This window comes from Triticum urartu, chromosome 4A (assembly GCF_056163025.1).
Source record: "Triticum urartu cultivar PI428250 chromosome 4A, HENAU_Tu73, whole genome shotgun sequence".
Taxonomy (NCBI): Eukaryota; Viridiplantae; Streptophyta; class Magnoliopsida; order Poales; family Poaceae; genus Triticum; species Triticum urartu.
The window spans coordinates 569,390,187-569,459,081 of record NC_141876.1 but is presented as its reverse complement, the minus strand read 5'-3'; the positions used below and the strand labels follow the sequence as shown (position 1 = coordinate 569,459,081).

Here is a 68,895-nt window from a genome sequence, read left to right as displayed (position 1 = left end):
TGTCCATGTGCATCCACGCATGCAGAAGCCCCGAGGTTGGCCTTTGCGAAAAATATATTGATTTAACTTTTTAAAATTTGAAAACACGCCTTTGAAGCCCCGAGGTTGGTCCATTAAATCCAAAAATAGAGCAAATGGACCATCCACTGTCAAAATCGTATTGCGTTCCTCACACCATTGCATCATGGTTTTGGGTTATGTCTTTTTACCAGGAAAAGGGCCCGAAAGGACCACAACATGACACATGAAGTTGCATTAGACGTAACATGACACAAATACGACTTATAGTAGAACCCAATTAAAAACGAAAACCACAACCAAGACCTTACATTTTACATAAAGGACCCAAGAATACAAAGTTATATTGCAATCTGGTCACGAACATAAGTATCCAACTAGGAAAGTTTATCGTCACTGGGGACGAACCGCTTGTGTCGAAGAACTCGCCGCCGCATCATTGTCAACTGCGCAGAAAGGAGCGACAGATGCCCAACAGAAAGCCTAGTTACCGCCCATTTGGCAACCAGGCTGTGATAAAAGAATGGGGACAACGTAGGCGAACGCCAAAGCTCCATATGCCCCCCTTCATCTCGAAGATGCGGAGAACCCTCCTCCTCCTGAGTCGCCCCCGCGTGGCGGCCGGAAGGCAACCCTTGATCTCGCCGACCGCCCCTTCCTCCTCCTCCTCCTCCCTCGCCATCGCCCGAGGGCATGGCCATGAGAAGCCTAGCCCTCACGGGTGGCGGCAGGGACTCGGGGTCTTCCCGCTCGAGCAGGGCTGGCGCGGGCCGGCGCCCTGGGCCGGAGTGTGGCGTAGGGCCGAGCGTCACGACATGTGGTGGCGGCGCTCCGGCACTTCTGCTCCTCCACGACAGGCAGCTAGGTGGACTGGTGTGCCTTGGTCGCCAGGAACGGTGGCGGCAGCGCTGTGGGCGGCGCGAGCTGCGGGCGTCCGCCCCTACCATGGTTGGTGGCAGTGGAGGCGCAACGACGATGGTCGGGAGGGGGGGGAGGGGAGCTGGCCGCTCTTCAGGTGTTTCAGCAGCTGGACGGCGGTAGTGGCGTAGATGGTCTCCCCGGTGAGCTCTCTTAGCGGTGGGATGGTAGTCCTTGGGGTTCCTCTTACCGGTGGACGAGCCTTCGTTGATGGCCTCGCGTGGTTCGGAACCGGCCGCCATGGTGGTGACGACATAGGGGGTGTCCGGAGGAGAGGTTGGTTGGAGGGATGGGTGGCGCCGACGTGATCGAGCCACCCGTCGCTGGCATGATGGAGTGTCAGTCGTGGATGTGTCCGCTCCCCCAGATACGTCTCCAACGTATCTATATTTTTTGATTGTTCCATGTCATTATAGTATCAATCTTGGATGTTTTATATGCAATTATATACAATTTTATATCATTTATTGGGACTAACCTATTGACCTAGTGCCCAGTGTCAGTTGCTATTTTTTGCTTTTTAGAAAATCAATATCAGACGAAGTCCAAACAGAGAAAAATCTTTGGATTAATTTTATCTGGACCAGAAGGGACGCATGAAGGTTCGGGAGAAGACTAGAAGAGCCACAAGGGAGCGACAAGATCGCTAGACGCGCTCCCTGAGCTTGTGGGCCCCTCGTGGCACCTCTTGACATAATTTCGCCTCTATAAATTTACAAATACTCCCAAATCAACAGAGAGCCACCCGAAACACTTTTTCTGTTGGCGCAAGTCTCTGTTCTTCCGCGATCCCATCTGGAGGCCTTCTCCGGTACTCTACCGGAGGGGGAATCAATCACGGAGGGCTTCTACATCAACCTTGCCGCCCTATCGACGATGTGTGAGTGGTTTATCACAGACTTACGGGTCCATAGCTAGTATCTAGATGACTTCTTCTCTCTTTTTGATCTTTAATGCCATGTTCTCCTCGATGTTCTTGGAGTTCTATCCAATGTAATCATCTTTTTGTGGTGTGTTTGTTGGGATCCAATGAATTTTGGGTTTATGATCTGAATATTCATGAGAAATATTTGAGTCTTCTTTGAACTTATTTATGCATGATTGTTATGGCTTTCTATTTCTCTCTAATCTATCTGTTTGGTTTGACCAATTAGATTGATTTGTCTTGCAATGGGAGAGGTGCTTTGTGATGGGTTCAATGCAGTAATCTATCCCAGTGACAAAGTAGGGGTCAAGACAAGTATTTTTATTGTTGCCTTTAAGGATAAAATGATGGAGTTTATTCATATTGCTTGGATTTACTTTGTCTACATCATGTCATCTTGCTTAACACATTACTCTGTTTTTATTAACTTAATACCCTAGATGCATGCTGGATAACGGTCGATGGATGGAGTAATAGTAGTAGATGCAGGCATGAGTCGGTCTACTTGTCTCGGACATGATGCCTATATACATGATCATTGCCTTGAATATCGTCAAAACTATGCGCTTTTCTATCAAATGCCCAACAATAATTTGTTTACCCACCATATGCTATGTGCTCAAGAGAGAAGTCTCTAGTGAAAACTATGGCCCCCGGTCTACTACTATCATATATAAAAACACAAAAATACTTTGCTGCAATTTTTACTTACTTTTTTATTTTATCTTTGTAATTTATCCATCTACCACTACAAGATTTGATATTTGCAAATATCCGCCAAGGGGATTGACAACCCTCTTGTTTGTGTTGGGTGCAAGTATTTGTTTTTGTGTGTGCATGTGCTGTTCACGAGGCTTTGCGTGATTCTCCTACTAGATTGATAACCTTGGTTCTTAACTGAGGGAAATACTTATATCCATTGTACTGCATCTTCTCTCTTCTTCGAGAAAATCCCAACGCAGCTCACAAGTAGCACCCCACCTCTCCCTTTCCCCGCCCGTGTGCAGGCGGTTGCCGCTCCGGCGATGTTTCGAGGTGGACGAATGCTGCGGTTTCGTCGGTAGAGTGTGTCCACTTTGACCAAAGCCAACCTCTTTGGGATGGTCTTGGGGGTGTCTGGATGTTGGGCGGCGGCCCTGGCGACGGGAGGCATGGAATTCATGGGCAGAGCATGCGTCTTAGGTGCGGGCGGGCAGCCATGGCCACGTGGGTGCCTTGGTTGCGGGTGGTTGGCGGAGCTAGGGTCAGACAGATGAGTGTGCGCGCTGGGGTACATCACTTGCCCAGTCCGTGTACTGGCCGATGATGGCGGCGTCCGTGGATGTCATATCCTTCCTGTAGGCTCCGTCACGGCGTCCCACTCTGGGTGAAAACTTGATCTGTACGATCGGGCGGTGGCAGCTATCTGTGGCCGTACCCTTGGGAGGCACCGCTTTGGAGTCTTGGCTTTGCCGTGGTCCGTTTCACCTCTCCATTGTAGTTGTCATGATGGAGGTCTTCGTTGGCTTCAAGTGGTCTTCTTCGCACATTCGTGCGGAGGTGGCATGAGTTTGTACCGTCTCTCGGATGTAATGCGGTGATGGTTGCTTTATAATATAAAGCGAGGGACCCTTTTTCATCATCCCGAAGATGCAACATGCAATGGCGCAATGGAGACCAATCATATGCATATGCTGCAATGGTTGCATAGGTTGAGGTTGCCTTTTTCCTATGCATGTTGCATGCTGAGGTGACATGCTTGCATGTGAAAAAAAATTGCTGTGGAAGTAACTATTTAGACATAGAACATCAAAATGGAAAATGTCCTTTCTTAAAAAATACATAGAAAGATATCAAGGTCATCCAATTATGGTGCATTTGATTTTAATTTACCTTACATTATCGATTTTCTTGAGTGCGCATAAGTAAGCATTTTTCTTTTCTTTTGTTTTATTGCTACGTCCATGCTTCGCTTGCATTGCAATAATGAAACGAATGACTATATAACCAATTTAAAGTCGGCCGAAATGTAGCTTGAAGCATGACGCACCCTCCCTACCATACTACATACTCCAGTATGCGTCAGTCTTAAATCATGCACAGTGACCTGGATAGAGATGATCCAATCCGCACAATTTATTGGTTGGATCAGGACGGGAGGGAGCAAGAACAACCACGCACAAGACATATATGGTAGTATAGACTATAGTGCACAGGCGTCTGGTATGATCTGTACGTCGGTTGAGGCGGCTCGAGGTTGGTACGTCCGCCGACCGATCCTCCAGAAGACATATGTGGCAGTAGTACTCTATAGTATAACTCTAACATTCCGTAGGATGATGATGATCTGATCGCTCGCTAATTCTTGGTGATGTTTTTGACACGGACTCGTCAGGCTGAGCCATGATTTGGTCATGTGGTGTCCATCGCCGTGGTACGGTTTGGTTGCCCCGGCTCGATCAGGGGCACTGCACTGGACCAGCTGCCAAGGACGCATGAGCGTACAGTCGATGCAGCAGAGCTTCGCAGGGACACACAGGAAATCTCTCGGTGTTTGAAGTACAGAGCCGGACGGAGAAGACGGCCGGATCAGGTCAAGGCTCATAATTAGCGATTTCTGACACAAAACTGTAAACTCGTGTTTTCGGTAACCCTAGCCTTCAATGTCGATGTTTTCTGCCGTTCGCTCGAGCCCGACAGAGAAGATGGCCGGATCGGATCAAAGGCTCAAAAAAGGAGACTGAACGAGGCGCTGGGGGATGAATAGAGGACCGACCGACACAGTTCACACTTCACAGCTAGCCACTCAATTAGTGGTGGGGCGCGCTTGATCTTAACCCCCTAATTGCCCTCGACATGCACGTTTGTCATCTAATCTATGTGGCCGCAACGGAATCGAGCATGATCCATCCGTATGCACGAGTAGCGATCGCAATTAAAAACTAACCCATCTTCATTAATGCACGCGCGCGCGCGCGCGCGCGCACACACACACACATGGTTGATAATACAGTGCCATCCATCCGTCCGTCCAGCCAGCCAGCAATGATGGATATGGTCGAAATGCAACGTTTCATCTCACATGCTAACTACCAACCTGATATCGATTTCGATTTGATTTGCCATGTCCCTCCCTTGCCTTCCAAGGATCCCACGCGCAGATTGATTGGCATGCCAGATTGCCAGATTGGCATGGCGCTAGAAGCGTCTGCGTTTTAAACAACAGGCAAAATGCTGATCCTCTGGCGGTTCCCAGCGCAAAAGCTAGAGAGGCTTTAGGTGTCATTTTTAACGTCATTCTTGGGGCCGATCTTGGTTCTTCTCGGCCGCACTCAATGACCGATCAGCTAGCGCGTGCGCGGCCATTGACCGGACAATAAAATCATCATTGATCCAAGTGTGCCCGGCACAAAAGCCCTCTGAAGAGAATAAAATCGCACGATCTCTCTTACAATATTGCCGTCTGATCAGCCGCCCCCGTCCAGAGCATGCAGTCGGCCTGTGGACCGATCATGGATGGAGGATTTATTAGTTTTGCCGGGCCGTACGCCGGCGTCGCGCTCAGTCGAGTGCTGCGTGGTTTTCACACGTGGAAAGATCGGCCATCGACGCGCAACGCAAACGCTGGCGAAAAATCCACATTCAGCAAAAAATGTATGCGCAGAAAAGCAGATACATTAGTTGGGACGAACGCCTCAGCCAGCGTATTCGTGAGGTTTCCCGGGCTTTTCTCCTAGCTTTGGCCTCGTTTTCTACTTTCCTTTCGGTATCCGGCGCCACTTTCAGAAGCTTTACTCCACCGTAATGTACTACTACCAGCCAGGGATTCCTCAGAGACATACCTACAGGCTACATAGGCTTATCTGACCAACACCGGGGGAAGTACGCCTCACCTGCAAAAAGGGTGGCTCTCAAGACTCCAGTGGTGATCTGCAGAAGAGAACAAGGAGAAGCTCCGGATGTGATGAGGTCTGCAGTGTGCAGTGCTAGGTAGGTGCAGGATGGATGGCTATGTGGCCTCGTGAAAAATCGCTTGCGCACCAATTTATCCCTGTGCCTTTTCACCCAAGGAGAAGGAGTAGCACTGGGTCAAAATTAGCATCCCTTGCCCCGCACTTCATGGCGTTCTTCCTCCCTCCTCCTTCCTCCGTCTGCATATATGGTGTTTGATTGCTGCCTAGTGCTTCTACATCAGTTTTGTGGCACTGTTCCTGTTTCTGGTGAGCAAGGGCTTGGTACATGGCCGACAATGTCTTTCCGAAAAGTTCGTGTCAAGGAAAAGAACCCTAGCTCGTCGGCTCTTTTCTTCTTTTCTTTCGAATGCTAAAGCCTAGCTTATCAGCAGGACCTGAGAATAGTGCTTCATCGAGCCTAGCATGTCTATTTCGCTAGCTTTGTTGATGATTAGTCTACTCGGCTAAAGGATGCAAGGAATCCATTAATCATGTGTTCTTGAAGGCATGACGCTGCCTGCATTTGGAATTATTAGGCCGAAGCTCCTTTTTGACAGAGAGTGAGTTACGATGAAAACGCGATAAAACGCGGTGGGTTGGGCAGTCGTAGGGATCCCTGTAGACACAAGATTTTAATAACAAAAGTTGGATAGAAAGCTGAGCGTGTCTCTTCAGAGGAAAAGAAGGATGAAAGATGGAAAAGATGGGCTTGAGATTGATGCGCATATATTCCCAGGAGGGCAGCAGCAGCAGCAGCAACCACAGGGCTGGGTTACATAGTAGATTACAGAGCCTTGAAGGCAACTCCTTGCCCAAACCTGACCTACTACGGCCGAGCTCGATGCGGCTCCATGACGATCCATCCGTCACTTGGAGATGAGTTCTTTCTTTTTTCTCACCAAATCTCGATCGGATGGATTCCTTTGTCGTTCAGTTAAGAAAGTTGGGATGGAAAGTTCGGCCCTGGTTGCATTCAGAGGCGTGGTGGATGGAGCGCCTGACCTACTGCTGCATGACTTAGCCAGGAGGGATCGTCTTGAGGCTCTCTTTGGTAGTGGAGATCTAGTTGTAGCCGCTCAGCACATCTCACCTGAAGAAGAACGGGGAGCAGCAGTGCGCACCACATGCCCGCATTGGTCGTAATTCAGGCAGGAATAATGCACCAGAGTGTCCACTGCAATTGCAAGAGATTCAGTTTCTGGTTTGCTGAAATTACATGTACTACGTGCATAGTTTTAGATAGCCGGCTATAGCTATAGCCCGCTATAGCCTTTTCAGCAGGGAGCCGCTAAATCGTCGTCTTCATAAATAGCCCGCTATAGCCCGATATAACCCGCTATAGCTGATTTTAAGGCTCGCTGCTATTTTTCATAACCCGCTATTTAAAACATTGATTACGTGCCTCCGTATCAAAATGACGTTTTTTCGGTTTCGCACAGAGCATAAAATAGACGGCTTATATTTTGTTACGGAGGGAGTGGTTTGGTAAGCATTTTATAGTTTGCTGATGAAATGCTAACGCAAGAGTGTCTGTTGCAATTGCAGCGTGCGAGCAATTCAGAGGAGGGCAATTGGCCTGGCTGGCCTGAACCCGTCCCGTTCGGTTCTGGCCGGGGGCCCAGAGAATCCGACGGCGGCAGATTGGGTCGATCGATCTCGGTGCCGCGCTCGGCGGTCGCTCTCGGCATCTTCTCGCGGGGGCCGCCGCGATCTCGTGATTTGATTAGGGCGAGGGATTGAAGCCAGGATGGATGCGGCGAGCCTATCCCATCTCGCCGACGGCGCACCTGCCGCGCACTCTACCGCTCGAGCTCATCCGACCGACCGGTCGTCGAGGCTGGCGTGCGTCGTGGCTAAGTGATTCTTGATCGGTTCCTCTGCGCGGTGCGTCGATCGATTGAGGTGCGACGCGGTGCAGTCAGTCAGCCAATGTGTCGGATCAGGCAGAGGCAAGCCGTAGAATTCGGGCGCTACACGTGTCTCATTTATATCATGAAGATCAAACTACAAATTACGTCGAAACGAATTTTTTTAAAAAGACAGCGAAACGTTTTCAAGCTTGACGTTGGCAAAACCAACGTGGAACATATATTACTTCATAATAGAATCTTAAATCATCAACTAGATCACGGTGAAGCTCGATCTTCAACTAGATCACGGTGACGAGGATGGCGGGCGACACACGCGACCGACGCGCTCGACGCGTCTTGGGCGATGCAGGCGGCGCACGGGGAGTGGGCGACGCGGAGGCGCGCGGTGTGGGCGCCACGCGCGGCGCGAGCAGCGCGGTGGCTCGCGGCACCGGCGGCGTGGGCGTTGCGCGCGGCGGAGGCGGCGCGGGTGATGCGCACAGCACGGACGGCGCGGCTGATGCTAGCAGCTCTGGCGGTGCGAGCGACCCCGACGCGGCGGGCGACGCGCGTTGGCGGGTCTGGTTCGCTTCGGATCTCGTGTTGGCGCGGCGGATCTCGCTGGACGTCGGCATTCTCTGGCTCCGACGAGAGGCGCTGCGCATCGTGCTTCTGGACGAGCGCGGGAAGATGGTGGACGCGCGATTCCTCCGGGAGGGTGAGTCCTTCGACATCGGCGACATCGTCGCTTTTACTTGCCATTTTGCTCGTATTGGTGACAGGATTCCAGCGCCGAGCACGGCCGCTGACGGTGCGGCGAAGGATTTGACCGTGGGTCAACAGAGAGCGGACACGCGGAGGGCCTGGAGCCGCCCCATGCATCTGACAGGAGGGCCAGGGATCCTGGGGCGTGGACCGGGTAGCCATGTCTCCGATGCTCGCCACGTGGGACAGATGAGATCTGACCGCCATGGATCCCCTAAAACTAGGGTTTCGTTGGGCGCCGCTCATATAAATCCACACCCGATTCCGCTCTCCCCCATTTTAGATCTCAGTGAGGGCCTTTCTCACTTCTGGGATGCACCGTCGCCTCCAAAAACTAGGGTTCCTATATCCTTCGCCTGGTGGGAGGGCAAAATCCATGGTGATCCTCGTTCCTTTGCTCAAGTTGCGAGCTCTCCACCCCACCCTGATCCGATTCGTGAGGTTAACACTATGAGAGAGGAGGGATTTGGGGCTGGGCGCCATGGTCGGGGGGCTGGGCGTTTCGACTGCGGCCTGGGACGCGGTCGCAGCCTCGACCGCAACGTGTGGAAGCACAAGACAGATTCAGGCGGATCCTCAACTCAGAAAGCTTCTGGATCGGGGGATGCTGGATCCAGGAAGTGGGACAAGGCGGCCGGCGGCAATCTTGCTGCTCCCCCTCGATTTGGGAGGTGGGCCGAAGAAGAAGGGAACACGAGCGAGCCTCGTGCGGTGGAGAAGAACCCTGCATCTCCGGTGCGCGTGATCCTCCTGCTTACGCTGGTAACAATGCCCCTCCTTCTCTCCCATGTCAGATCTATAATCTGAATGGTCATCCTACTGCTAGATGTGCTCAAGCTATGTGTGAGCAGTGCAAGAAGAAAGGGCACCTGTCTGTGATATGCACTGAATTTTTACCTTGAGAATTTTCGCCTGCTATGTGTGGTTTTCAAAGCAAAGGGCAGGGGTTCTTCTATATTCCTGATTTCAGCGTGGATAGACAGCCTAGGGAGAGGATTTTTAATGTTGTTGTTACTATCACCGAGGGGGATGCGCTAACCAAAGACATAGAGCACGAGCTTAGTGTTTATGTGGGTCAGGGATGGCGCTGTTCTGCTAAGTTCTTTGCTCCAAACATGTTTGTGATGAGGATGCCTAACCCCAGAGAAGTTGATCGTGCTCTTTTCGTTGAACATGTTAAACTGAAAAAGAGTGGTGTGGCTGTTAAATTTTCCCCCTGGTCTGAGGACATAGACTCTGAAGGGCTCCTAGAAGTTGCTTGGGTGAGGATTGGGAGAATCCCTCCTAAGAAACGCTGTGATAAAACTGTAGCTTATGTGGGGGGGCTTGTGGGTATAACCCTGGAAGTTGATATGTCTACTTTGAATCACCCGTCTTCTGTGAGAGCTAAAATAGGATGTCGATCTGTGAAACAACTACCCAACACAGCTGAAGGGGTGCTGGGAGGGCGTTTCTATAAATTTACTTTTGAGGTGGAAGAAATCCTGGTGGCTAATGCTGTTGACGAAGAGGCTGTGCGTGTTGATGCCAAAGACAACCCCTCTAAGCCTGATCAGACTCCTAAGCGCAAGCGCGCTGATCAGGGGGTGGATGAAGAACATTATAATTTGAAAAGTGGGGAGAAAGGGGAAACATCTGCTCGTGGGGGCAAGACCTGTCGTCTATCTCCACAGGAGCAAGAGATGTCCATGTCTTCTGACAGTGAGGTGGACTCCTCTCTTCTCATTGAAACGATGGCTAAAGAGCATGAGCTGGCAGGAAATCATATGATCCAAGATACCTCTAAATGGTTGACAACTCTGAATCATGGTGAAACCAGTGTTTCGAGGGGGAATGGAAGTATGAGTCAGGAAATGAAGGTACAAAATTCATCTGCTATTCGTCGATCATTATCTTATGCTGCTGTGGTTTCTAACCCTGCTCAGATTGTGGAGGTGGAGGGAGATGTTGATGCAGGCTTGAAGAACAACTGTGATTATGTGGTACAACTCCCATCTTCTGAATGCAGTGAGGAGATTATTCTCACTCCCCCTCTAGCTCCAGAAGCAGCTCTTAAATTCAGCAAGCGTAATGTGCAGAGGATGCAGGAGAATATTGAAGCTAAAGCTATTGATCTTGCCCAGAAAAAAGACTTGGGAGGTAAACACACTGCTTGTACTAATACTTTTGATGTTCTCTCCAATTCTGAACTGTTACATAGAGCTTCTTGCATGGGTGTGAACATACCTGATAATGATTTCTCCTGTGTGGATGTACTTAGAGAATTGGAGAGGGTTAGAGGTAATTTAGCTGATAAAAATAAGATGGATGAGAAGAACAAACCCATTGAGGATAATGGGGATGATATTTTGGTTACTAATGCATTGGGTAAGTCTATCCCTGTTAATCTTACCTGGATGGACCAGGAAGAGGTTCTACATGAACAGATTTCTTTAGGTAAAAACAAAAAGAAAACTAAAAAGAAATCTGTGGTTAAGCTTCCTACACCTGTGACTAGGAGCCAAATGAGACAAACCCCTACGGAAGAGGTGCCCCGTAGCCCTGCAAAGCCTCCTGGCAGGGCTACTCGATCTCATTTCCATAAAGCTCGTTCCAAATGAGAGGCCTCATTTGGAACTGTAGAGGGGCAGGCAAGAAAGGGATGGCCACCTGCCTCTCTGACCTGATTAGTGACCATTCCTTAGACTTTGGGCTGCAGGAGACTATGAAAAAAGTTTTCCCCTAAATGTATTAGGAGGATTGATCCTTTTGGTCTGTTTCATTGGAAATGGATCCCATCTGCTGGGAAATCTGGGGGTATCTTGAGTGGTGTGAGACATGATACTTTTGATGTTATTTCCTGTAATAAAGGCAAATATATTTTGCAAATGGTGATACGTGACAAAAAGATTAAGAAAGACTGGGGTCTCATGGTAGTGTATGGATCTGCTCATGAGGAGTTTAAAGAGGAATTTTTAGTGGAACTTGCTGCAATGTGCAGCAACATGAGTGTCCCCTACATTGTGGGAGGTGACTTTAATATTTTGCGTAACTGCAATGAGAAAAATAAGAAGATGAATAGTAGCAGATCTACCGATCTTTTTAATTCCATCATCAATGCCCTGGCTCTTAGAGAGATTTATACTAGTGGGGGTAAATATACATGGACTAACAATCAGGCGCACCCAACTCTGGAGAAAGTGGACCGGATTTTGATGTCTGAAGACTGGGAAAATCTCTTCCCTATGGTTTCGGTAGGAAATTAGTTCGAGAAATTTCTGACCATAACCCACTGCTGCTTTCTAGTGGGGAGGAAAGTAGAGAAGCTCCTAAACCTCGTGAGTTTCGTTTTAATCTTGCCTGGATTAAGGATGAGAACTTCTTGCCTACTATTAGTAAGATCTGGGCTAGAAGGGTTCAGTCTTCTGACCCTATTGATATCTTGAATATCAAACTTAAAAGATTCAAAACCTACTTCAAAGGTTGGGGATCGGATAAATATGGCCACGAAAAAAGAAGAAGAGCTCCGGATGGAGCTGGCCATGCTAGAAGAGCTAGAAGAAGATGGTCCCTTGTCCCCTGAGCTATACAACATCAAGGTTGATGTTAGTACTGAGCTTCATGACATACTGGTGAATGAGGAGATATATTGGCTCCAACAGTCTCATGAACGCTGGCTCTTGAAAGGGGACTTGAACACGGACTATTATCATAAAATTGCAAATGGCCGAAAGAGGAAGAACACAATCCACTCCCTTAAAGCCGGGGATGCGGAGATCGAGGGCACTGACAATCTGATTGCTCATGCCACGGAGTATTACAAAAATCTGTTCGGACCTGGGTCCGGTAATCTGTTCCACCTTGATCCTGACACTTGGTCTGTTGAGGAAAAGCTCGATGCTAGTGATAATGCTGATTTGTGCCGTGAGTTCACGAAGGAAGAGATCAAGGAGGCGTTGTTCTCTATGGCACATAATAGAGCCCCTGGCCCTGACAATATTCCTGTTGAATTCTATCAGGTATGCTGGGATATCGTTAAAGATGATCTTGTGAGGCTTTTTGTGAGCTTTCATAATGGGACTTTGGATGTTCAACGTCTTAACTATGGGGTGATCACCCTTTTGCCCAAATCTTCGGGTGCGGATAAATCCAGCAATTTAGACCTATATGTCTCCTGAGATGTCCATATAAGCTTATTACTAAAGTTTTGGATCGGCGAGTGGAGAGGTACGCTGATAAGCTCATTAGCTCGACCCAAAATGCTTTTATCAAGGGAAGAAGCATTATGGACGGGGTGTTGTCGCTGCATGAAATTTTGAATTATACCCATGTGAAAAAGAGGGTGGGGGTCGTCTTGAAGCTCGACTTTGAGAAAGCGTACGATAAGGTGAACTGGGAATTTTTGTTGGAATGTCATAAGCTTCGTGGTTTTAGTGACACATGGTGCAACTGGATTAGACAGATCCTACTCAATGGTACAGTTAGTATCAAACTTAATAATCAGGTCGGTCCTTATTTCCAGAGTGCTAAGGGTGTTCGACAAGGGGATCCCCACTCCCCTTTCCTGTTTAATCTAGCTGTTGATTGTCTTGCGAAGATGATCTCCAATGCCCAAAATAATAACTTGCTGGTGGGTTTGGCTTCGGATCTTATTCCTAATGGAGTTGCGGTGCTCCAGTATGCAAACGATACTATTATCTGTCTGGAACACGATGTTGATAAGGCAGTAAACCTGAAGTTGCTGCTGTACATCTTCGAGCTTATGTCTGGTCTTAAAGTGAACTATCAGAAAAGTGAGATCTTCACTGTGGGGGGCGATGAGAGCACGGTGAAATACTATGCTGAGTTGTTTAACTGTGATGTGGGTAGCTTCCCCATCAAATACCTCGGCATGCCTGTTAGTTATTCCACACTTAGAGATTCTGATTGGGAGTTCATAGTGGCTAAATACCTTAAAAGATTCGAGGCGTGGATCGGTAATGCTGCATCCATGGGGGGCAGACTAACTTTGTTGGACTCAGTTGCCACCCAAATATCCTTATATCATATGTCTATGTGGCTTATGAACAAAACCTTCGTTGAAAAACTTGATAAACATAGAAGGAAATTCTTTTGGCAAGGTTGTAACAAGAAAAGGAGGTATCATTTGGCCAAATGGGGCAGAATATGTAGATCTCGAGATAAAGGTGGTCTGGGAGTTAAAGATCTTCGTAAACAAAACATTAGTTTGATGGTTAAATGGTGGTGGAAACTCGAGACCCAAAATGGCCTTTGGCAAAAAATCATTCGTGCCCGTTATTTGAAAAAAAGAACTATGGCTACGGTTGAACCCAGGTTCAATGATTCTCCGTGCTAGAAAGCCCTTCTTAAAGTTAAGGCCCTGTATATGGCTGGTAGAAAGATCAAAACGGAATCAGGAGATCTAACTAGAGTGTGGAAAGACTCTATTAATGGGTCTAGACCATTCCAGGACTGTTATCCCCTGTTGTTTGACATATGCACTGAGCAGGACTACACTGTCACAAAAGTCAAAGCTGTGACTCCCAACACCTTCTTTAGAAGAAGGCTTACCCCTGATCTTCAGAGGCAATGGGAGGATATGAGGAAATATATTGACAGTATACAGCTGGGAGTAGGGGGGGACCAAGTATACTGGGGGCTAAATGGTAATGGTAGATTTTCTACCAAATCTATGTACAAATGGCTAGAAAACCCTCTTAGTGGCTGCCACTATAGATGGATTTGGAAGGCCAAGATCCCCCTCAAAATCAAAATTTTCCTTTGGCAGCTATCTCAGGATGTTGTCTTGACTAGGCAAGTTATGAAGGAGAGGAGATGGCCTGGGGATCCCAAATGCTCCTTTTGTGACAATATTGAATCATCTCGGCATTTGTTTTTCACTTGTCCTGTGGCTAAAGTGGTGTGGCGTTGTGTTGGGATGGCTTTAGGGACGGACCTCTGTCCAAACAGTTACTGGCAATATTTCTCCTGGTGCCACACTTTCCTTCCCTATGGGAAGAAATACTATACTGTTGGCCTGGCGGCCGTTTGCTGGGCTATCTGGTTGGCTAGAAATCGAGCCACCTTTGAGAAGAAACAGATTAAGACACCGTTTGAGATTGTGTTTTCCATGTGCTCCTTTTTGCTATATTGGGCAGGTCTTCAGCAAGGTGATGGAGTCAAGGAGCTGCGCAGTGGGGTGGCGATGGTCAGGTCAAGCACTATGAGCATGATGAAGATGTGCGAGGCGGCGAGGAGATCGATCGAGGGAGAATGATCTCGCAATCTCGCATGCTTTCAGAGTTGCCGCTGTCGTTTCCAGCTGCTGTCCGTTTTCTATTTGGCTCTTGTGATGAGCTTTTGGCTGTAATAGACTGTAGTATTTCAGGTTGTCGTTGATCTATGGTGTTGTCAGGTTTTCGCCCCATGGCGTTCGTTTCGATGTCGGGCGAACGCAGTGGGTTTCCTGGCAGTTCCCGAACTCGCTGCACCTCTTTCCCTTTTCTCCTGTTTGTTTCTCGGAACAATGTATTTCCGTTCATTTGCAATGGAAAGGGGTCATGCCCGGTTCGAAAAAAAACCTATCTCCGACATCACCCCAATAGACACCGAAAGAAAAATAAAATGACGAGTCACCTCTACACCCGAGCTCGACGCGGCTCCATTGCTGATATGCAGCTTTGTGAACCTCCAAGGTGACTAATCAAAGTGAACCGATTACCGTTGAACGAATCAGACCAAGGCAACACCCCGGACACGCTATTGAACTCCAGATCTGACACTCCACCATGACTAAGACGCCAAAGGAGGAAACCATGCATGTCATCCATCAACCAGCTCCACACCGGCGTTGGAGCAGATGTCGTCGCAACGGCGGAGCCCGAGGATACATGTCCACCTCAAGGATGTTGCTGCCGCCACAACATCCCCGCTTAAACAGACTGGCTCCCAAATCCATCAGGGCGCTATTTGTCAACTAGGACTAGAGATGTGTATGGGCGTCTGCGTCTGTATTGTGTTAAAAGAACTATTAATAATGTAAATGCTCCTCCTATGCAGCTTTTTACAAGCGAACTGAACGTAACTCAAATGATTGGGTTTCATAGAACATTCCAAGATTTAAGTCCTAAATTTGGCATAGATTCTCGCATGTCAGTTAAGTAGAAAGAGACTTTCCTTTCGATTACGAAGCGCATGCCACGTGGCTTCGTCAAACTCAAGATATTATGCCCGCTCGATATCTCGGAGGTGCCCATAGAGTTACTGTGTACACGTGTTTATAGGGGTGAGTGCATGTGAGCAATTGTGTTTGTACTGTGTTTCTAAAAAAACTTTTGAGAGCAAATTATTTTTACGAAGAAATGGCTCTTCTTACTTTTATTTTAAGAACACAACCTGCTTTAGTCAACTGCATTTTTATGTAGAGGGTGCTTCAAGATAGTGAAAAATGCAACCCCTAACTATGGTTGATCACCGTCGACGAGAACAACCCGTGTACATACACTCAACCCGGAAAGAATAGAAAAAAAACTGAAGCATTATTTTTCCTTTTCTTTTACCGCTTTCTTTCAGTAGAAAAGAAACATTTTTAAAACAAGTTTTATTTTGAGAATATAGAACAAATAGAAAAGAACTTGTTAAGATTAATTACAACATGTAATTAAGGGGAAAATCTCCCCTTGACCAACCATCGTATGGTTTCTCCTTCAGCGACGCTTCTCTCTTCCATCCCCTAGAACCGATGTACCCTCTTGTCGATCGTCGCATCTTTCCAAAGGATATAAATAGTTTCTATAACTATTGATCAAGGACAGTTTGATCATTTGTTCCTTTTGATCTCAAACACTTTATCATGCACGTAGAACTACCAAAGAGCGAAACAGAGAAATGAGAGGAAGGGAGCGGACAACTCGCCGACGTTCTCTACGGGGACAATCCGATGAAAGAGAAATTATGCCTTTTGGATAGTGGTACCACAAACTCCATACTGAGAGAGATGAAATGTTTCCAAACTTTGAAAATGATGAATGGAGACATTTCGACTATCGCTGGACGTGATACGGTGATTTAAAAATGTTTTGAAGAATATAAAATGTTCATAGATTAAAAAAACATTGTCAAAAATAAACTTGTTTGTGATTTTGAAAATATTTGCAGATTTTAAAAATATTCATTTATTATAAAATGTTTGTAGATTTAGAAAATATTTGATTTTTTCATAATGTTTCTGAATTTCTAAAAATCTTCTCCAAAATTCATAAAAAAGTTTGTAAATTTAAAATATGTTCCCTCATTTGAAAAGAAGTTCCTCGAATTTCAGAGATGCCCATGAATTTTAAAAATGTTCACTAATTTACAGATTTGTCTATTAATCAATGTAGGAGCGCCACATGTGCAAATAGTGCCAACCGGAACTCACAATGGATCTATTCCCTAACATGTGGGGTCATCAATGCAAAAAACTTTCTTGATGCACCAGGAGGCTTTATTACTAGGGAGCTTAGTACCTTGAGAGATTCGTCCGTGATGGAGGCCTCCGTTTTTGTGCTCGGAGTAGAGGCCTACGGCGCTTAAACCTACCTAGAAGCGTGAAAACAAGCTGCACATCGGATGGCTAGGAATAATTAAGACATGAAATCCCTGTGACGCCTCTAAATTTGTTTAGGGCCTCTTTAATTCAAGTATTTCAAAAACAAAAAGAGGACAAACAAAGGAACCTGATATGATGCATGTGCAAAATAGAGTAATGTTGAAGACAAAAATCTACAGAATGACTGTTTGATTCATAGCAATAGGAAAAATAGAGGAATCCTAAAAACTACACTTGAAATAAGGTTACAATACATATGTAAACGTAAGATCAACTATGAGTCCAACAATTTTATTGGTCAATTGATCAAGACAATTACCATCACACTTCAATATTTCAATAAATGTATTATTTGGTTTAGTTTGAATGGTGATTTAATGATTTCAGGGTCAGTGCTTGGCAATTAGTACTACTAAGTCCGCTATTATAATTTTTTGGTGCACGTGCATTACTAAGATAAGGTGGTTTCTGATAACTAGAACCAAAGTTTTGACGTTGTTACGGCCCTGGGGTGCCTCACCAGACCAGAAACTGCCTCGGCAGGAGCCCGAGTCCCCTAGGGCATAGCGCAACCCCAACCTCAGCTAGACTTTCCAATCAAGACAAGGAGGTCAGTTCCGTGAAGGTCTCTTCATGAGCACCTAGGTTTGTTAGAATTCCTGTAAACCTAGACCCATGACACCCTTTATAAGCCCTAGGAGGGCTAGTCCATAAACACCGTATAATTTATCCCTCGATACATCCTTGTACCTTGTACACCCCATCTTCACAATATAACACGAGCATGAGTAGGTTTTTACCTCCACCGCGAGGAGCCGAAACTGGGTAAACCGACCTCCCGTTACCTTTCTATTTCCGGCTAGTCATAGCAATCCATCGATGAGTATGCTGAAATTTATACCGACAATGGCGCTCCGGGCACGGATTGCGCTTGTAAGAGCCGAGATCCAGATGGGATTCGCCGTTAACCACAACACTACCTTTGGGGCCAAATCTTTGTCTTTGGCTCAATGAGTTTCATCGTCGACTCAGCAGGCCACCCCCTGCCCGTAGAAACCTACACTGCCGGAAAGGTTCTCTTCTTCAAGAAGTTAGAGTTCGTCACGGGAGCTCATACCCCAAGCTCCGGTGTCTTGTTGGAACCAGGACGAGTCGACGGTCCTCTGCAGCCGACCCACCTCCCACTTCATCACGAACAGTTTTTTTAATTTGCAAACAATTTTTTAAAAATGCGATCACTTTCTGAAATTGTGATAAAAATTGAGGACATATTTTGAAAACATGAACATAAACGTAAATTTTCTGAATAATTTTAGATAATGACATTTTTTGAAATCGTAATAGTTCTCAAATAAAGTGAACAAGTTTTGAAATTCCAAACAATTTTTAAATTTCATTTTTTTTCAATTTGAGAATTGGAGAAAATAAACATAAAAACAAAACAAAACAGCGTACGAAAACAAAAAAAACAGTAGAAAGAAACAGAAAAAATTGGTCCAGAAACCTTTTGAAAGTTCCTAACACCGCACAGAACCTACTAGAAGTTTCCTAAACCCAGGCGTCTTAATCGAGAAACTCGACTACCATACCATCATTGTGCATGGGGCGGGCCCGGCAAGCCTGCATTGAACATAAACATAATTTTTTTGAATAATTTTTGATAATGACATTTTTTGAAATCGTAATAGTTCTCAAATAAAGTGAACAAGTTTTGAAATTCCAAACAATTTTTAAATTTCAATTTTTTTTGCAATTTGAGAATTGGAGAAAATAAACATAAAAACAAAACAAAACAGCATACGAAAACAAAAAAACAGTAGAAAGAAACAGAAAAAATTGGTCCAGAAACCTTTTGAAAGTTCCTAACACCGCACAGAACCTACTAGAAGTTTCTTAAACCCAGGAGTCATGTATCTACTTAACTGGGCTGCCAAGGTCCGCCTATTTGACGCAGATTGTGTCAAATAGGGAACTCCGATGAAGCGAGCACCGTAGCGGGTGGTTACTTTAGCGAACGTGGGTCATTGTAGCGGCTTGTTCACTGCAGTAAAAAATACAAAAAAGTTATTTTTTTGTGAAAGTTCCCGAATTTTTCAAGCAGAATATTTTATGAAATTCTGAATAAATTTTGAAAAGTGAAAATTCCCAGAACATTTTTCAAAAACAAGAATTTTATTGTGAATAAATTTTGAACAAGGATCCCGCCAGGATCAAAGCATGCCCGGATAGGCCGACGTGTTGTGACCGATAGGTATCTGAGCTCAACTACACCGCGCCAAAGAGGATGATAACCCAACCTGCCGTTGCCGCCGAACTCGAGAAGACAAACTAGGGCTTTCACCCGGAGCCCTGACATGGGGAGGGGAGCCACAACAATGCCCCAAAGAGGGGTGCGTCATCCACAGGCATCGCTGGCGCCGGAACACAAAGCTTTCACTAGGAGCCTCACCCGTGTCACATGAGGTACCAAAGTCACCGACCCAACCCGAACAAGGACCACAGTTGTTAACTTGAGGTGGAGGCCTCCAGATCAAGACCCGGGAGGTGCCACAGTCGACGCGACGACAAGACCAAGACCACCCGCCACCCCTCCCCTTGCTATCCACACGGAGAAGGAGAGTGCCGCCGCCGTTACAACGTTGCTCATCACAGAGCCAATCCCATATAGAGCAGCTATGAGAAGAATTGCAGAGCCAAATTCTTAGCTTATCTTGTTCATCTGCAAATAATTTCAGTGGCCCTTCATTTACTTCCAAATTTTATTGGATTCAGCCGCATGGCTCACATTCATGTAAAGCTTGATCAAAACACGCAACTTTGGTCACAAACAGAGTAAGATCCGGCCTTTTACATTCAAGGGTACAAAATATGGAGTCCGCAGCAAGAAGATTGGACATCGATCAATGCAACTACACAAATAAAGTCTTAGTTCCGTATAGAGCCCTGGGTTCCATTCATTAAGACATAAAGTCTGAAGAATTACAAGAGAAGGGAAACATTTACAACAGCATGGCATATAGGTTCTGCCACAACACTTTTTACAGTCAAGGGCCAATTCTTTGTTAGTCTGTTATCGATTGTGCTACTGGCTACTGCTGTTGCCTGCTGCCAGGAACAAAGTTCTTCAGTGATCCTATCACAGACATCAGGCCACGCACCTTGCTGAATGTCGATGCATGAAAAGTCTTGCGATTCTCCTAAGTTTGTGACCCGTGTCTCTGTATATTTCAGTATTATATTCCCTCTGTAAACTAATACTCCCTCCGTCCGAAAAAGCTTGTCCGCTTTTTCGGACGGAGGGAGTATGAGGTAGTGCAAGTTAGAAAACAAAAGGCACAAGAAACACAAAGCCGAATGAAGAGACCCATTGGCTCAAACTTATACCTTTTCACTTTCACATCACTGGCAATGCAACTGCAAATTTGTCAACAGATACTATGTGCAATATCATCACAGCTACAAGATGCAACTGAAAACAGATGCAGCTGCAAGTTTGTCAACAAAGTAACAAGGACCAAAAATATTGCAAACACTGAAACAGCAATAAACAATTGTCAGCCATAGGTGCCTCAGATAACCTTACAGAACTTCAACATGATCGAAGAGGTCCGTTTCAGAGCACAAATCAGGATTTCATCATCACCGGCACAAATATCGACTGACACACGCGCTGAGAAACACCAAACACTTGATAAACCGAAGAACAAACTGCTTCGTTTGCCTCAGCAAGATAGTGCAGTTTCCATGGCCGAATAGATAGACCCCATTGGCTCAAACTGACAAAACATAAACAGAACAAAAGAAACCAGAAGCAGAAAGAGCAAAGAAATCATAGTGGATCTAAGAACAGAGCAAGCAGAGAAATCGGAACGGACGCGCAATGCCAACGTCCTAAAATTATGAAGAATAGTTTGTGACCTTGGCCTCAGCAAGAACAATGTGCATTGTCATGGCCGAATGAATGGATAGGTTCCATGCAACGGCTCTGATTTGAACTGTTACATGATATATAAAACAGAGAGCAAAAGAAAACAGAGACAGAAAGAGCAGAGAAACCATATTGGATTGGTGGGTCTGAGAACAGAGCAAGGAGAGAAAATGGAAATCAAGGCACAATGCAAACATCAGGCCTGTCCTCTGTACTACAGAATTGCAGACCGTAGAATTATGAAGAAGAACAGTTTGTGACCTTGGCGTCAGCAAGGAGAATGTGCATTATCATGGCCGAAGGTTCAATGCGCCGGCTCTGATTTGAACTGTGTTGTTTCACATCGTCGGCTCTAACGGATAGGACCAAACTTTTTGTTTTTGACCAAAGAAGTTGCGAAGGTTAGGAAACACCAAACACTCAATAATAAGCCGAAGAAGAGACTGCACGAAACCTCGGCCTCAGAAAGTGTAGTGCAGTTTTCATGGCCGAATGGAGAGACCCATTGGCTCAAAACTTATAACCTTTCTTTTCACTTTCACATCATCGGACCTACTAATGGGTAGGAGCAATAATTTTTTTTTGCATGCAAGAAACCTAAATTCAGAATGAATTTAAAGCTAACAAAAGGAAACTAACCTAAAAAGAAGCTGCTGGGAAACTTAAATCAAACTTGATATATTTGTGTAGCATATACTCCCTCCGTCCCAAGATTCTTGTCTTAGATTTGTCTAGATACGGACATCCGTATCTAGACAAATCTGTGCATATATGTAGACAAATCTAAGACAAGAACCGTATCTAGACAAATCTAAGACAAGAATTTTGAGATGGAGGAAGTATATTTCAAGAAATTGCGTCATCTGTGCATATATGTAGCACATCTCAAAAAGTCATCATCAGCGGAATCGAAATTGAAGAACCCGTGTGAGAACAAAACTCAGGAAGAACGGGTACGCTAGCTAATTGCAGAAATCGCCAAAGACCAAAGGTTCACGTACGAATCAAAGAGAGGTAGGAAAAGATAACATGCAGATTGAAAAGAAGGTGCTACGTAAATGGCATTGTCGCGCCTCGGATACTCGATACTTTGCTCGGCATTTACAGTATTTGTTATCTGAAAAGCAAGCAATGCCGTCATCGGCGAACGTAACGGAAATCAAAGAAGCAGTTAGCCTTCTGTACATCGCTACAGTAGCAACCAAAAGCCAAGAATTCTTCACCAAAATGGGCCGGGAGAAACCAATGCCGCGTACGTCATGGTAGCGAGAAATTCATCGAAACCAAAGTAAATCAAGCATGCATGATGCATGCATGGCAGATCAGTCAGATCCAAAAGCCGTATGTGTGTCATACTAAGATGCATGAAGAAATAAATTGTATTACTAGCTAGCTGGCATCAGATACTTTGAAGAAATAAATTAGCTCTTGTCACCTGTGCATATATATAGCACATCTCATAAGCTGTATGTGTGTCATCATCTGCCCAAATAAATAGTGGAGAAATACTCTCAGATTGAGGTGAAAAAAAGTGTCATGAAACAAAATAAAGGTGCTAGCTAGCTGGCTGGCTCCTGGCGTCTCAGAATCGGGTTAATTTGCTCGTCATTGATAAGATCAGAAAAGCAAGCCATGTCGTCATCAGCGCCATGACCCGAAATCAAATAACAGAGGCCAAGTGGAAAAAAAGATGGAGTGGGTTAAAAAAGAGAGAATCAGCAGCGTTCAAGAAACGCATGCAAGGTCTGGACGCAAGAAACGAACCAAAGACAAAGTAAATCAGACAGTGCAGGGCATGCCAGCCAGATCCAAGAACCGAATTACTTCTCAAGAAAATAGTTGGCCGGCCGGCCTCGGATGCTTTGAAGAAAGATGAGTAGGTGTTGTCATCTGTGCATGCATAGCATAGAGCACATCTCAAAAGCCAATATGCGTCGTCATCGGTCGGCCTGGTCAAAAATCAAACGACCCATGCATGCATCAAGGTGTCTTTCAAGCCTACGCACGGCCGGATTCTGGGACACAATGCAAGCACGCAACGCAAATCATGTGGGTGGTACCAGATCCAAGAACTAAAGGAGGCCAGCAATTTGTCAAATTAAGGAGTTTAATTAGCCGGCAGGCCTCGGATACTTTGAAGAAATTAATTCGCTCTTGTCATCTGTGCACAGCACATCTCAAAAGCCATCGGTGTTTCGTCATCGGAAACCGGCCTTGCAAGAATCAAACAGGGACCCATGAATGGATGGAAACTTTATTACAAAGGTCGGACAAACTACTGCGTACACAAGAACGGACGCTCGCAGTAAAAACAAGTAGTGCGTGCCTCTGGCTGGTAACTAATGTGGTAGAACCATCACTCACTTGGAAGATGGAAGAACCATGCATGCATATGAAAGAAACCATCACCGGCATCATGCATATGAATGGAACGCAAGAGCAGAAAAACAGCAAGAAAGCAAACGAGGACTGCAAATCAAACAACAACATCCAAACCTCAAAAAGATGCGTGCCTCAACGTCTGGGGACGAAATCACCACAGGCAGTGGAGTTGGTCCGGGAAAGATCCGTGTCATCGGCAGGCACGTCAAAAACACTAGCTAGAGGAGGATGCAAATTAAAGAAGAAACGAACGAAACCAAGATCAAGACGGAGAGAAGTTCATCACAGCAAAGCAAACGAAAGTAAGCCAAGAAGAGAGGAGCCATGGCCATGGGAGAAGGCCAGATCCAAGAAAGAAACGCCAACTCTGCAACACACACTACGCTACACTCCTTTGGTAGGATCGGAGCAGAGAAGAGAAGGAAAAGAATGGGGGAGGTGTAGGAATGGGAGGAGCCGAGCGCGAGGCGCCCCCCTATAAATAGCCGGGGTGGCAGGGCCACGGACGGCTGCCCTCCGTGCTCATCCCCAACGGACGGCCCAGATGCCTCTCCATCCACAGTCCGAGGCCGGGAAGGTTCCTTTCCACGCAAGGCAAGATGGAGAGGTGGAGGGCGCGCCTCGGCCTCGGGACCCGCTCTCTCTTTTCAGTCTCCACCCTCTGATGATTCCTCTGTCAGGGGAGCGGTTACGCTACCCGACGAAGGACGAACTGGCACAAAGATGGGTTTGCTTTTCTGCCAGAAACTCAACAAGTTGAAGACGAAAGCTTCGTTTTTCTTTTTCGTTTCAAAAAATTTGAAGACCGGATTTTAACGTTGTGTAGACCATGGTAATGGTATGGTAATCGTTTCTCAGTTTGAACGCATGCTGCATGCAATCTCCGGAATTTAACAGCATCTACACCGGGCACCCCAAAACGCGCCCGGACGGACGTCCTGATGGCTGACCGGTCGAAAAAAACTGATCGGGATGGACGTCTCAAACCGGGCTCAAACGTCCGGGTTGACCGGCACCTTCACATCCACCCCAGATATGGGGCAGATATTGGGAGGCCCGGACGCGTCCTTCATGTCGGACCCGGCCCAACTGACCCCACATACATGCATCTCTATCCGTTTTTCGGACCAAACCCTAGCCACTCTACTCCGTCACCTAACTACCGTCCTACAATCTCCAACCTTCTCCGACATGGTGGGCAGCAGATCTGAGTCCTTCGTCAGCCGATTCATGAACTAAGACGTCATCCCGGTCATCCTTGAGGAGATGGCTGTCCGCATTGCGCTCCGCCACGCCCGCGAGGAGAATGCCCGACAGAGGTCGGACTCTATCTGCCACAAATCCATCAGCTCCGCCAAATGGCATATGGATCCGGCGCGAGGCAGGTCGTCGCAGCCTTGCCGGAGGTGGTGCGCTCCATCTGGCGTCAGAACGCCATGGCGGACACGTAGCCCCTTCATTGGCACGCGAAGGACGAGGCCATTTGTGGCCCATCCGCTGAGTGTATGGCACATTGTGCCCGTCGTGCGAGGCAGAGAGCGTAGGAGGCCGTGGCATGCATCATGGCATACGTCAGTGAGGTGGAGTCACACTCTTCGGTGCCTCGACGGATGGCCTGCAACCTCAGACGGCATGGTGGACGTGGCCTCCGACCACGACGGAACCATCATGGACCCCAGATCAACCAGCACCGTCAAGGCACCGGACTCCGACAAGAAAGAGTAGGGCATGTGAGACAACGACGCCTCGAGTCCCGTGAGCTGGTCCATGTTCCATCCCCATGTCCTACTCTACCTTGCTAGCGACCTGAGAAACACTTCGAGGACGCAGCCGGCCGCCGGACATTGGCACGATGCACGTGGACAAGCTCCGCTTAGATTAGGCTTCACGTTGCATGTAATTATATGGATTTGAGTTTTCTTAATTGAGGAATCTGGTTGTGAAAGAGATTATTTGAGACGTGATCGGGCGCGTCCGCGGGCGTTTGAGGGTCGGAGTTGTTGTATCCGGCTGTAGATGTTGTAATAGCACGCGCTTCAATCTGAAGAGCATTTCCCTGATTTTGGAAACCCTATTCTTATGTAAAGCTATTATAAAACATGTCCGGACTTGTGTTTTTTTTGGGAATGAAAAGATCAGATCCATTATAGAAGTTCATTGGAAGTACAAAGCATCTCAAACATAATAAAAATTATTACATTGAGATTTCAAGACCATCGAACGACCATTATTGCCGTCAGAACGAGTCACCGTCGCGCCGCTGCCGCCACTCCTCTACAGTGCCGGCTTGACCTGTGGTTAGATGGTTAGGAGGACATTGGCATCCTCAACCCACCAGGGTTCAAGTCCTAAACTTGAGACTGGTGCTTACATTTTTCTGAATTTATTTCAGGCCTTCCGGCCATGTGTATTCAATGGGAGGAGAAACTCCTGTCGACTACGAATGCATCTATGGTGACTTCGTCAATCTCAAGATGATGTGCCAGCTCAGTCTCTCGGAGGTGCTCATATGGGTAGGCTGGCATATGGATTCTCCATGTTGCTTAGGTCGGCTAGGATTCCTATAAACCATAGACCCCCGACACCCTTTATAAGCAAGGGGAGGACTAGTCCAAAACATCTTACAATCTATCGCTCGATACATCCTTGCACCTTGTACACCCCCATCATCACAGTATAATACCAGCATGATTAGGGTTTTACCTCCACCATGAGGTCCCAAACCTATGTGAATCGATCCTCCGTTACCTCTCTATTTCTTCCAGCTAGTCGCAACACTCTATCGAGGGGTCTGTCAGAGTTTACTGATATAGATGCTTATAGGTAAAACTGTCACTTTGTTATGCACCTTTTGATACAAGTCTTCTATGAAAACCATAGGGTTGCCATAAAGTCACAGTCATAATAAATGGTAAACTTTATATATGAATATATTATGCATTAAGTGGTGGATGCATGGCTTATAGGAAAATCATGTCCTTTGTCATGTACTTTTTGATATAAATGCTCCATGAAAACCATATGGCACTCTTTGCGGCAGTGTTATCTTGGCAATAGGCTCATACTCAAATGTTTGTGCGTTGATGATGTGCACCTACATAATGAGAAGAAGAATATTCAAATATTTACTATGGCCATGAAGGCAACATACACTTTCCTGACAATATTCAATCATTTTAAAATTGATAATATGTATCCTCCGGTCCCAATTTTTGTTTCTGAAGTATTCGACTCTTGGTGATAATTGTATGTGTTAAGGAGTTAAGCGAAAGTGTAGAGTAAATAGGTTCAACATTTGTTGAAACATCTCTAGGATCTATGCTTGCAGCTAAATGACCGGATGCCTATCATTAGAAAGCACCGAATGTGCTAGCTTCCATAAAACAACAATTTCCACATAGACATTAGTGTAGAGTAGCACAAGAATGTTGAATCTATTGAAAACTTACTTTAGATTTATTTGTCCCCTCATCATGCACAAACGAAACTATCCAGCCATCGTCTTCGTTTGTACCATTGACCTTTGGCACAAAAGTTGCTCCAGAGCAGAATTGATTTCTGTCAAGGTGATGATACTTCACTTTTATGAGGTCTTCTCTGCCTTTGTTCTTTAAGAATTAGGGACTGGAAGTTAATTTCATTGGAATATAGTAATTTCAAATGATGGGCCAAACTGAATAACCTATTTGTATATGATAGTTACCTTGGTGGTTGCGTCCTCTTTCTCATCAAGACAAATTTTTGCAAAACCTCCGAATTTTGGTCGTACTACATGATTCAGAATAGTATTAAACTATATTGCACAAAATTTGCATGCGATGGACATTTAGACTAAATAACATTGCATTGTGACCAATAAATGACATTTTTTGTACATGGATCTATAGCCATTAATGGTAGCTTTCTTATTTGACATATTGTGTGCATGACCATGAAAAAAGTGGCCAATAGATGTCATGATGGTCAGTATGGCATGAATTGAACCTCCTGTGGTTGATTTGGGTCCGTGTAATGTGTGTGTAATATAGCTATGAAATATTTTCATGACAATCTACTCATACCATTTGTGTGCCCACTTTGAAGATTCAGAAAGGTGGAGTCAAAACACTTCTCTTCCATGATCCTAGGACAATATTTGCTTTTGACTAGAGAGATAGATGCACTTCACTTATCTATGTTAATACTTTAAAAGTTTAATGTGGCCAAATCAGTGTAGGGTGACTACCTTATTCACCTGTTATATTTGTTCTATTTTTTAGTTGTGTAAAAATAAACAAATATTATGTGTTCCATGTATTAATATATTTTAATTAATTAGGTCATATACTTCTATTTCTCACATATGAGGCCACATTTTGGAATGGAAGGAGTGTCAAAGAAACAATATGGGAATTACATCCAAGATTTCATGGCCAACTAATATATGTCTTCACATGTTGGATTTATGGATCATCATGGGTAATATGATACCCTTGTGGCTGAATGGCATCTAAATTAGCATGTTTTTTGTGACAAGTATCTGTGAAAATTAGGACAAGTGACTGATGTATGGACAATAACCGCTATTTTATATCTATTTCTCAAGTTTGAATGGAAGTTCCATATATTAAGTAGTGTACTGATGTATGTTTACCAATACCTATTCCGGGACCACCTGCCAAATTTGCCGGAGAATCTGCCACTTGTGCATATGCATACTTGTGAGGCAAGCCAACATACTTGTCATTGATTACTGGGAATTCCAGGGCAACCTCTTTTCCAGTTAAGTATTTGCCTATAGCTGTCCTTGTTTTCAAGTTTAGTCTCCACTCATACAAGCGAGAAAAACATTCCTCGGTTAGTCCTTGATTGGAGTTTATCCTTGGCCCCAAAATGATAGAACCTGGCACATGAAATCCTCTCACAACGACCTATTAAATCATTAGACAAGGAAAAATTATATCATGGATGAAGAATCCATTAATAATTATATACGCATATGTTGTAGAGGTGTTGCAACCAACCATAGGACACATCCGAAGGGGAAAACAATGGGTGAATCGTGGGTAAGGGTGGCATGGTTTGGGAACAACCACTGCGGGTGGTGTGGGGGAGGGGATATGGTTTTGAGGTGGGATTCACCTTTTCTTCTTTATTGATTGCTTGATAAAATAAATGCATATTAGTTTAGTAGTTCTAGTACCACTATATGGGACGGGTCAACTTGATCCAAAAACCAAGTTATAACTTAATAATTAAAATGATTGTTTCCAAAGGCCATGTACGTGTACAATGGATGATAACATGATATTTTATTATGCATTCCACTCCACCTATAGAAGTTAAAAGAACATGTTATACAATTGATTATCTTTTAGTCTCATCCTGAGTGATTAATGTTTGCATGCTCCTAAAATTGTAGGATGGTTAAAATTACTCTAGAAACCATATAATTAGTGGAATACATATCGTACAAAGTATACAAATGTCATGTCTTTATTACTAGGGAATCATCTCTTAGCAAAGACAAGGAAAGCCGTTTTTCCATCTCTTTCTCTTCTAATCCAGCAATCATCATACATGGCTTTCCTACGGGTCACTTTGTACTATATTCCAAACAAAAAGATTCATTGAGTCCAGACTCTTGGAAATTGAATTTATATCTATGACAACTATGACAAGCACCTAATGCTCAAGAAAATTTTGCATGTTTTCCTTTTGGTCCAATCAAAGAACTTCCATTCCTTATCCATATGTTTTCAATTCTTGTAGGAAACAAAATGTATTGACATCCAATTCCTACAAGTTTTTAGTCACGACCTTTGGTTATTCCTTGAACCAAACATGTTCATGACTTCTTGATCATTGAGGGATCTATGGTATGTACTTAATAGAAACTCGGTGTTCCTTTAGGGTGAGAAAATGAAATGACACAAATATTTAATACTGCAGTAGACTTGTATCTACCTCAATATACATCATCATAAAGTATATTGTGATGCCTTTACATCAACATGAAGTATACTGTGATTGCTTATATATTTGTACCTCATCATCTTCTTCAAAGCAGTTGACAAGATGGATCGTGCAGAATGATTGTACGTAAAACCATGTTATCGAGTTTGCATCGCCATAACGGGGCATAACACCTATTCTTGCATAGCTATCCTTTTCAAATTCAATCAACCTACACGAGGGACATATAAATGATAAACTAGACACTGGATAATAATTTTGGAATCAAGACTAATTTTGTTATTAGTACTTACGGAGCACCTTTTAGCATCCTTTCCTTGTTGATTGTAAGTGGAGCATCTAAGATAATGTTGTACCTACATTCACAGGTTGATATTTGATTCCATCAATTTTGTTTATTGGCATTGCTAATGCAGTGTACCCGAAATTGCATCCTGTTTTGTTAAATCCTTGACTGCCTTTATGCACATGAATCTTTCTTTTGGTGAATATATCATCTAAGACAACCATTAAATTACAAGTAATTTGTTCTATGTATAAAATATAAATGAGGAATTTATCCACCATTCGCTAATATGTATATTGTTTAGGACATTCTTATCCATGTGCAAAAGTAAAAACCCCAAAACCCATTCCAAAAATGTATGTCCCAAAAACTTTTACACGCTCATGTTTTGCACGGGAAATTATTTTTTAAGTGCATGGTGGTAGGAAATATTTCTACTAGGACGTGAACGAACCAGTAAATCCACAAATCATTTTTTCCCTGCGGTGGCTCCTACCCAATGTGCATCCTCCGACTCAATCTGCATCTTCCGCCCCTCCTAGTCTCCACCATCCGAACTTATAAATTTGAAAATTGACCCATGGGTGTGCCGCTGCATATCTTGCAGTAGTGCTCTCATGTGTCCAGAAGTTATGCAAATGCAACGATGTCTTCTTTCTTGTTTTTTCTCTCCGCAATGTTGCAAATGCATTGGTTGTTATATTACTAATCACAATCCAATGCAACTGCATCCATTTTAAAAGTTTCCATTTGTTGCTATGTGTTTGAGGTTTAATTTGTGCAATTTTACATTGTTGTGTGTAGAAGGGCCCGAAAGATGGACAATTTCATGGCGATGTAACGTTAAATGATGACAAAACTGGATTAGATGATATTGCCCTCTCGATGATAAATGAGAGTGTCGAAGTGGAGGACCAGATGTGGTTGAGATTGAGTCTCCAATAATTAAGAAGAAGCATTCAAGATTTTCCAATTACAAAGTAGAGGAGGATGAGAAATTCTGCTATGCATGTACGAGTGCCTCTCTTGATTCCCCTATTTTCACCGAACAAATGAATGACACATTTGGGATGAGGACTCAGGAGTACTAGCACCAAAATGAGAAAGGTGAGTCCAAAAGAACAAAACTTTAAGTCTCACACTATTCAGGTACAATTCAAGATTGTTGGAACTAGTCCTTGGGTCATGTTGATCAAGTGGGCTGCATACCTCCAAGTGATGCGACACTTAATGTGCATGAAACATGTACTCATGAACTATATAAGAAATGAAACACGAGGAAGCAACATAATCCCTTTACTTTGTCGCATTATCGGGCTATTCAAAGAAATGAGAAATGGCGCGCGACAATAGTTGGAAAACAACACCAATGAGGTCAAGATTGAGCATATAATCTTCTATCTTTAGGAGGAAGTGAGGGTGCTGATGAGGACATGAGAAGAAATCCTAGTCCTAGATCTAGCCCTGATTGGAGGAAAAAAGAGAAGGAGAGGAGAAGTAATGGTGCAGAAATGGGATTTACATGGAAACACACAAAGGAATGGTAGACGCAAGGAATGAGTTAGTGGCCGAAAGGAAGCACACGAAGTTGTCAAGGTGGATGATGCTCAAAGAGAATCAAGGCTATTTTTATGGCGCTCTCATGACAATACTGAGGAGTGGAATGCAAGTGCGGGTGACCATATGCGTGCTATTGAGGAGGAGTTCAAGAATGAGTCTGAGAAAAAAATAAACAAGAGGAAGGAGCAAGAGAAAGCGTTCATGTTCGTGGGATGGATGAAAATGCAATCCACCGTTGGGACTCACCCATGGTGAGATCTTGGCTTCCAGAATACCAAGATCAATGTTATATGGTAGTGGTTGTCGCAAGGGGGGGGGGGGTGATGTGATTTGATTTATGAACTATGTTGCATGCGGTCGCTTTTGGGTGAACCATGTAGTGTAATAATGAACTATGCTCTATGTTGATGCTTTTGGACGTTCTATGTTGTTGCTTTTGGTAGCATTGTTGAGTAAAATGTGGTTTGAATTTGAATAAAATATGAACTTTAAATGTTGTTAAAACCTATGCATTAGAAACATCAAGGTTTAAATAATATTTTATCGAAATGAGATTTATGTATGTTAAATGATGTTAGAAATAAAGGAAATTTTCATCGGGAGTTAAGCTTAAGTGATGGATTAGATGCCACCCTCCAAATACCGATGAATTTTGGAATTAAGTTTTGGAAATGAGTTTTTTCAGACTTAAGTGTTTGGATGGTTTAGAGTTACCCTCAAGGTGTTATTGCGTATGGGCACTTTTTTTGTCTTTGAAGGGAGTTGTACCACAAATATTCATTTTTGAACCCGGGCTCATGTGCTTTCGGTGAACAGTAAAATAAAAAATATATTAGAAGAATTTGAAAAATATCGAATTGTTTTGTCAACCAAGACACTTGAATGCGTGATGTCGGTGCAAAGTTTCATCTTGTTTGGACATCTGAGGAGCTCGTGGCAAAAATGACAAAATTGGACCAGAACAGTGCATGAATATTAAATTTTCTCATGTACCCTAATTCTTTTTTGCTGAGAACTACTTAGATGTCCAAACACCACCAAATTTGGCACGAGCATCACACACTCGAACATCTTCCATGATAAAAAAAAGTTTTTTTGAATTTTTGTAGTACTTTTTCGATTTTACTAGTCACCCAAGGGAGAAGATGAGCTCGAGAGCCGAATTGTTGCGTCTATTATACTAGGCCTTTCTCAAAGCTTGTTCAAGTTTTTCTACCTTTCCAATCAAATAATGAAACATAAAGCTCCTACGATTTTCTCGGAAAAAGGAGTGGATAATAAACTCTAGGAGAAGAAAGCCACCCTAAAGACCTGACAATACTAGTATAACTTACTTATTACTATATTAATTTTCATTGGGAAATGGCTTCAATGAATTGTTTTCATGTGCGACACGTCCACTAAAATTCACTGGATGCTATTTTATTACATTACTCTTTCCAACATTCTTAATATTAAATGGAATAATTTACAAAATGTTAAATAAAGCTGAGTTTTCTCAATAGAAAATAAAGAAATTCTTGAGTAATCATCACATTAGTGAATCTTCTATCATGGGAAAACTTACATTGTAGTGACTCCTATTTCGTGACAATATGTGCATCTATCTAACTCGAGAGCAACCTTCTGCTGTAGTTTCTTCCCGTCGGCTGCAGATGGTAGTATGGAATCAAATTCTAAGCTGATTTCTATTAATCACATACAGCATGCAACAGATTAATAAGTAGTGATACCTGAGACAACTCCAACCGTTAGAAAAGGCGCATCCACGTTGAACCCAAAGATAACCAACTCTCCTGTTCCAGGGATTACCTATTCTCATAGACAACATCGATGACTTAACAAAACATGGAAATGATGAAGGGATTACCTATTCTCATAGACAACATCGATGACTTAACAACACATGTAAAACGATTAAGCAATTAACTACACTCAAAACTTTATCATCCTAAGTCCTACATGTCAAAATAGTCTAGGTTCAATTAGGAGTGACAGACTTCATAATTGTTTTTGAAATCTTGACATAAATGAAACTTGGAATTGTCTTGGTCTTGGTTGAATCCACCTACACTTTTGTTCGTTGATTCAAATAATGCTTCTAACGCTACAAATCATACTATGAACATTTAGCACTGGGGATGAGCTATTTCAATGGCATTTTCAACGCTTTGAGTTGCAACAAACATTTGCATACCATTTGTCAGAGTGCTGCTTGGACAATGAAATGTTGCTTGGACTAAAATTTAGTAATTTATGTATGTTATGTATGAGGCAGGCTTCTACCATAAGTTCGTAACAAGTAATTTATTAGCAGAGCATACAACATAGGGCAATAGCTCAACATATTTAGTGCGGGTGAGTTGTCTGAATTCCACTGGTTCTGAAATTATCATTACGATTCGACTCGGTAATAATATTGTTGGTGCTATGATTCATCTAATGTTGTTTTTGCATAACTTATAGTTTCTTTTGTTTATACATTATAGTGGATAACTATATTCGGATTGTGCTAGTTAACAAGTGCATGTTATTTTTTCGTGGATTTCCACTGATGCTACTATAACATGAGTGCAGCATTATCACGAGAGACGTAGTTCAGATCCATGAGCAAGACTTCAGTTTAAGTACCAACTCTACATGATAAATTCTCCAAAAAGAACTACTGATGCTACTATAACATGAGTGCAGCATTATCACGAGAGACGTAGTTCAGATCCATGAGCAAGACTTCAGTTTAAGTACCAACTCTACATGATAAATTCTCCAAAAAGAACTACTGTAATTTGGTAATCAAACTAAAAATGTCTTAGAAGCAGTATTAATACGAATTGTACAAGTTTTTTAAAAATTATAGTACATATAAAATTTGGTGCTGAATTAAAGTGCATATTAGATTTGGTCAAAGTCAAACTTTGTAAACTTGGACCAAGTTTATAGATAAATTTATCAACATTTACAGAACTAAATCAATATTTTTAGATTCATCAAGAAATTTATCTTCGCTTGGTATATATTTGGTATTGTGAATGGTCATTTAATCTTCTATAAACTTGGTCAAAGTTTAGACAATTTGACTTTGAACAAATTTATATGCATTATAATTTGGCAAGAAGGGAATACGTGTTATGCTGGAATAATAGTCTTATTTTTTGCATGTAGAGGATACTCCTAAAAGAAAATACAAAAAGATACAAAGGAGGAATTTCTTACTGTTCCGGTAAAAAACAGTTTGTTGTCCTTCTTAACTAACAATATTCTCTTGCATGTAAACCCAGAAGACAACTAATAATATGAATTCACTTATTTTCTCAGTTAACACATTTTATGCCTTGTCTAATAAGTGATCACAATACTATTTCAAATTATATGGTGTTGTTGCTATTTGGTATCACCTCTAACGCATCACCATCATACACTTGACCTGTGTGTGTGTATATTTATAAAGTATCATTTTGAGAAAGTAAGCGGGAGGACAAACCTTGGGGTGCGCAGTGAATGGCATCTTCCATCCTCCATCAACATTCCAGCTACCCAGTGTGCCAAGACTATACAAGTCAATCTCATGGGGGTTATCATTTTCTGCTGCTGAGAAGACTCTCCCAGCATGCTCAAACACGCTGGTGTTGCTCATGTTCTTGAAAGCCTTTCCGAACCTCAGCTGCTCATATGCAGCGTATTTCAGCATTCCATAACCACCAGAAGAAGGAAAAAAGTTGTCAATCATGTACTTACAGTATTAAGGGTACCCGCTATGAGCATCGCAAGAGGGTCACCGTCAGTGGCAGGGAGGAAGCATGGTTTCTTCAGTCCTTTCTCAACCCTAAATGTATCGGACTGCACGTAGCGGTTGGTGTACTTGATTGACCATGTGTTGTTGTTGCTCTTGGTGAAGTACACGGCGTGGAGCATGCCTTCTCCTTCGACCCAAATGTCGTGGGACTTGCCAAAGATAGAGCTTGACGAGTGGAGGGCTCCAAAGAGAGGGTTTGAACCTGCATGCATGCATTTTGATTCTGCTCCATGCATGCATTTTGTGATCTCTCAGTTGGTAAGACGGTAGGAGCATAGAAGGTTTACCATTTCTTATATAAACACCCTCTGGAAAATCTGCTGGAATCTCTCCTGCGATATCAAATATCTCTCGCATGTCGCCGATCTCTTCGACGGGTGCAAAATTACCCTGCGACAAGGATTGAGGAATTTTATTAATTCAACGGGTAGTTAAGCACTTACAAACCTTTCTAAATTTGGTCGCCTAAACATTTTGCTGCAATGGTGTGATCGCCTCACTTGTTGACTGAGTGAAATCAAGATGGATATATTTTGTTGTCTTGTTTTCAAGAGGGTAAACCACCTGACCTCTGCCGATCGATGCCCACAGCCCTTTACATTTTACTATTATCACTATTATGTACTTCCTCTGTCTTATATATAAGATGTTTTTGCAAGCTAACTTAGGTCTCTTTTGATTCATAGGATAGGATTATCGTAGGAATAGGAATCTTGTAGAAAATTAGATGACATGTATCTCAAATCCTATGAGTAGGAATAGGAAACAAGATGTCATTTGGTTGACACCAAAGAAATTTTTTCATTGAGTCTAGACTCATTTTTATTTTCCTATAAAATGTGGAGGATAGAAACCAATCCTATGTAGGAATAGGAATCCATTCCTATGAACCAAAAAACTCTAAAGGAAAAAATTCTATAAGAATCCTATCCTCTAGAATTCCTATGAAATTCCTCCAAACCAAAGGAGGCCTTATATTGAAAGGCAGAGGGAGTAGCTAGCATGCAGATACAAAAGTTATATGTTATCCTATCCCTGGCTACTTACCTCGGTGGGACGTAAAGGTTGGCGACTTAATGTGAAGACGATGCCCACAAATGCATCCAGCAACCTTTGCGACGCATAATTGAGAGCGTTTGATGATGCATCCCCAATTCTCAAAGCAAGCTGTTGGTGAAGCTCCTTGAAACACACAAGATATACAACGATATAAGCCTATATGTATCTCTCGGCGCGTCCTGATCAAATAGTGGGGTTCAGAGAGAGGCGAGAAACCTTTGCAGCCGATATGATCTGCCGAGGGAGACGAGTGGCGCTCGCGGAGACGGAGGAGGGCTGCCGTCGGCCGGCGCTCATGCTTGGCTGACGAAGAGAGCAGCCATGGATGGAGGTCCTCATTTCTGGAGCTTGGATCGTCGTCCCTGTGTTTGCTTGCTGCTACATACACGCATTAGCTTCTGGCCGGCGTTTGTAGTTTTATACTGCACCAAACACATTCTCTGCAACGGAAATAGACCGCTTCCGCCTTGGTGGTAGACTAGGTACATGCATGATCGTCATGCGAGAAATGTCATCAGTACCAGCAATGCAGGAACGTGTAAACAGCTGCTACCGACTGCTGACTGTCGGTCTGCTAAAATAAGTACTCCCTCCATTCTTAAAAGAGTGTACTTCCAACTTTGTTAGAAAGTAAAAAAAAATATATTTAACCGTATTTACATTATAATAGAGCAACATTTATGCATCAAATTAGTAGCATTAAATTCATAATAAAATATATTTTTGTCATATACCTATTTGTTTTCACGAGCATTAATATATGTTTGCACAAATTCGGTCAAACTTTGAGATAGTTTAACCTCCAACAAAATTAAAAGTACATTCTTTTAAAAACGGAGGGAGTACCGCTGAACGTGCCGCTCTTCTACGATGTGAATGAGTCAAGAGAGTAAAATCAAACCATGCTGGTTTCCAGGCGCAAATCGGTTGACGTCCTCAGTTGCAGCCTGCAATGAGGCTCATGCATGACGTACACGGCTATGGAGATGCGTGCGTGTGCGGGATTGGTCGGGTAGTACCAGCCGTTTACACGTTCCTGTGCGCCATGTGAAATGCACTAAGACGACTTTCGTTGGTTTTGGCTTCGTTGGACTCGGCCGCTTACTGTCAATTTTTTGTTTAATTGCTTAGTCTCTTGTGAGTGGCCACGAGATGTAAATATTCTACGATTGTCCAGCTCTCATTTAGAAGAGAGTTCGCAATGTCACATCTAACTCCCACACCATTTAACAATGTCACAAATGTTTGTTCACAAAAAAAATGTCACAAATGTTTGAAAACGACAAACCTTCTTTTTTTGACAGCAAACAAATTTTGAAATTCCAAACATTTTTTTAACAAGGTAATTTTCTAAAAAAGGAAAAAAGATAATGGAAACCGACACTAGAAACAACATGAAAAGAAAAACAAACAGATCTGAAGCAGTTAAGAACCTTCAGAAAAGTTTCCAAAACCGGAACCAACGTCCACCTTTCCTAGCTTTAAATGGGCCAGCCCAGCTCGGTCGCTTCTGTGCAATTCAACGGCAGTTTGCCGCAGAGTGGAGCAATAGGAAATCGCGTCTTACAACATGCACCAAGTGAGTTACACACGTTCTCGAGGAGTTTCTTAGGGAGCGTTTGGATCCTTAGCAAGAATAGTTATAGCCTTGCCCGGCAAGGTTAGGTGTTTGGAACTGTTAATATATCTTAGATTTTGTGGGCCAGCTAGCTTGGATGCGCTAGGAAAACCTTGCTAGCTCAGGAGAGCCAAATCGGCTCGCTTCCGATGGCAAACTTCACATGCGGAGAAATCGACGATCCACTCCTAACAACAATTTTCACTGGGGAAGGCTAGTAAGAAAAGGAACCTAACCGTTTCATTAGGCAAGGCTGGCAAAGCGAAAGCTGGCTGGCTAGGCTAGCCGAGCAATTTCCTTACTAAGCAATGTAACCAAACACTCTCTTATTTTTTTGAGGGGAAACATACTTATATATTAAACATAGAGCGGAATGTCATCCGATACAACATGTAGGATAAAACCAGGCGGCACACCAGTCCACACCTGACATCTCTCCTCACCAACACCAACTCTAGCAAGCTTATGAGCAACAGAATTTGCCGAGCGTCGAACCCAGCTCACCTTGAAGTCTATGAACTCCCTCAGCGTCCTCTTAACCTCCTCCATCCACGGCCCAACCAAAGACAAGTTTTTTTCAGGGTTCAGGAGCATCTTCACCAGAGCCTGGCAGTCCAACTCCACATGAATCCTGTCAACATTCAGCTCCCTCGCCATCTTGATCGCCTTCAGGCACGCCATAAGCTCCGCACGTTCGGGATGTGCACAAAGTGGAAAGAAGAAACAGGCCGAAGCCACAAAGCCGCCGTTGTGGTCGCGTAGGATCACCCCACCACCGCCCTTGTTCTGTTGTTTCTCAAGAGCCCCATCAATATTGACCTTGATCCATCCATCTTCCGGAGCTTCCCACCGCTGCACCGGCCTTGCCATCGTCTGCCTAGCAGGGGCAGCATGAGCTTCTTTCCATGACGCCATGGCCGAAGCGACCCTTTCCAGCACATCCGGGAGGGGGGGGGGCACAATCTTCTTGCCATCACGCGCTTCGTTCCGAGCCAACCACAAGCCATAGGTGGCATGAATCAGAACCTCCCTGTCCTCTTCACCTGCCGAAGCAAACCATGAAATCAGCCAGTCAGCCAACTCACGATGGGAGTTCACATGACCTGGCGGGGAGGCCGCCGAAACACCCAGCGCAGACCGCAACAGCTTCCAGAACTGAATGGAATGGTGGCAGCCCCAGAACTGGTGAACCAGAGACTCCTCTCGGCCACACACCGGGCAGAAAACTCCGGCCTTGATCCGGCGACGGTGCAGCTCAGCACCCACAGTCAAGCCATTTCGAATCAAGCGCCAAACATGTATCTTCGCTTTGCCTGGAGCAGAGGTATCCCACAAAGCCATAAATCCTTTATGCTTCGCGACTGAACTAGAGCCTTCCGGCTGATCGGAACGACGTTTCTTCTTTTCCATACACAGGTGATACGCCGAGCGGACAGTGAAGATACCATTGCGAGTAAAGTTCCAAGCCAGGTAATCCTCAGTCCCCGGACCCCCCACGGCAATCTGCTTTATGTCACGAGCATCATCCTCAGAAAACATATCAGTCACCTTTGCATCATCCCAAGAAGATCCATCTGGATTCAATAAGTCTGCAACCTTGGTGACACCCTGAACATACCGCTGGCCCAGTGGCCGCATGTGTCCAGCCCTCGGTATCCAGTTAGTATGATGAAACATTGATAGTTGACCCATCACCAATACGCCAAATAGATCCCTCCCGCAACAGATCACGTCCATGCAAGATACTTCTGAAAGTGAAGGAGCCTGCAGCTGGGCAGGTAGCATTCAGAACAGAACAATGCGGGTAGTACCTAGCCTTCAGGACGCGAGCGCACAAGGAGGATGGGTATTGATGCAGGCGCCACGCTTGCTTGGCCAACATGGCTTGGTTGAAAGCCTCCGGGTCCCTAAAACCTAGTCCACCCTCCTTCTTAGACATACACATCTTGTCCCACGAGATCTAATGTACCCTCCTCTCACCATTGATTGTTCCCCACCAGAATTTCGACGAGATAGAAGTCAGGTTCCGGCACGTTTTCTTGGTCAGCTGGAAACAGCTCATGGTGTGAGTCGGCGAAGCTTGGAGGAGGATTTAACCAAAACCTCCCTAGCCTTCTTTGACAATCCTTGTCCTTTCCACCCTCCAACCTTTCCCTTAGAGCCCTCAACCACATATTTAAAAGTTCCATTCTTAGATCTCCCCACCCGTGTGGGAAGACCTAAATACTTTTCACTAAGAGCCTCCGAAGAAATGCCACTAACTTGCTTGATCATAGCCTTCGTTTCATCTTGACAGCCTTTCCCAAAAAATATAGATGATTTCTGAAGATTAACTTTCTGTCCAGATGCAGCCTCATATCTCTCCAAGATGCTCTTCAACGCCTCCATGCTCGATTGGGTCCCTTCCAGAAATACAATACTGTCATCTGCAAACAAGAGGTGAGTCACCTTGGGGCCAGTGCCTCCAAAAGAAACACCGCGAATAGCATCCTGCTCTTGAGCACGCTTCAGAAGAGACGAAAAACCTTCCACACATAACAGAAACAAATATGGGGATAGAGGGTCCCCCTGTCTGAGCCCCTTAGATGGAATAAATCTCCTTGAAAGACCCCCGTTGAGCTTCACACAGAAACTTGCAGAAGTAACACACCTCATAACCATCCTGATCCATTCCGCCCCAAAGCCAAACTTCCTCAAGACATGTTCCAAAAAACTCCACTCCACCCGGTCATACGCCTTCATCATGTCAAGCTTGACCGCACAGAGACTCTTCTTCCTCTTCCTGGTTCTAATAGCATGAACACACTCGTATGCAACCAAAACATTGTCCGTGATTAGCCTCCCCGGGACGAAAGCACTCTGCTCCTCTGAGATCAATAAAGGAAGAATGGCTTTAAGGCGATTAGCAAGCACTTTCGTAGCTATTTTATAAAGCACATTGCATAAACTAATAGGGCGAAACTGCGAAAGTAACTCCAGTGAGTTAACTTTAGGAATCATCACAATCATCGTAGAATTAAAAGACTCCGAAGTGGTCTCGCCCATGAGGAAGCCACGAACAGCAGCACAAACATCATCTTTCACCAAAAACCAATGTCGTTGATAGAAGAGTGCTAGAAAGCCATCCGGTCCCGGCGACTTCGTCGGGCCCATCTGAAAAAGAGCCTCCTCAATCTCCTTATCTGTGATCAGGGAGGACAGCTTCGAATTCATATCGTCAGTCACAAGATGAGCAATGCTAGAAAGCACAGCCTCGGAGCCAGTTGAGCCCTCAGAAGAAAACAGGTTCGCATAGAATGAAGCAGCCATCTCCCTCATTTCCTCGTCCACCGAGCAACGAGACCCATCCTCCTTTCTGAGAGCCCTCACAACGTTTTTGCGCCTCCGATGAGAAGCCCGATTCTGGAAATATCTCGTGTTTTGGTCTCCTGATTGAAGCCAATCAATGCATGATCGTTGCCTGTAAAAAATTTCTTCCCGTTCGTACACCTCTCGCAGCTGACCCTCAATCTCTTTTATCTCTGGCGTGTACCCAGTGGTCAACGCCCTAGCCTTTGCATCAACCAGCTAAGCTTTGAGATCTTTAATCTGCCTCCTAATAGAACCAAAGACCTCCCTAGCCCAAGTCTGGATGCTCGAAGCAGTCTTCGCCAATCGCTCACAAATTGCCTGCAGGCTATGATCACCCCCCGGACTGAATCCATGCAGACTCAATCATCGTGTCATACTGAGCATGGCGAGTCCATGCCTCCTCGAATCGAAACGGCCGCATGCTTCAGTCGCCAGTACGTGGAGCTGTCTCCAGCGCATGAACCAAGATTGCCTGGTGGTCCGATTCCTCCGTTATCACATGCTCGACAAACCTGTGAGGAAACAGAGCCAAGAAACTATCATTGCATGTCGCCGCATCCAGTCGAACCTGAACATTATCCATACCCTCCCGCTTATTATCCCACGTGTATTGATAGCCGGTGAAGCCCAAGTCAGCAAGTCCACATTCATCCAAACAGTCCCTAAAATCTTCCATTTGGCCAAAGCTCCTTGGGTTCCCCCCAATCTGATCCGACTGGAATAACGCTTCGATGAAGTCTCCAGCACAAACCCAAGGAAGATCATCCTGCGCTTTTACGTATCTAATAGCATCCCAGGACTTTTTCCGCAACTCTGTGCGGGGTTCCCCATAGAATCCAGTGAATCTAAGGGTTTTCCCTTCATATACAATCTTTGCATCAATGAAGTATTGACAAAAGGGCCGCACCAAAACATCCACAGTATCCCTCCACCACAATGCCAAACCACCACTTCTCCCCTGACAATCCACAGATACACCACATCTGAACCCCAAACTCCACTTCAACTTATCCATTGCCCTCGCTTTCTTCTTTGTTTCAGACAAGAAAACCACCGCTGGGTTGTAAGACCGTATCAGGTCGCGAAGCTCGCCCACTGTCGAGTCCAACCCCAAGCCTCGACAGTTCCAGGCCAATAGATTCATTGGTCCCGGTGGCCCTGGGCCCCAGGGTCCGCCGATGAAGCACCATATTCCTCTGAGATACGATCAAACACCGAGGAAGTCTTTTGCCTCGTTTCGCGAATGAACGCATCCTGGTCACCTTTAGCCACCCACACTTGTTTAGGCCCCCTCTTCCAACCACTACGACGTTTTGTTAGCAATCCCAGGACCAGGCCCATTTACAGGTGCATGTGTAAACATTTTTTTTGGTTTTCCTCTGTTACACAGGGAATGTACTACTCCCTCCGTTCCATAATATAGTGCCTATAGATTTTTTGAGAAGTCAAACTTTACAAAATTTGACCAAGTTTGTAGAGAAAAATATTTATATTTACAATACCAAAAATATATAATGTGAAACTACATCTTATGATGAATCTAGTGATATATGTTTCACACTCTAGATGTAAATATTTTTCTCCACAAACTTGGTCAAAGTTTGTGATGTTTGACTTAAAAAAAATCTATAGGAACTACATTATGGAACGGAGGGAGTATTTTTTATTCATTGGTTTTGTCAGGTTTTCCCCTTCGATCTTTTTCTCCCGCGGGTGGGGGGGGGGAGGAGGGTTCTTGTCTTTCACTTGTTTTTCTTTTTCTTTTTTTGTCCTTTTTGTTCGTGTCCACCTTTTAAAAATTCATGATGAAATTTAAAAATAACATAATAAATTTTAATATATTATATTTACAAAAAATCATATAACAATTATTTAAACATACCAAAAATATTGATAAACCAGATAATTTATTTAAATTAGTAAATCTTTTATAAAATGAATGAACATCCTTAGAATTCCAGAATATTTTTAAGATTCAGGATTTTTAAATACATGAATATTTTAACAGACGAGAATATTTTTATTAATACACTAACTTTTCTTAAAAAATTAAGATAAATTCTGATGCATTTTTATATTGGATCCTTTTTAATAATTCACATATATTTTATAAAATTCGTGAATAATTGAAATTGATGAATATATTTGATTATCCAGCAACATTTTCTAAATTTTATGAATTTATAAATTATTGAACATTATTTTGAGCTTAAAATAATATATTTCTTAATTTGTCAATTCAAATGTAGCAATCGGGTTTTTCAGAGAAAACCGCTTTCACGGGATCGGAAGTGGCGGAGCTTCAAAGAAAAAATTGGGTGGGCCGGCCCACGGGAGTAAACCAAACTTTTCAAATTCTCAACTTACTATAAGTTTCAGTAGGCATTAGTCAGTGCATATTATCACTTTTGTTGGTCAAATGATAGAGTTTTCAAACTATTCGAAGTGTTATAACCAACAGCCTATAGGAAAATTGGCATCGACTAATAAATGGTAATTTTGTGTGTAAATAAAAATTACATGTGATGCATATGCTTGCATAACATGTGTGTAAAGGGGATGAGGCGCAGTGATTAATTTTTTTGAGGGCTTAAACCAAACTTTATTACTCAAAGTCCACATGGTGTGGGATACAGAATGGATCATGGGGAGCATCTAGCCATACATGATGATGACCCTGATCTAAAGAATGAGCAAACTTGGCTAACCATCGGCATCACTATTAGCAACTATGCTCTCGAAAGTTATAGTACAATTAAATGCTAATAAACTTTGTCTAATCTCTATGATGATAGCACGATTGCCTCCACGGCTTGCTCTCTGGATGTCGTTGGCCACCTGCTTGGAGATAACAAAATTCTGCAGCAGCAAATCTTGAGCGAGAGATAGGCCTTCATGACATGCAATTGCCTCCAAAATCGCTGCCCACCAGCGCTGAACTACCCATAAAATTGCTTGTGGTATCCCTGCGAACAGCAGCCACCACACCTCGATTATGCATCTTTGACACTGCTGCATCTACATCGACTTTTGCAAACCCGGATGGTGGCGCTTTGGGCGCACTGTCCCTACTATTGGCGCAAATGGAAGCTTTTCTCGTTTCTTCAAAAGGAGCTCTAGATCGGCCAAGAACCAATTTATGAATTGGTGTGTCGATGAAGGTGCACTGATTCGTGCTTAGTGGATTGCAACTTGCAGTTGGTGGGCTGGGTTGGCTCCAAAGCCTTGGTCAAAAATTGCAACAACATAGGCCAGCTATAGCCCAGTTCGGCCCCAACTAAGCTATGTTCATGTTTCTTTTATTTTGAGGGAAAACTAGGTTGCTTTATTGATCAACAGGTCCAAAGAAATTGGTATATCGTCATGCGCCCGAATTAGTGAGACATGTCTACCCAAATCTAGAGAAAATGGAAACTTTGCTAAACCATCTGCTCCAAAATTCCTGCTTCTACCTTCATGGATGAAATTACAAAGTCCGAATCCCTTTGCCTTTTAGTCGGCCTACTTTGAATCGTGTCGCTAGACCATCAAGAACATGTCACAATTGAGTAAAGCAAGCAAAAAATGAGCCCCCGTCAAGGGCGGAGTCAGGATTTGGGTTAGGAGGGGCGGGCAAGACAAGTAGAGAGAAAAAATCTATTGTGAACGATAATTATAGAGAACAAGGTTGAGGACTTACACATCAGACTTGTTAACAATTCAATACATCAAGCAACTAACTTTGAAAATGAATTAATTTTAGTGGTGTTTGCCAACGGTTTCTCTCTTCACAGTTGAGGAACTTAAACTTAAGAATTAGCTATATTGTATACGGCCGATATAGGAATTTTTTGCATCGCAAATAGAAACTAGTATAAGATAATTTGCATCACAATAGTTTCTAGGGCACATACAAGGCATGAATTCTTGATAGGATCTTAGACCACAAAACAAAACAACTAATATTTTATGTATAATTTCGGCATTGATACGAGATGATAATTGATGTCTACTACACAACCTTCTTCTTGTAGACGTTGTTGGGCCTCCAAGTGCAGAGGTTTGTAGGACAGTAGCAAATTTCCCTCAAGTGGATAACCTAAGGTTTATCAATCCGTAGGAGGCGTAGGATGAAGATGGTCTCTCTCAAGCAACCCTGCAACCAAATAACAAAGAGTCTCTTGTGTCCCCAACACACCCAATACAATGGTAAATTGTATAGGTGCACTAGTTTGGCGAGGAGATGGTGATACAAGTGGTATATGGATGGTAGATAAAGGTTTTTGTAATATGAAAATATAAAAACAGCAAGGTAACTAATGGTAAAATTGAGCACAAATGGTATTGCAATGATAGGAAACAAGGCCTAGGGTTCATACTTTCACTAGTGCAAGTCCTCTCAACAATAATAACATAATTGGATCACATAACTATCCCTCAACATGCAACAAAGAGTCACTCCAAAGTCACTAATAGCGGAGAACAAAACGAAGAGATTATGGTAGGGTATGAAACCACCTCAAAGTTATTCTTTCCAATCAATCCGTTGGGCTATTCCTATAAGTGTCACAAACAACCCTAGAGTTCGTACTAGAATAACACCTTAAGACACAAATCAACCAAAACCCTAATGTCACCTAGATACTCCAATGTCACCTCAAGCATCTGTGGGTATGATTATACATTATGCATCACACAATCTCAGATTCATCTATTCAACCAACACATAGAACCTGAAAGAGTGCCCCAAAGTTTCTACCGGAGAATCAAGACGAAAACATGTGCCAACCCCTATGCATAGGTTCATGGGCGGAACCCGCAAATTGATCACCAAAACATACATCAAGTGAATCACGTGATATCCCATTGTCACCACAGATACGCACGGCAAGACATACATCAAGTGTTCTCAAATCTTTAAAGACTCAATCCGATAAGATAACTTCAAAGGGGAAACTCAATCCATTACAAGAGAGTAGAGGGGGGAGAAAACATCATAAGATCCAACTATAATTGCAAAGCTCGCGATACATCAAGATCGTACCACCTCAAGAACACGAGAGAGAGAGAGATCAAACACATAGCTACTGGTACATACCCTCAGCCCCGAGGGAGAACTACTCCCTCCTTGTCATGGAGAGCACCGGGATGATGAAGATGGCGACCGAAGAAGGATTCCCCCTCCGGCAGGGTGCCGGAACGGGTCTAGATTGGTTTTCGGTGGCTATGGAGGCTTCTGGTGGCGGAACTCCCGATCTATTGTGTCCCCGATTGTTTTTGGGTATATGGATATATATAGGCGGAAGAAATACGTCAGGGGAGCCACGAGGGGCCCACTAGGGTGGAGGGCGCGCCCAGGGGGCTGGGCGCGCCCCCTACCCGGTGGCTTCCTCGTTGATCCCCTGACGTGCACTCCAAGTCTCATGTATTGCTTTCTTTCCAAAAATAAATTTTCCGAAGGTTTCATTCCGTTTGGACTCCGTTTGATATTTTTTTCTTTGAAACCCTAAAACAAGGAAAAAACACAAAACTGGCTCTAGGTTAATAGGTTAGTCCCAAAAATCATATAAAATAGCATATAAATGCATATAAAACATCCAAGCTTGATATAATAGCATGGAACAATCAAAAATTATAGATACGTTGGAGACGTATCAGCATCCCCAAGCTTAATTCCTGCTCGTCCTGGAGTAGGTAAATGATAAAAACATAATTTTTGATGTGGAATGCTACCTAACATATTTATCCATGTAGTTTTCTTTATTGTGGCAAGAATATTCAGATCCATAAGATTCAAGACAAAAGTTTAATATTGACATAAAAACAATAATACTTCAAGCATACTAACTAAGCAATCATGTCTTCTCAAAATAACATGGCCAAAGAAAGTTCATCCCTACAAAATCATATAGTTTGGTCATGCTCCATTTTCGTCACACAAGAATGCTCTCATCATGCACAAACCTGATGACAAGCCAAGCAATTGTTTCATACTTTAGTAATCTCAAACTTTTTCAACTTTCACGCAATACATGAGCGTGAGCCATGGATATAGCACTATGGGTGGAATAGAATATAATGACGGGGTTATGTGGAGAAGAAAAAAGGAGAAACTCTCACATCAACGCGGCTAATCAATGGGCTAGGGAGATGCCCATCAATTGATGTCAATGCAAGGAGTAGGGATTGCCATGCAATAGATGCACTAGAGCTATAAATGTATGAAAGCTCAACAAAAGAAACTAAGTGGGTGTGCATCCAACTTGCTTGCTCACGAAGATCTAGGGCACTTGAGGAGGCCCATTGTTGGAATATACAAGCCAAGTTCTATAATGAAAAATTCCCACTAGTATATGAAAGTGACAAAACAAGAGACTCTCTATCATAAAGATCATGGTGCTACTTTGAAGCACAAGTGTGGAAAAAGGATAGTAGCATTGTCCCTTTTGTATTTTTTTATTTGGCGTTTCTCTTTTTTTTGCCTTTTTTTATTTGGCCTTTCTGTTCTTTTTTTGGTCTTTCTCTTTTTTTGGGACAATGCTCTATTAATGATGATCATAACACTTCTATTTATTTACAACTCGAAGATTACAACTCGATACTAGAACAAGATATGACTCTATATGAATGCCTCCGGCGGTGTACCGGGATTGCGATGAATCAAGAGCGACATGTATGAAAAATTATGAATGGTGGCTTTGCCACAAATACGATGTCAAATACATGATCATGCAAAGCAATATGACAATGATGATGTGTGTCATAATAAACGGAATGGTGGAAAGTTGCATGGCAATATATCTCGGAATGGCTATGGAAATGTCATAATAGGTAGGTATGGTGGCTGTTTTGAGGAAGATATAAGGAGGTTTATGTGTGAAAGAGCGTATCATATCACGGGGTTTGGATGCACCGGCGAAGTTTGCACCAACTCTCAATGTGAGAAAGGGCAATGCACGGTACCGAAGATGCTAGCAATGATGGAAGGGTAAGAGTGCGTATAATCCATGGACTCAACATTAGTCATAAAGAACTCACATACTTATTGCAAAAATCTACAAGTCATCAAAAACCAAGCATTACGCGCATGCTCCTAGGGGGATAGATTGGTAGGAATAGACCATCGCTCGTCCCCGACCGCCACTCATAAGAAAGACAATCAAATAACACCTCATGTTTCAAATTTGTTACACAACGTTTACCATACGTGCATGCTACGGGGCTTGCAAACTTCAACACAAGTATTCCTCAAATTCACAACTACCCAACTAGAACAACTTTGATATCACTATCTCCATATCTCAAAACAATCATCAAGTATCAAACTTCTCTTAGTATTCAATGCACTTATATGAAAGTTTTTATTATATCCCTCTTGGATGCCCATCATATTAGGACTAATTTCATAACCAAAGCAAATTACCATGATGTTCTAAAGACTCTCAAAATAATATAAGTGAAGCATGAGAGTTCACCTATTTCTACAAAATAAAACCACCACTGTACTCTAAAAAGATATAAGTTAAGCACTAGAGAAAATGACAAACTACTCCAAAAGATATAAGTGAAGATCAATGAGTAGTCGAACAATTATGCAACTATATGAAGACTTTCTAACATTTAATAATTTCAGATCTTGGTATTTTATTCAAACAGCAAGCAAAACAAAAGAAAATAAAATGACGCTCCAAGCAAAACACATATCATGTGGCGAATAAAAATATAGCTCCAAGTAAAGTTACCGACGAACGAAGACGAAAGAGGGGATGCCTTCCGGGGCATCCCCAAGCTTAGGCTTTTGGTTGTCCTTGAATATTTCCTTGGGTGCCTTGGGCATCCCCAAGCTTAGGCTCTTTCCACTCCTTATTCCATAGTCCATCGAATCTTTACCCAAAACTTGAAAACTTCACAACACAAAACTTAACAGAAAACTCGTAAGCTCCGTTAGCGAAAGAAAACAAGACACCACTTCAAGGTACTGTAATGAACTCATTGTTTATTTATATTGGTGTTAAACCTAATGTATTCCAACTTCTCTATGGTTTATAAACTCTTTTACTAGCCATAGATTCATTAAAATAAGCAAACACCACACGGAAAACAGAATCTGTCAAAAACAGAACAGTCTGTAGTAATTTGTAACTAACGCAAACTTCTGGAACCCCAAAAAATTCTAAAATAAATTGCTGGACGTGAGGAATTTATCTATTAATCATATTCAAAAATAATTAACTAAATAGCACTCTCCAGTAAAAAAATGGCAGGAATTATCGTGAGCACTAAAGTTTTTGTTTTTTACAGCAAGATTAAAAAGACTTTCCCCAAGTCTTCCCAAAGGTTCTACTTGGCACAAACACTAATTAAAACATAAAAACTCAATCATAATAGAGGCTAGATAAATTATTTATTGCTAAACAGGAGCAAAAAGCAAGGAACAAAAATAAAGTTGGGTTGCCTCCCAACAAGAGCTATCGTTTAACGCCCCTAGCTAGGCATGATGATTTCAATGATGCGCACATAAAAGATAAGAATTGAAACATAAAGAGAGCATCATGAAGAATATGACTAACACATTTAAGCCTAACCCACTTACTATGCATAGGGATTTTGTGAGCAAACAACTTGTGGGAACAATAATCAACTAGCATAGGAGGGCAAAACAAGCATAACTTCAAAACTTTAAGCACATAGAGAGGAAACTTGATATTATTACAATTCCTACAAGCATATATTCCTCCCTCATAATAATTTCCAGTAGCATCATGAATGAATTCAACAATATAACCAGCACTTAAAGCATTCTTTTCATGATCTACAAGCATAGAAATTTTATTACTCTCCACATAAGCAAAATTCTTCTCATTCGGAATAGTGGGAGTATCATAAGAAACTCGAATACTATAAATTATTTCCACATTAAAAGAGTAATGCTCAGAAAAGGGGTAACCATAATCATGAAAAGATTTATAAATATAATCACTACTTTTTATAGCATAAGTATCATCACAATAATCATTATAAGTAGGAGGCATGCTATGATCATTATAAATTTGCATATCAAAACTTGGGAGACTAAAAATATCATCTTCATTAAACGTAGCATCCCCAAGCTTGGGACAAACATTAATTGCAGCAAATATATTCTCAAAAACATCATCTTCATCAAACATAGCATCCCCAAGCTTGGGCCTTTTCATATCATAAGCATAATCACTCTCATCATTAATAGTATGGATAGCACCAATAGTATAGCAATTATCATATTCTTCCAAGCAAGTGCCAAAAAGATTTTCAAGATCATAAGAAGTATCATTATCTTCCACAATTATATTTTCATGAGGCACAATAGTAATAGGAGCAGCATTATTTGGGACAGATATCTTTTTACCTATCTTTCTTTTTCTTTTCTTCTTCTTCACCACATCATGTGTAGGTTCAATCCTATTTTTGGAGCTCCTTATTAATGAGATTGGTTGAATAGGAGGCTCCTCCTCGTTACCTGATGCATCATAAGAAATAATAGGGGGGTATTGGGAAGTCTCTTCCCTTTCATTAGTATTCTCTTCATCTTCTATTTGTTTTCTTTTCTTTATGTAGTTGGCAATATAGGGATTTTTAATGCAATTCACCGCACAATACATATAAATTTCCTCTAGATCAAAACCAAGAAGTTTATAATGGGCAAATTCTGGAAGATGCTTAGTTATACGTTTCATTTCTTCGTAACCCATAAGCAAACCGAGCTCATTATAATGTGCAAGGGAAATGAAGTCATCACAATTTTTGGACACGATTAGATCATGAAACAATTTGCATCGGATAGCTAAATGACCCTGTTCATTGCAAAGTCCACAAGTACGGCCAAGAAAATTTAAATATTCAGCACAATCATCTAGCCTTTCTTGCAACAGTTTAGTTTCTAAGTACTTATGCCTCTTGCAATATCTATCTTCCCTATTTGGTGTGTACTTACAAACCAAATGCACTCCACAAAAATTGACATGTTTATAGGAGACATTTTCATCATAACTAGTGCAATCATCATTAGTATCATGGATATTCAAGGAGTTCATACTAACAACATTGCAATCATGCTCATCATTCAAAGATTTAGTGCCAAACATTTTAATCCATTCTTCTTCTAACACTTTGGCACAATTTTCCTTTCCATAATTCTCACGAAAGATATTAAAAAGATGAAGTGTATGAGGCAAACTCAATTCCATATATATTTTTGGTTTTATTTTATAAACTAAACTAGTGATCAAACAAGAAACAAAAAGATTCGATTGCAAGATCTAAAGATATACCTTCAAGCGCTAACCTCCCCGGCAACGGCGCCAGAAAAGAGTTTGGTGTCTACTACAAAACCTTCTTCTTGTAGACGTTGTTGGGCCTCCAAGTGCAGAGGTTTGTAGGACAGTAGAAAATTTCCCTCAAGTGGATGACCTAAGGTTTATCAATCCGTAGGAGGCGTAGGATGAAGATGGTATCTTTCAAGCAACCCTGCAACCAAATAACAAAGAGTCTCTTGTGTCCCCAACACACCCAATACAATGGTAAATTGTATAGGTGCACTAGTTCCGCGAAGAGATGGTGATACAAGTGGTATATGGATGGTAGATAAAGGTTTTTGTAATCTGAAAATATAAAAACAGCAAGGTAACTGATGGTAAAAGTGAGCACAAACGGTATTGCAATGCTAGGAAACAAGGCCTAGGGTTCATACTTTCACTAGTGCAAGTCCTCTCAACAATAATAACATAATTGGATCACATAACTATCCCTCAACATGCAACAAAGAGTCACTCCAAAGTCACTAATAGCAGAGAACAAAACGAAGAGATTATGGTAGGGTACGAAACCACCTCAAAGTTATTTTTTCCAATCAATCCGTTGGGCTATTCCTATAAGTGTCACAAACAGCCCTAGAGTTCATACTAGAATAACACCTTAAGACACAAATCAACCAAAACCCTAATGTCACCTAGATACTCCAATGTCACCTCAAGTATCTGTGGGTATGATTATACGATATGCATCACACAATCTCAAATTCATCTATTCAACCAACACATAGAACCTCAAAGAGTGCCCCAAAGTTTCTACCAGAGAATCAAGACGAAAACATGTGCCAACCCCTATGCATAGGTTCATGGGCGGAACCCGCAAATTGATCACCAAAACATACATCAAGTGAATCACGTGATATCCCATTGTCACCACAGATACGCACGACAAGACATACATCAAGTGTTCTCAAATCTTTAAAGACTCAATCCGATAAGATAACTTCAAAGGGGAAACTCAATCCATTACAAGAGAGTAGAGGGGGGAGAAAACATCATAAGATCCAACTATAATTGCAAAGCTCGCGATACATCAAGATCGTACCACCTCAAGAACACGAGAGAGAGAGAGAGATCAAACACATAGCTACTGGTACATACCCTCAGCCCCGAGGGAGAACTACTCCCTCCTCGTCATGGAGAGCACCGGGATGATGAAGATGGCCACCGGAGAAGGATTCCCCCTCCGGCAGGGTGCCGGAACCGGTCTAGATTGGTTTTCGGTGGCTACGGATGCTTCTGGCGGCGGAACTCCCGATCTATTGTGTCCCCGATCGTTTTTGGGTATATGGATATATATAGGCGGAAGAAATACATCAGGGGAGCCACGAGGGTAGAGGGCGCACCCAGGGGGGTGGGTGCGCCCCCTGCCTCGTGGCTTCCTCGTTGATCCCCTGACGTGCACTCCAAGTCTCCTGTATTGCTTTCTTTTCAAAAATAACTTTTCTGAAGGTTTCATTCCGTTTGGACTCCGTTTGATATTTCTTTTCTTCGAAACCCTAAAACAAGGAAAAAACAGAAACTGGCACTGGGCTCTAGGTTAATAGGTTAGTCCCAAAAATCATATAAAATAGCATATAAATACATATAAAACATCCAAGGTTGATAATATAATAGCATGGAACAATCAAAAATTATAGATACGTTGGAGACGTATCAATAATTGATAGAGATTAGTATAATTTGCATCATGATAGTTTCTAGGGTTCCTATGGCACATACAAGATATGAATTCTTTATAGGATCTCAAACCACAAAATAAAATAACTAAAATCTGATGTATAATTTCAACACTGATACAAGATGAGAATTGATAGAGATTAGTATAATTTGCCTGACAATAGTTTCTAAGACACATATCAGGTATGTATTCTTGATAGCATCTCAAATTGCAAAATAAAACAACTAAAATCTGATGTATAATTTCAACACTGATACTAGATAAGAATTGAGAGAAATCAGTATAGAGTGTGATGTGTTAGCCTGCTAGTTTGTTGGCTGGAGCACTGAAGTAGGTTATGTCGCCGGCCGACTCGCCGTATGAATAAGATCATGAGAAGCAGAGCAAGTAGATTGAAGGCATGCGGCCGACAAGCGCACACGACGCCTAATCCCACCCACGTACGCCCTAATCACAGATGAAAGAACAGAACTCCAGGCAGGAGACTTGATCGGAGTAGGGATGGCAATGGGTCGGGTTTGGGGCGGGCGGAGCTGGTCCAAATCCAACCCATGACCCATCTTCCTGCTCTCTACCCATCCACCAAAGTATCCATGGGCACAACTTGTGCCCATGCCCAAACCCACTGGATACCTAGATACCCATGGAGCTCCATGGGCATAGACAAATCAACATGAAGACTTCTGACAGGTCAAATTAACTCATCATTCATTAAAAAATGACAACATAAGCTACAAGCATAAGAGCATCTCCAGTCGCGCCCCCCCAGAAAGGCCTCCCCAGGCGATTTTTTCGCGTTGGTGCAGAAAAATCGTCCCAGTTGCGCCCCCAGGAGCCCGATTTTCGCCGGCCTGGGCCAAAATTAGAGCCGGCGGACCCAGGCCGAATCCGGCGCGCTGGGGGCGCTCGAAGACGTCGGGGCAAGCGGTTTTGGCGCGAAAGAGCCGCGGGCCTGCCGCGTCAGCGACACCGCGCGTCGTCTTCCCCCCACGCCTCGGTTTCTCACGGGGAATCAATGGCAAGGCTGCCGCCGGTCAGCCTTACCATTGATTCCTCACGGGCGGCGCGTCACGGGACGGCGCGCCGATGCCTCCCCTCCCTCGCATGCGTACACACGGGGGCGGCGCGGCTATATAAAGCCGGCGGCTTCCCTCGCCTTTGGCCACACTAGCCCTAGCCCTAGCCGCCGAGCTCTGCCTCTCCCGAGAGCCGCCCCGAGCCCCCCTCTCCCGAGCGCCGCCGTCGAGCCCTCACTCTCCCTCCCTCTCCCGATGGCCGAGCGTTTCCCCGGAGATGAGGCGGCGTCCAACGGCTTCGGCTGCTGCTCGCTCCGTGAACAGGAGTCTTGGCTCCGGTTCTAGCCGAACATCCCGGCGCCGCCGGACATGCGTGCCGGGCTGACAGGCTGGAAGCTCAGCAACAGGGGAGTGCCCATTCCCCCATTGCCCGACGCCGTGGGTAAACCCTCATACTTCACCGACGAGGTCGAGGTCGTGCGCGCCTCCCTTACCGACGCCCAGCTCTACCTCCCCCAGTACGCAGCCGATAACCACGTGGCTTGGGCAGCGTACTTCCAACGCCGCTAGCAGCAGCGGCTGGCGTCCACCAACGGCGCGCCGGTGGTCGGCGGCATGAAGAACAGCGAGGGGAGCCGTCTGTGGTGGGGCATCCCCGGCCGCACACTTGAGGGCGTGCTGACGCACCTCGAGGGTGGCAACCACCCACGGTTGGCGTACCCCTCGGCGAGGGCAGCCACCACGGCCACGGCTCACCGCTGATGGGACGGGCAATGGTTTCCCAGGAGGTTCGACGCCTCCTCTTCTTCCTCCTCATCACGCTCTTCTTCGCACTCCTCTGGCTCTCCGGCGCTACTCGGCGTCAAGGCCGAGCCCGCGAAGGAGACGCCGCTCGGCCGGTGCACTCGCAGCGCCGGCATCGTCATCAACGAGGGCGGCCGGCGTGCCTCCTCGTCGGCTCCTCCTCCGCGCTTCGTCAAGCCTAAGACAGAGCCGGGGCTCGCGACGGTGAAGACGGAGCCGGGCCTCCTCCCCGCGGTGAAGACGGAGCACGGCAGCGACGTCGAGCTCGACGACGACGCGACCCTGGAATGGGCGCGCGCGGACTCCCTGAAGATGGTGAGGGAGCGCAAGTGCGCCGCCCTGTAGCGATTCACGCAGCGCCGCCGGGGCCGCGACGAAGGAAGCGTCATCGTCATCGAGGATAGCGACGACGATGACGCGCCGCCGCCACCAGTCCGCGTTGGCGACGCCAGTCAGGGGTCCACCAGGGACGGTGATAATCCATAAGTATAGGGCATCACAACAGCTTTCGAGGGTAGAGTATTCAACCCAAATTTATTGATTCGACACGGGGAGCCAAAGAATATTCTCAAGTATTAGCAGCTGAGTTGTCAATTCAACCACACCTGGAAACTTAGTATCTGCAGCAAAGTGTTTAGTAGCAAAGTAATATGATAATGGTGGTAGCAGCAACAAAAGTAAAGACAACAAAAGTAATATTTTTGGGTATTTTGTAGTGGTTGTAACAGTAGCAGCGGGAAAGTAAATAAGCGAGAACCAGTATATGGAAAACTCGTAGGCACAAGATCAGTGATGGATAATTATGCCGGATGCGGTTCATCATGTAACAGTCATAACATAGGGTGACGCAGAACTAGCTCCAATTCATCAATGTAATGTAGGCATGTATTCCGTATATAGTCATACATGCTTATGGAAAAGAACTTGCATGACATCTTTTGTCCTACCCTCCCGTGGCAGCGGGGTCCTATTGGAAACTAAGGGATATTAAAGCCTCCTTTTAATAGAGAACCGGAACAAAGCATTAGCACATAGTGAATACATGAACTCCTCAAACTACGGTCATCACCGGGAGTGGTCCCGATTATTGTCACTTCGGGGTTGCCGGATCATAACACATATTAGGTGAGTATAGACTTGCAAGATAGGATCAAGAACTCACATATATTCATGAAAACATAATAGGTTCAGATCTGAAATCATGGCACTCGGGCCCTAGTGACAAGCATTAAGCATAGCAAAGTCATAGCAACATCAATCTCAGAACATAATGGATAATAGGGATCAAACCCGAACAAAACTAACTCGATTACATGATAAATCTCATCCAACCCATCACCGTCCAGCAAGCCTACGATGCAATTACTCACGCACATCGGTGAGCATCATGAAATTGGTGATGGAGGATGGTTGATGATGACGACGGAGACGAATCCCCCTCTCCGGAGCCCCGAATGGACTCCAGATCAGCCCTCCCGAGAGGTTTTAGGGCTTGGCGGCGGCTCCGTATCGTAAAACGCGATGATTTCTCTCCCTGATTTTTCTCTCTCAGAAAGCAAATATATAGAGTTGGAGTTGGCATCGGAGGGCATCCAGGGGGCCCACGAGGTAGGGGGCGCGCCCCCCACCCTCGTGAGAAGGGTGTGGGCCCCCTGGTCTTCATCTTTGGTGAGGATTTTTTATTATTTTTTCTAAGATGTTCCGTGGAGTTTCAGGTCATTTCGAGAATATTTGTTTTCTGCACATAAAACAACACCATGGCAATTCTGCTGAAAACAGCGTCAGTCCGGGTTAGTTCCATTCAAATCATACAAGTTAGAGTCCAAAACAAGGGCAAAAGTGTTTGGAAAAGTAGATACGACGGAGACGTATCAACTCCCCCAAGCTTAAACCCTTGCTTGTCCTCAAGCAATTCAGTTGACAAACTGAAAGAAAGAAAAACTTTTACAAACTCTGTGTGCTCTTGTTGTTGTAACTATGTCAAGCCAACATTCAAGTTTTCAGCATAGATCATAACTAACCACATTTGCAATAATTCTCAGGTCTCATAATTACTCATATCAATAACATAATCAACTAGCAAGCCATAATAATAAATCTCGGATGACAACACTTTCTCAAAACAACCACAATATGATATAACAAGATGGTATCTCGCTATCCCTTTCCGAGACCGCAAAACATAAATGCAGAGCACCTTTAAAGATCAAGGACTGACTAGACATTGTAATTCATGGTAAAAGAGATCCAATCATAGTCATACCCAATATAAATTAACAGTGATGAATGCAAATGACGGTTGTGCTCTCCAGCTAGTGCTTTTTAATAAGAGGGTGATGAATCAACATAAAAGTAAATGGATAGCCCCTTCGCAGAGGGAAGCAGGGATTTGTAGAGGTGCGAGAGCTCGGTTTTGAAATAGAGATAAATTGTATTTTGAGCGGTATACTTTCATTGTCAACGTAACAACTAAGACATGGCGATATCTTCCATGCTAAACACATTATAGGCGGTTCCCAAACAGAATGGTAAAGTTTATACTCCCCCTCCACCAACAAGCATCAATCCATGGCTTGCTCGAAACAACGAGTGCCTCCAACATACATCAGGTCCCAGGGGGAGTTTTGTTTGCAATTAATTTTGATTTAGTTTGCTTAAAGAATGGGACTGGGCATCCCGGTGACCAGCCATTTTCTCGTGAGTGAGGAGCGGAGTCCACTCCTCTTGAGAATAACCCGCCTAACACGGAAGATAAGGACAGCCTTGGTTGATACATGAGCTATTCGAGCATACAAAACAGAATGATTATTTGAAGGTTTAGAGTTTGGCACATAGGAAGGTATAGTGGACTCATCTGGAATAACTTTGGGGTTTGAGGGATTGGATGCACAAGAAGTATTCCCGCTTAGTACAAGTGAAGGCTAGCAAAAGACTGGGAAGCGACCAACTAGAGAGCGACAACAGCCATGTACATGCATTAAAATTAATAAACATTGGATGCAAGCATGAGTAGGATATAATCCACCATGAACATAAATATCGTGAAGGCTATGTTGATTTGTTTCAACTACATGTGTGAACATGTGCCAAGTCAAGTCACTTAAATCATTCAAAGGAGGATACCACCCCATCATACCACATCATAATCATCTCAATAGCATGTTGGCACACAAGGTAAATCATTATAACTCATAGCTAATCAAGCATGGCACAAGCAACTATGATCTCTAATTGTCATTGCAAACATGTATATTCATAATAAGCTGAATCAAGAACGAGGGACTCATCATATTTACAAAAACAAAAGTGGTCGAGTTCATACCAGCTTTTCTCATCTCAGTCAGTCCATCATATATCATCATAATTGCCTTTCACTTGCACGACCGAACGGTGTGAATAATAATAAGAGTGCACGTGCATTGGACTAAGTTGGAATCTGCGAGCATTCAATAAACAGGAGAAGACAAGGCAATATGGGCTCTGGGTTAAATCAACAATAATGCATATAAGAGCCACTTCAACAATTTAATTATGGTCTTCTCCTACTGATCCCCAAAGAAAAGAAAAAAATAAAACTATTTACACGGGAAAGCTCCCAACAAGCAAAAGAAGAACGGGAAATATTTTTGGGTTTTCTTTTTAATTATTACTACTACAACAAAAAAATAAACTACTACTAATTTTTTGTTTTTTTCTTAAGGTTTAACAAACACACAAGAAGAAAGCAGGAAAAACAAAATAAACTAGCATGGATATTACAGTGAAAAAGTATGAGCACCTACATCTAGCAGTGAGTGTGTGTGAGCATAAATGTAATGTCGGTGAGAAATACATACTCCCCCAAGCTTAGGCTTTTGGCCTAAGTTGTCTATGGCCACGGCTGGCCTGGCGGATATCCATAATAATAGTTGTTGGGGTCGTACTGTGATGAGGAAGAATAGTTGGGATCATACTCATGTGCAGCGGTTATCGCCTGCTGAGCTGCAGCGTGGAGTCGAGTTGCCTCCGCTCTCCTCTCATACTCTTCTGCCTCCTCTCTGGTAGTAACATATCTTCCTTTTGTCTGTGAATCAAAGAAGGCAGGAGCAGGGAGAGTAATACGGAAAACACGTCGTTTATCAAAAATTAAACGATATAAGAGAGGTGATTCAGGTCTCTCGACAAAATGGTGCGAAGCCATAGAGTCATAATCTAAATATGCAGGAAGCAACTCCATATCACCCTCACAAATGTCTATCTCAAGAAAATGAGCTAAGCGGGTTGCATAAATTCCTCCAGAGAAATCTCCATTATGTCTATTATGATGCAACCTATGAACTACAATGGCTCCCATATGATAAGATTGGTCTCCTAACACAGCACTCCTAAGAATGCTAAGATCAGGGACGCACATGTGACATGCTTCATCCTTAGCATTTATGCATCTACCGATGAAGAGAGCAAAATAACGTATAGCAGGAAAGTGAATGCTCCCTATAGTAGCCTGCGTTATATCTCTAGATTCCCCCATAGTTATACTAGCAAGAAAGTTTCTAAATTCAGATTTAGGGGGATCCCTAACACTACCCCATGATGGAAGTTCGCAAGCAGAAGTGAAATCCTCTAGGTCCATGGTATAAGATTTGTCATAAAGATCAAACATGACTGAAGGAGAATTACGTGAAGATGAATACTCAAACCTCCTCACAAATGAACTTGTGAGATCATGATACTGGGGGCATTTGTTAGCCTCAAAATCTTCAAGACCGGCATTGCGTAAATATGCTTTGAATTCTTCTTTAATTCCCGCATGGTCCATAAAATTTTCCGACGGCCATTCGCAAGGCCGTACTGGAGCGTCTCTTGGTGGATCCTCGTCAGCATCGCGCATAGCAATCATGGATCCTTGCTTCTTAGAGGAACCACCTTGGAACATCTTCCTAAACATATTGTTTTTCTCTGAAAAATTCTGAAATTTTTAGTAACTTCAAAATAAAAGTAAACCAAACTCAATAATATTGATAGCAACTACTCCTACAAGTGCCTAGAGCCTATATCAAGCATTAGAACTACTTGGAACATAAATTTGACATGCAAGCTCAAGAACATGGTCACTTATGCAGCACAAATTTGCAAAGAATAAAGCACTAGAACAAAAACTAATTGGACCAATGGAGGAGTCACATACCAAGGAACAATCTCCCCAAGCAGTTTTGCGAGAGGTGCTTTGAGCAAGGAGATCAAAAATCACAGCAAAAGTGGCTGGAACTCGTGCTTGAGTTGGTTTTTCGGGTTTGTGTGAGATAGAGGAAGAAGATGGGTGCTGGAATAAGTGGAGGAGGGCCACCGTGGGCCCATGAGGCAGGGGGGACTCCCTATAGGGGGGGCGCCCACCACCCTCGTGGCCAGGTGGCAGCTCCTCCCGCGGTAATTTTTGCACAGTAAATCCTCAAATATTCCCGAAAAAATTATATTAAATTGGCATGTCATTCTGAGGACTTTTATTTTCGGGATATTTTTATATTGCACGGATAACTCAGGAAACATTCAGAAAAGTACTATTTTTACTTTATTTAATATAAATAACAGAAAGTAAAAGTGGGGTACAGAAGTTTGTGCTTCTAGTTTCATCCATCTCATGCTCATCAAAAAGAATTCACTAACAAGGTTGATCAAGTCTTGTTAACAAACTCATTCCGATAATCATGAAACCGGAGAAATTTCGAATAACACTAAGTTACCTCAACGGGGATATGCACATCCCCTATAATAAGAATATCATATTTCTTTTTGACAGTTGGTAGAGGAAATTCAAAACCTCCAAATATAATCGATGGAATTTTTCCAATAGAGTTGATACTATGAACTTGAGGTTGTTTCCTCGGAAAGTGTACCGTATGCTCATTACCATTAACATGAAAAGTGGCATTGCCTTTGTTGCAATCAATAACAGCCCCTGTAGTATTAAGAAAAGGTCTTCGAAGAATAATAGACATACTATCATTCTCGGGAATATCAAGAATAACAAAGTCCGTTAAAATAGTAACGTTTGCAACCACAACAGGCACATCCTCACAAATACCGACAGGTATAGCAGTTGATTTATCAGCCATTTGCAAAGATATTTCGGTAGGTTTCAGCTTATTCAAGTCAAGTCTACGATATAAAGAGAGAGGCATCACACTAACACCGGCTCCAAGATCACATAAAGCAGTTTTAATATAATTTTTTTAATGGAGCAAGGTATAGTAGGTACTCCGTGGTCTCCAAGTTTCTTTGGTATTCCACCCTTAAAAGTATAATTAGCAAGCATGGTGGAAATTTCAGCTTCCGGTATCTTTCTTTTATTAGTAATGATATCCTTCATATATTTAGCATAAGGATTTGTTTTGAGCACATCAGTTAATCGCATACGCAAAAAGATAGGCCTAATCATTTTAGCAAATCGCTCAAAATCCTCATCATCCTTGATGTCTACTACACAACCTTCTTCTTGTAGACGTTGTTGGGCCTCCAAGTGTAGAAGTTTGTAGGACAGTAGCAAATTTCCCTCAAGTGGATGACCTAAGGTTTATCAATCCGTAGGAGGCGTAGGATGAAGACGGTCTCTCTCAAGCAACCCTGCAACCAAATAACAAAGAGTCTCTTGTGTCCCCAACACACCCAATACAATGGTAAATTGTATAGGTGCACTAGTTCGGCGAAGAGATGGTGATACAAGTGCAATATGGATAGTAGATATGGGTATTTGTAATCTGAAATAATAAAAACAGCAAGGTAGCAAGTGATAAAAGTGAGCGTAAACGGTATTGCAATGATAGGAAACAAGGCCTAGGGTTCATACTTTCACTAGTGTAAGTCCTCCCAACAATAATAACATAATTGGATCACATAACTATCCCTCAACATGCAACAAAGAGTCACTACAAAGTCACTAATAGCGGAGAACAAACGAAGAGATTATGGTAGGGTACGAAACCACCTCAAAGTTATTCTTTCCAATCAATCCGTTGGGCTATTCCTATAAGTGTCACAAACAGCCCTAGAATTCGTAATAGAATAACACCTTAAGGCACAAATCAACCAAAACCCTAATGTCACCTAGATACTCCAATGTCACCTCAAGTATCCGTGGGTATAATTATACGATATGCATCACACAATCTCAGATTCATCTATTCAACCAACACATAGATCCTCAAAGAGTGCCCCAAAGTTCTACCGGAGAATCACGACGAAAACGTGTGCCAACCCCTATGCATAGGTTCCTGTAGGATCGAAAGTATGTCTAGAGGGGGGGTGATTAGACTACTTGACCAATTAAAAAACTAACCTTTTCCCAATTTTAGTTCTTGGCAGATTTTAGCTAATTTAGGACAAGTCAAGCAATCATCACATGATTCAAGCAAGCATGCAAAGAGTATATAGGCAGCGGAAAGTAAAGCATGCAACTTGCAAGAATGTAAAGGGAAGGGTTTGGAGAATTCAAACGCTATTGGAGACACGGATGTTTTTCCCGTGGTTCGGATAGGTGGTGCTATCCTACATCCACGTTGATGGAGACTTCAACCCACGAAGGGTAACGGTTGCGCGAGTCCACACAGGGCTCCACCCAAGGGCAACGGTTGCGCGAGTCCACACAGGGCTCCACCCACGAAGGGTCCACGAAGAAGCAACCACCCACAAAGGGTCCACGAAGAAGCAACCTTGTCTATCCCACCATGGCCAACGCCCACACAGGACTTGCCTCACTAGCGGTAGATCTTCACGAAGTAGGCGATCTCCTTGCCCTTACAAACTCCTTGGTTCAACTCCACAATCTTGTCGGAGGCTCCCAAGTGACACCTAGCCAATCTAGGAGACACCACTCTCCAAGAAGTAACAAATGGTGTGTAGGTAATGAACTCCTTGCTCTTGTGCTTCAAATGATAGTCTTCCCAACACTCAACTCTCTCTCATACGATTTGGATTTGGTGGAAAGAAGATTTGAGTGGAAAGCAACTTGGGAAGGCTAGAGATCAAGATTCATATGGTAGGAATGGCATGTCTTGGTCTCAACACATGAGTAGGTGGTTCTGTCTCAGAACATATGAGTTGGAATGATGTGTGTGTTCTGATGGCTCTCTCACTGAATGAGAAGAAGGTGGAGGGGTATATATAGCCTCCACACAAAATCCAACCGTTACACAGTTTTCCAATCTCGGTGGGACCGAATCAATAAACTCGGTCGGACCGAAAATGTAAACCTAGTGACCGTTAGAGATTTTCGGTGGGACTGACATGCAACTCAGTAGGACCGATATGGTTAGGGTTTTGGGCATAACGTAATCTCGGTGAGACCGATTACACAAACTCGGTGAGACCGAATTTGGTAATTAGCTAACCAGAGAGTTGGTCAGGCAAACTCGGTGGGACCGATTTGCTCTTTCGGTGAGACCGAGTGGAACTCGGTGAGACCGAAAAGTTACAAAGGGGAAACACTGAGTTTACATTGCAATCTCGGTGGGACCGATTCGCTCTTTCGGTGGGACCGAAAAGTTACGAAAGGGAAACAGAGAGTTTGCAACCCCATCTCGGTGAGACCGAGATCCTTATCGGTAGAACCGAATTGCTAGGGTTTGGCAGTGGCTAATGACAAGTGAAACTCGGTGGCGCCGGATAGGAAGAATCAGTAGGACCGAGTTTGGCTTAGGGTTTAGGTCAAATGTGGATATGGGAAAGTAGTTGAGGGTTTTGGAGCATATCACTAAGCACATGAAGCAAGAGGCTCATTAAGCAACACCTCATCCCTCCTTAATAGTATTGGCTTTTCCTAAAGACTCAATGTGATCTTGGATCACTAAAATATAAAATGAAGGGTCTTGAGCTTTTGAGCTTGAGCCAATCCTTTGACCTTAGCATTTTGAGGATTCCACTTTCACATCCATGCCATGCCAATCATTGAGCTTTCCTGAAATAATCATCTTGGAATAGCATTAGCTCAATGAGCTATATGTTGTTATGAATTACCAAAACCACCTAGGGATAGTTGCACTTTCAATCTCCCCCTTTTTGGTAATTGATGACAACATATAGATCAAAGCTTCGACAAAAGATAATAATCATGAAATATATCGTCGCTTTGAGAAGTATGTGATAAGTAAGAGCTCCCCCTAAATTTGTGCATATTTAAAATTTGCTTTGGACTGCAAATGCACAAAGAGTTAGAGTCATGGGTTACTCTTCCATGTCACATACATCTTGGTGGAGCGCTTAAAATGATAAGAATGAAATACATGCACTCATCACCAAGAATAAGGAATGATCACATAAGATAAATAAGATAATAGCATTAAGCAAGCATTAAGTGTAGCTTATGATCAAACACATGATCATCAATGTCTCACAAATAATGACGTAGTAACTCAAGTACTCAAAAGCACACAAAAGTTCGAAAAACCACCAAATAAAGCAAGAGAGAAAAGCAACACTCTCTCTCTCTTGAAGCCTATGATCTATACATCTTCTCCCCCTTTGGCAACAAGTTACCAAAAAGTTCCTAGAAAATGCATAGCACTAGATCGACGCTCAGGCTTGATCTTCAGGTGGTGGTGGAGTCCGGATCACTCCAAGGACGAAGGCTTCGATAGATGCTGAAGTAGTCGCTGGAGTTGGAGCTGAAGTAGATGCTGGAGCTGAGGCTGTAGCTGGTGCTGAAGTGGTGGCTCTTGTGTCAACAACTGGCACGGCAGATGACCTCGGGCCTCTTGGCACTCTGGAAAAGGCATGAGTAGTAGTCCTGCCTCTCCTCTCCTGCATGTCCTCCTGGAGCTGCTCCACTGCAGACTGAACTTCCGTTACCTTGACATCCAAGTCATAGAACTTCTGTTCCATGATTCTCTCTAGGCTCTGCTGATTCTGAGTGAGGGTGGCCAGACTTTGCTCAATCCTCAGCATGGATGCAATCAAGTAACCAAGATGCTCTTGTTTGGTCTTCAAGAAGTACTCAGATGCCTCCTCTTGAGTAGGCATCTTGGCAGCTTTCTCCTTCCTCGCCTTCTCCTTCTTTGCAAATGCTTGGGCAGATGATGGCTCGTTCTCAGTCATGACCACTTGGTTATCCTCAAAATCTGGATGGATAGGCAAATGTTCCTTATCCAATAGATATATGCCCGTGCCCATCTTGGAGTTGATGAGCTCCTGAATTTGAGGGGCATATCCGCAGCTCCTCTTCTGATCTGCTGCAGTCCTCTTGATTGTTTCCACTATGAGGCTCATCACCTTGAACTTCTGAGGCACATCAAACATGTGTAGCAAGTTGATAGCATGGCCTCTGATCATCTTGTGATCTCCAGACTTGGGCAGTAAGGTGTGCCATAGTATCCAATTGATCGTAGGCAGTCCTGACAGAAGGTAATGCACAGAGCCAAACTTGAAGGTGTCAAGAGCTTCATTGGGAAATTCCTTGTACATATTGGACATGGAGTTGTGGTCCATCTTCTTCTTGGCATAGATATCCAAGTCTTCATCTTGCTCCTCTGGGGCATTAATGATCTGTGCCCACTCAGCCACTATAGATTGGTACCTTGTACCCTCAGACATCCATGTGATCCTCCCATCTGGATAAAAGTGTGTCGTGGAGTAGAACTGCATGATAAGTTCCTCGTTCCACTTTGTGAGCTTCTGCCCAACAAAGTCAGCTACTCCACAAGCATTAAAGCTGTCATATACTCCTGGGTAGTGCTCCTCCTTCTCCTTGATGTAGGTCCAGTCAACCCATCTCATGTCACAGACAATTGGCTTCTTATCTAGCAAAACAGTCTCATAGAAATCCTACTGCTCCTTGGTGTGAAACCTGTAGTCCACGGCAGTCCTTCTTCTTGAAGCATATGGGTCTGCTTCTCTCCACTTCCCCAGCCCTGAATCTCTCCTGAGCTTCATGTCCTCAGCCACAGGATGAGCATCGTTGTGGTCTGGGATCTTGGGCTTTAGCTTCCTTAGGACATTTTCTTCCTCTTCTTCAGCAACAGTCTCAGGCACTGGGGCCTTGTTCTTCTCAGCTGCAGGAATGCTCCTTGTATTCCTCTTAGGCTTTGGCTTTGGAGCTGACTGTTGGGAACATAGTAATTTCAAAAAAATTCCTACACACACGCAAGATCATGGTGATGCATAGCAACGAGGGGAGAGTATGATCTACGTACCCTTGTAGATCGCAACGGAAGCGTTGACACAACGTAGAGGAAGTAGTCGTACGTCTTCTTCCCGATCCGACCGATCCAAGCACCGTTACTCCGGCACCTCCGAGTTCTTAGCACACGTACAACTCGATGACGATCCCCGGGCTCCGATCCAGCAAAGCTTCGGGGAGGAGTTCTGTCAGCACGACGGCGTGGTGACGATCTTGATGTATTACCGACGCAGGGCTTCGCTTAAGCACTACAACGATATGATCGAGGTGGAATATGGTGGCAGGGGGCACCGCACACGGCTAAGGAACGATCTCAATGATCAACTTGTGTGTCTAGAGGTGCCCCTGCCTCCGTATATAAAGGAGCCAAGGGGGAGGGGTGCGGCCAGCCCTATGGAGGCGCAGGAGGAGTCCTACTCCTACCGGGAGTAGGACTCCCCCCCCAATCCTATTCCAACTAGGATTCCCAAGGGGGAAAGAGGGAGAGGGGTGGCCGGCCACCTCTCCTAGTCCTAATAGGACTAGGGGAGGGGGGGAGGCGCGCAGCCCTTATGGGCAGCCCTTTCACCTTTCCACTAAGGCCCATATGATTCCCGGGGGGTTCCGGTAACCTCCCGGTACTCCGGTAAAATCCCGATTTCACCCGGAACACTTCCGATGTCCAAACATAGGCTTCCAATATATCAATCTTTATGTCTCGACCATTTCGAGACTCCTCGTCATGTCTGTGATCACATCCGGGACTCCGAACAATCTTCGGTACATCAAAATGCATAAACTCATAATAACTGTCATCGTAACGTTAAGCGTGCGGACCCTACGTTTCGAGAACAATGTAGACATGACCGAGGCACGTTTCCGGTCAATAACCAATAGCGGGACCTAGATGCCCATATTGGCTCCTACATATTCTACGAAGATCTTTATCGGTCAGACCGCATAACAACATACGTTGTTCCCTTTGTCATCGGTATGTTACTTGCCCGAGATTCGATCGTCGGTATCCAATACCTAGTTCAATCTCGTTACCGACAAGTCTCTTTACTCATTCCGTAATACATCATCTCACAACTACCATATTAGTTGTAATGCTTGCAAGGCTTATGTGATGTGCATTACCGAGAGGGCCCAGAGATACCTCTCCGACAATCGGAGTGACAAAACCTAATCTCGAAATACGCCAACCCAACATGTACCATTGGAGACACCTGTAGTACTCCTTTATAATCACCCAGTTACGTTGTGACGTTTGGTAGTACCCAAAGTGTTCCTCCGGTAAACGGGAGTTGCATAATCTCATAGTTATAGGAACATGTATAAGTCATGAAGAAAGCAATAGCAACATACTAAACGATCGGGTGCTAAGCTAATGGAATGGGTCATGTCAATCAGATCATTCAACTAATGATGTGACCTCGTTAATCAAATAACAACTCATTGTTCATGGTTAGGAAACATAACCATCTTTGATTAACGAGCTAGTCAAGCAGAGGCATACTAGTGACACTTTGTTTGTCTATGTATTCACACATGTATTTGTTTCCGGTTAATACAATTCTAGCATGAATAATAAACATTTATCATGATTATAAGGAAATAAATAATAACTTTATTATTGCCTCTAGGGCATATTTCCTTCAGTCTCCCACTTGCACTAGAGTCAATAATCTAGATTACACTGTAATGATTCTAACACCCATGGAGCCTTGGTGCTGATCATGTTTTGCTCGCGGAAGAGGCTTAGTCAACGGGTCTGCAACATTCAGATCCGTATGTATCTTGCAAATCTCTATGTCTCCCACCTGGACTAGATCCCGGATGGAGTTGAAGCGTCTCTTGATGTGCTTGGTCCTTTTGTGAAATCTGGATTCCTTTGCCAAGGCAATTGCACCAGTATTGTCACAAAAGATTTTCATTGGTCCCAATGCACTAGGTATGACACCTAGATCGGATATGAACTCCTTCATCCAGACTCCTTCGTTCGCTGCTTCCGAAGAAGCTATGTACTCTGCTTCACATGTAGATCCCGCTACGACGCTTTGTTTAGAACTGCACCAACTGACAGCTCCACCGTTCAATGTAAACACGTATCCGATTTGCGATTTAGAATCGTCCGGATCAGTGTCAAAGCTTGCATCAACGTAACCTTTTACGGTGAGCTCTTTGTCACCTCCATATATGAGAAACATATCCTTAGTCCTTTTCAGGTATTTCAGGATGTTCTTGACCGCTGTCCAGTGATCCACTCCTGGATTACTTTGGTACCTCCCTGCTAAACTTATAGCAAGGCACACATCAGGTCTGGTACACAGCATTGCATACATGATAGAGCCTATGGCTGAAGCATAGGGAACATCTTTCATTTTCTCTCTATCTTCTGCAGTGGTCGGGCATTGAGTCTTACTCAACTTCACACCTTGTAACACAGGCAAGAACCCTTTCTTTGCTTGATCCATTTTGAACTTCTTCAAAATCTTGTCAAGGTATGTGCTTTGTGAAAGTCCAATTAAGCGTCTTGATCTATCTCTATAGATCTTTATGCCTAATATGTAAGCAGCTTCACCGAGGTCTTTCATTGAAAAACTCTTATTCAAGTATCCCTTTATGCTGTCCAGAAATTCTATATCATTTCCAATCAATAATATGTCATCCACATATAATATTAGAAATGCTACAAAGCTCCCACTCACTTTCTTGTAAATACAGGCTTCTCCGAAAGTCTGTATAAAACCAAATGCTTTGATCACACTATCAAAGCGTTTATTCCAACTCCGAGAGGCTTGCACCAGTCCATAAATGGATCGCTGGAGCTTGCACACTTTGTTAGCTCCCTTTGGATCGACAAAACCTTCCGGTTGCATCATATACAACTCTTCTTCCAGAAATCCATTCAGGAATGCAGTTTTGACATCCATCTGCCAAATTTCATAATCATAAAATGCGGCAATCGCTAACATGATTCGGACAGACTTAAGCATCGCTACAGGTGAGAAAGTCTCATCGTAGTCAAC

General features: G+C 43.6%; 3 protein-coding genes across 3 annotated transcripts; 1 reads left to right on the top strand and 2 right to left on the bottom strand.

Annotated features, from left to right (window-relative positions):
- The first annotated feature begins 9,325 nt into the window (after positions 1-9,325).
- LOC147976701 (uncharacterized) lies at positions 9,326-14,664 on the top strand. Its single transcript, XM_087520951.1, has 2 exons — positions 9,326-10,547; positions 14,546-14,664. Exons 1-2 carry the CDS (start codon positions 9,326-9,328, stop codon positions 14,662-14,664), a joined length of 1,341 nt encoding a protein of 446 aa, XP_087377077.1.
- Positions 14,665-22,299: 7,635 nt separating this feature from the next.
- On the bottom strand, positions 22,300-36,330 carry LOC125554236 (carotenoid 9,10(9',10')-cleavage dioxygenase 1). Its single transcript, XM_087518986.1, has 13 exons — positions 36,157-36,330; positions 35,929-36,063; positions 35,169-35,271; positions 34,824-35,083; positions 34,570-34,749; positions 32,822-32,900; positions 32,656-32,737; positions 29,536-29,598; positions 29,315-29,453; positions 27,927-28,197; positions 26,991-27,055; positions 26,737-26,895; positions 22,300-26,381 (listed from the first exon to the last, which is right to left on the bottom strand). Exons 1-13 carry the CDS (start codon positions 36,277-36,279, stop codon positions 26,271-26,273), a joined length of 1,770 nt encoding a protein of 589 aa, XP_087375112.1. The 5' UTR covers positions 36,280-36,330; the 3' UTR covers positions 22,300-26,270.
- Positions 36,331-41,333: 5,003 nt separating this feature from the next.
- LOC147976700 (uncharacterized) lies at positions 41,334-42,053 on the bottom strand. The gene has a single exon (XM_087520950.1). It carries the CDS (start codon positions 42,051-42,053, stop codon positions 41,334-41,336), a length of 720 nt encoding a protein of 239 aa, XP_087377076.1.
- Between the last annotated feature and the right edge of the window lie 26,842 nt (positions 42,054-68,895).

Bases quoted from the DNA above. Each gene is read 5' to 3' on its own strand.
- LOC147976700 (XM_087520950.1), bottom strand. From the start codon at position 42,053: ATGAATCTATTGGCCTGGAACTGTCGAGGCTTGGGGTTGGACTCGACA.
- LOC125554236 (XM_087518986.1), bottom strand. From the start codon at position 36,279: ATGAGGACCTCCATCCATGGCTGCTCTCTTCGTCAGCCAAGCATGAGC. The intron at 29,599-32,655 runs GTAAGTTTTCCC...CTGTGAATGTAG, and splicing joins GAAATAGGAGTCACTACAAT to GTACAACATTATCTTAGATG. The intron at 27,056-27,926 runs GTATTGGTAAAC...TGAATCATGTAG, and splicing joins GGCAGGTGGTCCCGGAATAG to TACGACCAAAATTCGGAGGT.
- LOC147976701 (XM_087520951.1), top strand. From the start codon at position 9,326: ATGTGTGGTTTTCAAAGCAAAGGGCAGGGGTTCTTCTATATTCCTGAT. The intron at 10,548-14,545 runs GTAAACACACTG...TATATTGGGCAG, and splicing joins CCAGAAAAAAGACTTGGGAG to GTCTTCAGCAAGGTGATGGA.